The 72089-nt window shown below is 44.5% G+C and overlaps 1 protein-coding gene across 1 annotated transcript; it reads right to left on the bottom strand.

Annotated features, from left to right (window-relative positions):
- Nucleotides 1-41862: 41862 nt before the first annotated feature.
- LOC130366718 (olfactory receptor 1500-like) lies at nt 41863-61469 on the bottom strand. Its single transcript, XM_056569040.1, has 7 exons — nt 61394-61469; nt 56000-56019; nt 53216-53323; nt 45719-45737; nt 45228-45369; nt 45108-45168; nt 41863-42801 (listed from the first exon to the last, which is right to left on the bottom strand). The coding sequence occupies exons 1-7, from the start codon at nt 61467-61469 to the stop codon at nt 41863-41865; spliced, it is 1365 nt and encodes a 454-aa protein (XP_056425015.1).
- Nucleotides 61470-72089: the final 10620 nt, after the last annotated feature.

Here is a 72089-nt window from a genome sequence, read left to right as displayed (position 1 = left end):
TCTATCTAATCACATGCATTCTTATCATTCTTCATCCCCACTAGATCTCTCCTTTCAGGTTATTGAAACAGTGGAGATGGATAAAAGGGGTGGCGAATTCAATAAAAACCTTCTCCAAAAAGAAGCCAGATGGATTTTTCGCCTAGAAACTGTTACCCCACTAGGCAATAGACACTGTGTTGTCTATTTTCATTTCATCACTATACTTTTCTTATTTGTTTCTGTCTTGTAATTCATTTGCAAACGTTATGAATTAGTAGAAGAATAATTAGACAATAAATTAGTGGAAGAATAATTCTTAACAATCTAGAACAATCTGACTGTGGACACCGGGTTTTTCCTTTTAGGATTTCAGAATGGTCGAACTTCAAATATTTTCCTGTTCTGTCTTCTCCTAGTGATTTATAGTGTTGCTCACGAATATTCGCAATTCGAATATTATTCGCGAATATCGCATATTCGCGAATTCGCGAATTTCGCGAATATAGCGCTATATATTCGTAATTACGAATATTACTATTTTTTTTTTTTTTCCTTCACAGTACACATCACAGTGATCACCCCTCTCTGCTTCCAGCTTGTGTGGTGTAGAGAAGGCTGTAATATTACTGTGTGAGACTGGCGTGCGGAAATTCGCATGTGCGAAAATTAGCATATGCTAATTTACGCATATGCGAATTTTCGCGTATGCTAATTTTGTATATGCTAATATTCATATATGTTAATTTTCGCATACGCGAATGTTCGCATATGCGAAAATAAAACGAGAATATAACGAATATGCGAAGAATATTCGTCCATATATTCGCGAATATTCGCGAATTCGAATATGGCCTATGCCGCTCAACACTAGTGATTTACTGTGGGACAATATGTGGGAACCTCCTGATCATCACCCTGGTGTCCACCAGCAAAAACCTCCACACCCCAATGTACTTCTTCATCTCACATCTGTCCATCAGTGACATCTTGGTGACCACAGATATCGCCCCAAATATGTTCCATGTTTTAAAATATAATGGGGGGACCATTACTTTCATAGATTGTATGACTCAGATGTATTTTTTTGTTGCCTCAGAAGTTTCGGAATGTTTCTGTCACGATCCCGGCTGGTAGGAGGTGGATCCTCTGTGCCAGAGAGGGATTGGCGAGGACCGTGCTAGTGGACCGGTTCTAAGTCACTACAGGTTTTCACCAGAGCCCGCCGCAAAGCGGGATGGTCTTGCTGCGGCGGTAGTGACCAGGTCGTATCCACTAGCAACGGCTCAACCTCTCTGACTGCTGAAGATAGGCGCGGTACAAGGGAGTAGACAAAGGCAAGGTCGGACGTAGCAGAAGGTCGGGGCAGGCAGCAAGGATCGTAGTCAGGGGCAACGGCAGGAGGTCTGGAACACGGGCTAGGAACAAACAAGGGAACGCTTTCACTAGGCACAAGGGCAACAAGATCTGGCAAGGGAGTGCAGGGGAAGTCAGGTATATATAAGGAGTGCACAGGTGAACACACTAATTAGAACCACTGCGCCAATCAGCGGCGCAGTGGCCCTTTAAATCGCAGAGACCCGGCGCGCGCGCGCCCTAGGGAGCGGGGCCGCGCGCGCCGGGACAGGACCGACGGAGAGCGAGTCAGGTACGGGGACCGGGGTGCGCATCGCGAGCGGGCGCCACCCGCATCGCGAATCGCATCCCGGCTGGAGGCGGTACCGCAGCGCACCCGGTCAGTGGATCTGACCGGGGCGCTGCAGCAACGAGGATGAGGCGAGCGCTCCGGGGAGGAACGGGGACCCGGAGCGCTCGGCGTAACAGTTTCCTCCTCACTGTGATGTCTTATGACAGATATGTGGCCATCTGTAATCCTCTCCGTTACTCCTCCATAATGACAAGTCCTCATTGTATGATATTGGCCGCCATATGTTGGGTGTTAGGTTTTTCCATTTCATTGCTTTACACCATAACAATATCGGTGATGACATTTTGTGGACCAAATATTATTGACCATTTTTTCTGTGATCTTGTTCCTATAGTAGAACTCGCCTGTTCCAGTACTTACGCTATTGCATTAGAGATCCATGTAACAAGTTTCTTAGCAGCGATCATCCCCGTTATAATTATTATCATATCTTACATAAATATTTTGGTCACCATTTTACGGTTCCCATCCAAAATCAGTAGACAGAAAGCCTTCTCCACCTGTAGCTCCCACCTCATCGTGGTCTCTATATTCTACATTACTCTTCTGAGTGTTTATGTTTTTCCCACAGGAGGACAAAATATGAACCTTAATAAACTCCTCTCCCTGCTATATACCGTGTTTACTCCACTGATCAACCCCATTATATACAGTCTGAGGAATAACAACATAAAAAAATCTCTACAGGAAATTATCAATAAATATGTAATTTGTAACAAATTTATATAATCTGTAAATAAAGTAATGTGCATGAAATTCCCTCAAATCTTACCTGAGTCACCGGCATTTGAGGGGGTATATTATACAGATTCACGCATAGTAATGCGCAGCCTATTGCATTAGGGTGTGTATGTAGCCTAAAGCACAAACTGTAAATATAGCAATGTAGGTAGAGGGGAGCACCATTCTCAAGGATTCCAGATCTGTCTGGGTGCTCAGTTTCACGAACAGACCGATTCCCAAATAATATCCAAATGAAAGTAGAAGCGGCACTCCAAAATATTCAATAAATCGTGGGTTTATTCACACATCTGTGCAGAAAAGTGACATTTCGGCTCAACAATAGAGCCTTTCTCAAGCATGGCAAGCAGTATATCATAGTGTCTATATATAGTCCCCCTAATTACACATGTATGGGGGTGTGCCCAACACACAAATCAAAACAGTGCAAAAGAGTATACAAGTGTTAGACACATAATCATGCATTGCTGTATACAGTATAACCATATTACTAACGCAATCCAGTGCAATAATAGTGTACCGTGCATCAAAATATATAAAGTTCATCTTGGGTCCGGTTTCAAAGGCGGCGCTCACCTGCTGACGAAAACACCGGCGTCCAATCAGATTCGATTCTTGCTGGAACATGCTGTGTTTCTACACAGACCAAGTGCACAGGTGCCAGGTCGCTGCATCCGGTCAAAGCCGCAAGTCGTCAATGGTCACGACATTAGTTCAAGTAGTATAAATAGGAAGTATCCATAGTCTTGTAGCGCATGTGTGAGTGCAGATGGCCATCTGGAGTGGAGATGATGTACAGTTGGGGGAATTCTTCCATTTCCTTAATAGCAATGACCAGGACATTAAATTTACTATGGTACACTCAAAAGATGTATACAATTTTTAGATACCTGGGTCTATGTTTCAGTGGATAGACTCAAAACTGATCTATATATGAAGGATACGGACAGAAACAGTTTGTTACACTACAACAGCTTACATCCTAAGGGGATGGTCCGTTCCTTGCCATACAGCCAGTTTTTAAGAGTGAAAAGGATTGTGGAGGATTCTAAGCACCGGGAGAGGAGATTTGTGGATATCAATAATACATTTATGTCTAGAGGATATCCGAGGAAACTTGTCAGAGAACAACAAGATAAGGCGAGACTAGTAGAAAGGTCTACATTATTACAACCAGTTCCTAGGGTAGATCACCAAAAGAGGATACCATTCATCTCCACATATAATACATACAGTAAGGAGGTGGCTCAAATTATACATAAGCATTGGTCGGTACTATCACATACTTTTACAAATGTTCCGGACCTCCTCACTCCACCTCTTTTTTCATATAGAAGGTCAACCAGTTTAAGAGACATTTCTCCAGTAAAACAGAACTTGGCTACCCAACTGAGACCTGAGTGTTACCCATGCCTCAGTTGTGAAAATTGTAATTTAATGATCAAGGGGGAGTTTTTTTATTCATTTATAGACTAAACAAAAATACAAGATCAGACAACATGTTACATGTAAGACTGATTGTGTAATTTAAGTGATCTAATGCCCTTGCAACTTAATTTATGTGGGGGAAACCAGTCATCAGTGTAAAACACGACTAAACAACCATAAATCCTCCATTAGAACAAAAAAAGATGGAACTTCCCATTCCAAGACATTTTATTGAATATGGACATGATGTCAACCAATTAAAATTCACTATCATTGAAAACGTCCCTATGCCCAGGCGAGGTGGTAATAGACAAAGGATTCTAAAACGAAAAGAGGTGTTATGGATCAATAGATTAAATTAATGACATCCGGCCGGGCTAAACATTGATTTTCCTGTTCGATTAAGTTTCCCTCTTGATTCCCTATACTTCGGTAAGATGAGTTTGAGGTTGTAAATATTAATATCTGAATTTTGCAGTGACAAATGGATTCACAGAACACATACAGTAACCCCCCGACCTACGATGGGCCCGACATACGATAATTTCAACATACGATGGGCTCTCAGAGGCCATCGCATGTTGAAGGCAGCATCAACATACGATTCTTTTGTATGTCTGGGCCATCGCATAAACGGCTATCCGGCAGCGCAGACTGCTTCAGCTGCCACCGAATAGCCGTCTACGGTGCCTCGTGTGGTCTGTTGACGATCACTTACCTGTCCTCGGGGCTCCGGCGCGTCCTATTCGGGATCCCCTACATCATCGGCACTCTCCATCGTCGTCATCACGTTGCTGCGCACACCGTCCCATCATCCAATAGGAGCGGCGTGCGTAGCGATGTGATGGCGGCGACGGAGAGTGAGGATGCCGGGGAAGCAGAGGCCTTGCCGCAGCGTCGGGGACACCCGGGGACGCGGCAACAGCGATAGAAGGCGACATCCAGGGCAGCGTTGACGAGCGGTGACGGTCCGGAGTGGCAGGGAAACGTGAGTATAACCTCCGGACCTCCAGATGTTGCAAAACTACGACTCCCAGCATGCCCGGACAGCCGTTGGCTGTCCGGGCATGCTGGGTGTTGTAGTTTTGCCACATCTGGAGGTCCGCAGGTTGTAGACCACTGTCCTATACTTTACATTGCACGGATCCCTCAACATACGATGGTTTCAAAAAACGACGGTCCATTTGGAACGGGTCCATTTGTTGAGGGTATTTATTGGAATTTTTTTTTCTTATTACTTAATCTGTGAATACTATTTGTCATTTACCCAACTCCATAGTCTCTAAAACTGTATGGTTGCTATCCATTATCCATAAAGTTTCCTTTACTATTTCATATCTAATCATTTAGTTGGTTATAAGACCTAACCGATCCGTAGATAATTGGGAAAAAGAAGCAAACATGACCTCCTTTTTCAGATATAACTAACTATGGATTTTGGCATATGGTCAATGGGTCGTACATACTGGGATATGGAATCCACCCTAAGTGGTATATATTGGTGCTAGGACTGGCAAAAAATTCTATTATTTGAAAGAAAAATAGGGTATAGTGATCATTTATACAATACTGAACCTTCATAAAAGAAAGCTGCAAAGGAAAATCCTTTGTTTATCCCGTTAGGGGCCTGGCTTTTTAGTCGGAAAATCCATTTAGCCTCTTCTCTTAGCATGTAAGTGTCATAGTTACCCTTTCTAGGGCCCAGCTTCTTCTGGCATAACCCATAGTAAAATCATATAGAACATAAGATGTAACATTCACAGTCATCAAGTCCAATCAAATCCCTCCATAATAATGATTCCTTCAGCCCTCATATGAAAACCTTTATATTTAATATATGCATGAAGAAAAATTTAGGGGAAAAAAGTTTTTCCAAGTGCTCAGAGAAGTGATAAATGATCTTACACAATATATTATGGATAGGAACTTACTCCACAGTGGGGGGAAATGTAATTAAACGTATCCCCCCTCCTAGTAGGCAAATCAAGCAGATACAGGATTAAACAACAATTTAAATTAACATTATATAAAGAAGGAATTTTGCAGGAGACCAGGGGAATATTTAAGTGTGGTATAAATAGGTGCCAATGTTGTACACACATTTGTAATAAGAGGACAGAAATAACTATTGAAGGGGAATCTGAACCATATTTCATTAAAGAATTCTTAAATTGTAGTAGTGATTTTATTATATGTATGATAGAGTGCCCCTGTGGCCTAAGATATATAGGGAGGACTATTAATAGTCTTAGAGTTAGAATCAATAAACATAGGTCCAACATTAAAAATGGCGTATCGAGACATTTCCTTACCCATCATAATAAAAATGCTGGAGTCATGAAAGTTTCCCCCGTAGAGAAAATTAAACCTCGAGATTATAAAACACTCTGCAATAAGGAGATGTATTGGATTTTCCATCTTAACACTCTTTTTCCCCATGGTCTCAATGAGAGTCTAGAACAGGTTTACTAATATACTATATATTTTTTATAAATAATACATATTTTAATATATTTTTGTATTCATATTATTATGTTATTTTATTTTTCTAAATACTATTTTTATGTACTTTGGTATATTTGTATGTTTGTATACAGCTTCTTATTTTGGATGATGGTAGCATGATATTTTAAAAGTGTAAATTTTATTTTTACCCGATCTTTAGGTCTTCTATAATGTTTTGCTTCAGGTTGCGTTCCACCACCCATAGGAAATGACGTTCCTTGGAACGCATAGCCGAGTCATGTGACCGGACGCCGACCGGAAGTCCGTCACATGTCAAGCGGGACCGTCCGGAAGACGCTAGATGCGAAGACCTGGAGTGAAGGTATTTAAACTGTTTGTACTATGTATATTATATGCCTGATGAAGGAGGTGGCGCAAGCCATAAAAATACCTCAGAAACGCGTCGCATGTGTTAAATAAACTTTTAAGAATCTACTACCTGCCGACTTATTGGTCTGCTCACCTCGGTCCGGAATCGGTCAGTATCCTGGGTGGAAACATGTGACTGCCATTGGTCCTGTATCTGCTTGATGTGCCTACTAGGAGGGGGGATACATTTAATTACATTTCCCCCCACTGTGGAGTAAGTTCCTATCCATAATATATTGTGTAAGATCGTTTATCACTTCTCTGAGCGCTTGGAAAAACTTTTTTCCCCTAAATTTTTCTTCATGCATAATCTCTACGGATCTACCTGAGGTATATCTGGATATCCCTGCGATCTCCTATATGGATACCGTTTCGGTGGAGGCGTGATATATTATTATACAACGCGATCGTGGCTCTGGAGGTGTTAGTGGTGGTCTTTTAATACAGGGATCACCACCTACACCAGGTGAGTCACATTCTATTCCCCAATTCTGATTACAATATTTAATTTGGTTTTTTGAAAGTAGGGCTCCCTGGTTGTTTTTGTTTATTTTTTCTTTTATATTTAATATAATCAGATATTACAGTCAAACTCTAAATAAATCCTCTAGTCTGTATTCAGGTAAAGTCTATTAACACACACAATGGGATGCGTTACCATTGACAAATAGACTAAGTGCTGTGTCATGCGCAGGAACTCAGTTAGTCCGTGCTGACGAGCGCATTAGAAAAATGATCGGAGCCGGGTGCTCTAAGTTTTTTGCATGCGCGAACATTCAACGCATGCGCATTAGAGACAGGAGTCCGGGTGCGCAAGTGAAAGATCTTGCGGCGCAACTTTTCACCGTCACAGCAATATGGGGATAGAAGCTGGTCGGTGATTGGCAATAGATAACGTCGGAGTGACGTAAGAGGAGTCTGACTGGCAGGTAGGAATTAATCACCTGTGAACATAAGTGGTTAATGTATGTGAATGGTTGATAGTTTACTGATATGCAAGAAGGTAAACTATTGGTGGACTTATACCTGGCAGTTGCGGATGAGGTCATTACCCAGGGATATAAATATAGGTGCAGCATGGGACTGGCAGCCATTTGCCAGATATCAGCCTCTTGAAAACGCTGTTTTTATGGCGAAACATGTTGAGGGTGGCAAAGTGTTGAACTTTTAACCAGCACACTGTGTCAGAACTATGATAAGGTGTCTGAAGCACCATTACTTGATCATAGAGAGATAAAGGGTATATCCTGACAGGAATATTTGTTTACTACAGTGCCGTCACAGATTATTTTAATTCACTATTATTAGGGTTTTATATGAAGAAATAAAAGTTAAATGTTACATAGGGGTGCACGAAATAGGGATGTTAGTTCTCTGGGCTTCGGCCCCGGAGTTAGTGTATTTGGTTATTGATTACCCCTTACCCTCTTTTGGGTGTTTGTTTGGTTTTCCTTTAACCTCTTAAGGACCAATGACGTTGTGGAACGTCATGGCACCCTGGGCCTTAAGGACCAATGACGTTCCACAACGTCATGGCGTTTTCCGGCCTCTGCCGCTCGCCGGGCAGAGATCGGAACCAGATGCCTGCTGAAATCCTTCAGCAGGCATCCAGGGCAAACGCCGAGGGGGGCCATGTAGGTCCCCCATGTCGGCGATCGCCGCAAATCGCAAGGGAAATCGCCCTTGCGATCTGCGGCGATACCGGGCTGATCGGGTCTCTGGGACCCGACCGCCAGGTAATTTTGCATGATCCCGGCTGTCACAGACAGCCAGGACCATGCTAAAGAATAGGAGCGAGGTGGCAAGCCTGCCACCTCCTCCGATCCCCTGCGATCCGTCGGTTAACTAACCGACCAATCGCAGGGGGGGAGGCGGTTACTTCCTCCCGTCCTACCCAGCCCCTTGAAGTCCGGAGAGGAAGGGAGGAAGACCGGAGGACGCGGCGGGGGACGGGGGAGTGCTGGGGCCCGGCACAGGTACTTACCTTGTCCCTGAAGACCCGGATCCCGGCGATGAAGACGGCGGCAGTGGCGACAGGTGAGTAGATCTTCAGCCGCGGTCGGGCCCTTTACAGCAATGCACGTCGCCGTAAAGCGACATGCATTGCTGTAATGGGACCTTGTAAACTACAACTCCCAGCATGCCCAGACAGCCCTTGGCGTCTGGGCATGCTGGGAGTTGTAGTTTTGCAACATCTGGAGGTCCACAGTTTGGAGACCACTGTGCCCTTCCAGATGTTGCAAAACTACACATCCTCAGCATGCCCTTACTGTCCAAGCATGCTGGGAGTTGTAGTTCGGCAACATCTGGCTCTAAAGATGTTGCCGAACTACTATTCCCAGCATGCCTGAGAATGCTGGGAGTTGTGGTTTTGCAACAACAGGAGGCACACTGCTTGGGAAACATTGTCTGTTTCCTAACTCAGTGTTTCCCAACCCGTGTGCCTCCAGCTGTTGCAAAACTATCACTACCAGCATGCACTGATGGACTGTGTATGCTGGGAGTTGTAGTTTTGCAACAGCTAGAGGTCCCCCCCCCTGTGAATGTACAGGGTACACTCACATGGGCAGGGGCTTACAGTGAGTATCAGGCTGCAAGTTTGCGATGCAACAAATTTTGCGCGGCAGCTCAAACTCGCTGTAATCCCCCGCCCGTGTGACTGTACCCTAAAAACACTACACTACACTACACTAACACAAAATAAAATAAAAAGTAAAAAACACTACATATACACATACCCCTACACAGCCCCCCGCCCCTCCCCAATAAAAATGAAAGCGTCTGGTACGCCACTGTTTCCAAAATGGAGCCTCCAGCTGTTGCAAAACAACAACTCCCAGTATTGCCGGACAGCCGTTAACTGTTCAGGCATGCTGGGAGTTTTGCAACAGCTGGAGGCACTCTGTTTAGGAATCACTGGCGTAGAATACCCCTATGTCCACCCCTATGCAAATCCCTAATTCAGGCCTCAAATGCGCATGGCGCTCTCTCACTTTGGAGCCCTGTCGTATTTCAAGGCAACAGTTAAGGGTCACATATGGGGTATCGCCGTACTCGGGAGAAATTGCCTAACAAATTTTGGGGGGCTTTTTCTCCTTTCACCCCTTATGAAAAGGTGATGTTGGGGGTCTACACCAGCATGTTAGTGTAAAAAAAATTTTTTTTTACACTAACATGCTGGTGTTGCCCCATACTTTTCATTTTGACAAGAGGTAAAAGGGAAAAACGCCCCCCAAAATTTGTAATGCAATTTCTCCCGACTACGGAGATACCCCATATGTGGGTGCAAAGTGCTCTGGGGGCGCACAACAAGGCCCAGAAGGGAGAGTGCGCCATGTACATTTGAGGTGATTTGCACAGGGCTGGCTGATTGTTACAGCGGTTTTGACAAACGCAAGAAAAACAAAACCCCACATGTGACCCCATTTCGGAAACTACACCCCTCACGGAATGTAATGAGGGGTGCAGTGAGAATTTACACCCCACTGGTGTCTGACAGATCTTTGGAACAGTGGGCTGTGCAAATTAAACATTTTGTACAGCCCACTGTTCCAAAGATCTGACAGACACCAGTAGGGGGTAAATGCTCACTGTACCCCTTGTTACGTTTCTCAAGGGGTCTAGTTTCCAAAATGGTATGCCATGTGGGGGTTATTTTGCTGTCCTGGCACCATAGGGGCTTCCTAAATGCGACATGCCCCCCGAGCAAAACTTGCTCTCAAAAAGCCAAATATGACTCCTTCTCTTCTGAGCATTGTAGTTCGCCCGTAGTGCGCTTCAGGTCAACTTATGGAGTACCTCCATACTCAGAAGAGATGGGGTTCCAAATTTTGGCGGGTATTTTCTGCTATTAACCCTTGCAAAAATTTGAAATTTTGGGGGGAAACACATTTTAGTGAAATTTTTTTTTTCACGTATGCAAAAGTCGTGAAACCCCTGTGGGGTATTAAGGCTCACTTTATTCCTTGTTACGTTCCTCAAGGGGTCTAGTTTCCAAAATGGTATGCCATATGGGTATTTTTTGCTGTCCTGGCACCATAGGGGCTTCCTAAATGTGACATGCCCCCGAGCAAAATTTGCTCTCAAAAAGCCAAATATGACTCCTTCTCTTCTGAGCATTGTAGTTCGCCCGTAGTGCACTTCAGGTCAACTTATGGGGTACCTCCATACTCAGAAGAGATGGGGTTACAAATTTTGGGGGGTATTTTCTGCTATTAACCCTTGCATACATGTGAAAGTTGGGTGGAAACACACATTTTAGTGACATTTTTTTAACATTTTTTTACATATTCAAAAGTCGTGAAACACCTGTGGGGTATTAAGGCTCACTTTATTCCTTGTTACGTTCCTCAAGGAGTCTAGTTTCCAAAATGGTATGCCATGTGGGTATTTTTTCCTGTTCTGGCACCATAGTGGCTTCCTAAATGTAACATGCCCCCCAAAAACCATTTCAGAAAAACGTACTCTCCAAAATCCCCTCGTCGCTCCTTCCCTTCTGAGCCCTCTACTGTGCCCGCCGAACACTTTACATAGACATATGAGGTATGTGCTTACTCGAGAGAAATTGGGCTACAAATATAAGTATACATTTTCTCCTTTTACCCCTTGTAAAAATTCAAAAATTGGGTCTAAAAGAACATGCAAGTGTAAAAAATGAAGATTGTGAATTTTCTCCTTCACTTTGCTGCTATTCCTGTGAAACACCTAAAGGGTTAAAACGCTGACTGAATGTCATTTTGAATACTTTGGGGGGTGCAGTTTTTATAATGGGGTCATTTATGGGGTATTTTTAAGATGAAGAGACCTTCAAATCCACTTCAAACCTGAACTGATCCCTGAAAAATTGTGATTTTGGAAATTTTGTGAAAAATTGGAAAATTGCTGCTGAACTTTGAAGCCCTCTGGTGTCTTTCAAAAGTAAAAACTTGTAAATTTTATGATGCAAACATAAAGTAGACACATTGTATATGTGAATAAAAAAAATTATTTGGAATATCCATTTTCCTTACAAGCAGAGAGCTTCAAAGTTAGAAAAATGCCAAATTTTCTATTTTTTCATCAAATTTTGGAATTTTTCACTAAGAAACGATGCAAGTATCGACAAAATTTTACCAATAACATAAAGTAGAATATGTCACGAAAAAACAATCTTGGAATCAGAATGATAGGTATAAGCGTCTTAGAGTTATTAATGCTTAAAGTGACAGTGGTCAGATGTTCAAAAAACGCTCTGGTCCTAAGGTGTAAAATGGCCTGGTCCTTAAGGGGTTAATCTGACAGAATGACACAGCCTGGAATTGGCAGCAGAAAGAAGAGACCACATAGTGGCAGAACGACCCAGCCTGGAGGTGGCAACAGCCTGACGAAACCATAGGGCTTCACAATTGAAAGGATTAATGATATTTTGGAAAATTTTAATTGAAGATTTAAAATAGATTAATGGGGTTATCCAGGAAAAATTTTTTTTTATATATTAACTGGCTCCAGAAAGTTAAACAAATTTATAAATTACTTCTATTATAAAATCTTAATCCTTTCAGTACTTATGAGCTTCTGAAGTTGAGTTGTTCTTTTCTCTCTAAGTGCTTTCTGATGACACCTGTCTCGGGAACTGTCCAGAGTAGAAGCAAATCCCTATAGCAAACATCTTCTTCTCTGTGCAGTTCCCGAGACAAGCAGAGATGTCAGCAGAGTGCACTGTTGCTAGACAGAAAAGAAAAACTCTACTTCAGCTGAAAATTATTGGAAGGATTAAGATTTTTTTTATAGAGGTAATTTACAAATCTGTTTAACTTTCTGGAGCCAGTTGATATATATATATATATATATATATATATATATATATATATATATATATAAAGTTTTTTCCTGGAATACCCCTTAAATTTTCAATTTATGTGCCAGAGCATGAGGAGACCACATGGCCTTGGTGTGTCTGGGTCCTCTGTCTCTTCTTCCTTATCACCCTGTAGCTGCACAGCCTGCTCCTCTTGTCAGATGACTATAAAAACCACCCATTTCTCAAAACCTTGCCTGTGCTCCACTGTCCCCCTCCTCCTGCAGTTCAGCCCCCACAGGGCTTATTTGGCAGTGAGATGTAGGCGCCACATCTCCAGTGCCCTGACGAGCCATCATTTCCAACACGTGTTGTAGGATATGAAGCAGTGGAATGACGTCTTTCATCCCCTAATCCTGGTGATTGTCTACTAATGTGGCTTCCTCAAATGGTCTGAGCAATCGGCAGGTGTCACGTATGAGCTGCCACTGGTTCACATTGAAGTTACACAGGGGAGTACCCCTATCCGCTTGGATAATCAATAAACCGGTGATAGCCTTTCTCTGTTCGTATAGTCCGCCCAACATATGGAGGGTGGAATTACAATGTTTGGAAATGTCACAAATCAGACAATGTTGGGGGATACAGGAGGGTGTGTTTTGCCTTGTACGAGTGGCTAAAGTGCATGTAAAGTTTCCTTCCCATTGTTAGGATGTCTTTCAGATGGGGGAGCACTTCAGGAATCACTTGACAACCAGATTGAACACGTGTGCCATGCAGGGCACATGGCTCAGGCTTCCTTGAAGCAGCGCAGACAAGATGTTCTTCCCGTTGTCGGTCACTATGGTTCCCATTTCCAGTTTTCGTGCCAAGATTAGATTTCTTGATGAATGACTTTTAGCAATTCCTACCCTGTGTGACTCCGTTCGCAAGGCAAATCATGTGAAGAACAGCGTGACACCACCGTGCCCTGCACACATGGTATGCTGGATGGGCATTTTTATTAAAGTTATTAATTAAAATTAATTAAAATTTATGTATTACCATTAATTAAAATTGTTTATTACTTAATTTTTTTATGTAATGTGCCAGCAGCATGAGGAGACCATATGACGACACAATGACACAGCCTGGATGTGGCAGAAGCATAAGGAGACCATATAGTGGCAGAATGACCAAGCCTGCAGGTGGCAGCAGCAAGAGGAGACCATGGGGCCTCACAATTGAAAAGATTAAAGATATATTTTCAAATTGAAATTGAAGATTTTAAATAGATTACCTTAATATTTTTTTTAGGTAATGTCCCAGCAGCATGAGGAGACCACATGGCAACACAATGACACAGCCTGGAGATGGCACCAGCATGAGGAGACCAAAATGTGGCAGAATGACCAAGCCTGGAAGTGGCACCAGCAATAGGAGACCATATAGTGACAGAATGACACAGCCTGGAGGTGGCAGCAGCCTGACCACACCAAATGGCCTTACAATTGAAAAGATTAAAGATATATTTTTTAAAATGCATGTGGCCATGTTAACATCCTCCGGATACTTTACTTGATGAAAAACTGCCACACCGCACACCCGGGCAGGTAGGCTGCTGTGAAGCTGGTGGTTTACCCCGGGCACGTTTGGCTCCAGACTTCCCACTGCTGTCACCATGCTGACTCCCAACCATGCTACCACCTTGCTGGCTCAACTGCTGCCTCACGGGCAACCTGCCACCCAATTCTCCTGATGATGATGAAGCCCCTTCTGCACCCGGCTCCCAAGAGTGATCGGCTTCATCCTCATCGAGTTGTGTCTGCACGTCACTGATGTCCTCCTCAGTTTTCTCAAAAGTGTCTGCTTCAGGAGCATGAACCCTGGCTACACCGCCTCCCACGTCACTCTCCTCATCACTACTTGCCCACCTTCGAAAGGAAGCAGGGGATGTCTTCTTCACTTCTTGGCTGGGCAGTAGCTGCTGACTGTCCTCTAGCAGATCGTCCAGACTAAAAAGTGGAGCTGAACCCACAGCATAGGATACTTCTATGGGGGAGGGAACAACAAAGGACAGAGGCAATGGGAGGACACGGACTGCTCCCGGGCTATACCAAGTGAGGGTTGTGTCTGAGAAACCCACCAACTGTTGACTGGGGGTGTCAGATGTCACTTGTGATGAAGTGGATGACAGAGTTAACCAGTTAATTGCACGACCGCTAGATGATACCAGGAGCTCAGGCCTCTCGCTGCGACTCCGGCTGCCACACACCCCTAGTCTGCTGCGACCTATGCCTGCACCTGATGAATTTAGGCCTCTGCCGCTCCTCTGTGCACGTCCTGGAAGTTCTCTGCCTGACATACTTATTGCGTATACGAGGGGAGTACAATACGCTCCACTATGCTTAAAACAGCATTTGTCTAGAACAGCAGCAGGTGTGTACTTTTTGATGGCCTTTTAATTTATCTAGGCCCTTGAGACTTTAACAGGAACAAAATGGAACACAATTTGATGTACATATGTGGTATGCACTTATGGGGGAAGTAAAATGCATGTAAAATGCGTAACAAATTCGAATTTCTCAGATTTGATTCGCTCATCCCCAGTGGAGAAGCCTCATTGTCAATGAAGTTAAAACTTTTTCTTTTCTAGGTATGGTGTTTTTTTCTGGGAACATAATTCTGTTCACAGCTCCATTTAGTGCAGTAATACTTCTGTTTGCATCAATTGTTGTGGTTTTGAAGATCAATAGAGAGTGCAATTACAGAAAAAAAGATGCCCCCCCCTTCCATGTGCTTCTTTGTACAAGTCTTAAGATGGCTGTCGAGCAATTGAAACTGAGACTGGAGGTGCAGGGTAAACTAATAACCTCTAATGATCTCCACAAAATTAACCCCTTAAGGACGAGCGCCATAAATGTACGGCACTGCTAAGAAGTTCTTAGCGCACAGCGCCTTACATTTATGGCGCAGCTTTCCTGGATCACCAAGTCTCCGGACACGGCGATCGGAACGGGATGACTGCTGATATCTATCAGCAGCCATGCCGGCATATCACCCAGGGGGGTCTTGAGACCCCTCCCATGTCGGCGATCAATTCAGACCTGCAATTTTCCGCTATTCCAGGTCAATCGGGTCTCTGGTGACCCATTCACCCATACCCAGCAGGAGTGAGGTGGCACGGGTGCCGCCTCACGATCACGTGACTGATCGCTCGGAACGACCGATCAATCACTTACCTGCTAGGTGGGGATCGGGACGGCGATCGGAACGGAGATCGGTGCCGGCGGTAGTCTCCTACCTTGCCCTCGTCCAGCGGGGGTTCCCTCAGGATCGGTGGTGGCGACGAGCAGCAGGATCGGTCCCAGCGACAGGATACAGTGGCGGCAGGATACAGCAGGAGGTGAGGTCTGTTCACCACCTACTGTTGCTTAGCAACAACTCGCAGCATGCAAAGCCAAAGTGCATGCTGGGAGTTGTAGTTTTACAACAGCTGGCGTTCCAACTACAACTCCCAGCATTCCCTTTGATAGTCTGTGCATGCTGGGGGTTGTAGTTTTGCAACAGCTGGAGGCATATTTTTTCAATGAAAAAGAGTGCATTCATTGTTGCACAACTAAAACTCCCAGCATGCACAGACATGCTGGGAGTTGTAGCAGTGTGCCTCCAGCTGTTGCAAAACTACAACTTCCAACATGACCTTCGGCTGTCAATGCATGCTGATTGTTGCAGTTTTGCAACAGCTGGAGACACATTGGTTGTGAAACCAAGTTTGTTACCTAACTCAGTGTTTCACAACCAGTGTGCCTCCAGCTGTTGCAAAAATACAACTCCCAGCATGCACAGTCTGTCAGTAACTGCTGGGAGTTGTAGTTTTGCAACAGCTGGAGGTTTGCCCCCCCATGGGAATGTACAGGGTACATTCACACGGACGGGTTCACAGCAAGTTTTCTGCTGCAAGTTTAAGATGTGGCTAATTTTCCGCTACAGCTCAAACTCACTGTAAACCCAACCGTGTGAATGTATTCTAAAAACACTACACTACACTACACCTACACAAAATAAAAAGTAAAACACTACATATACACATAACCCTACACAGTCCCCCCCCCCCCCATAAAAAAAAGTCTTGTACGGCACTGTTTCCAAAACAGAGCCTCCAGCTGTTGAAAAACAACAAAAACAACAACTCCCAGTATTGCCGGAAAGCCACTGACTGTCCAGGCATGCTGGGAGTTTTGCAACAGCTGGAGACACCCTGTTTGGGAAACACTGCCATGTGATATTTGTGTGGCGGATTCAAATCCCCAATTCAGGCCTCAAATGTGCATGGCGCTCTCTCACTTCGGAGCCCTGTCGTATTTCAAGGATACAGTTTAGGGTCACATATGGGTATCTCCGAACTCAGGAGAAATTGCGATACAAATTTTGGGGGGCTTTTTCTCCTTTTACCCCTTATGATAAGGTAAAGTTGGGGTCTACACCAGCATGTTAGTGTAAAAAACAAAATTTTTTACACTAACATGCTGGTGTTACCCCATACTTTTAATTTTCACAAGCGGTAAAAGGTAAAAAAAGAATCCCAAAATTTGTAACGGAATTTCTCCTGAATATGGAAATACCCCAGATGTGGGCGTAAAATGTTCTGCGGACGCACAACAAGGCTCAGGAGTGAGAGCGCACTATGTACATTTGAGGTCTAAATTGGTGATTTGCACAGGGGTGGCTGATTTTACAGAGGTTCTGACATAAACACAAAACAATAAATACCCAGGAAACTTCACCCCTCATGGAATGTAACAAGGGGTATAGTGAGCCTTAACATCCCACAGGTGTTTGACAAATTTAAAAAAAAAAAAAATTTTTGCCCCATTTCTTCTGAGTAAGAACATACCCTATATGTGGATGTAAAGTTTTCTGCGGGTGCCCTGCAATGCTCAGAAGAGAAGGAGCGCCATTGGGATTTTGGAGAGAGAATGTGTCCGAAATTGAAGGTCATGTGCGTTTACAAAGCCCCCATAGTGCCAGAACAGTGGACCCCCCCCCCACATGTGACCCCATTTTGTAAACTACACCCCTCACGTAATGTAATTAGGGGTACGGTGAGCATTTACACCCCACAGGTGTCTGACAGATTTTTGGAACAGAGGTCCGTGAAAATGAAAAATTTTATTTTTCATTTGCACAGCCCACTGTTCCAAAAATCTGTCAAACGCCAGTGGGGTGTAAATGTTCACTGAACCTCTTATTAAATTCTGTGAGGGGTGTAGTTTCCAAAATGGGGTCCCATGTGCGGGGGGGGGGTCCACTGTTCAGGCACCACGGGGGCTTTGTAAACACACATGGCCCCGACTTCTATTCCAACCAAATTCCCTCACCAAACGCTCAATGGCACTACTTCTCTTCTGAGCATTGTAGTTCGCCCACAGAGCACTTTACATTCCCGTATGGGGTATTTCCATTTTCAGAAGAAATGGGATTACACATTTTGGGAGGCTTTTTCTCCAATTACCCCTTGTGAAAATGCTTAAAATTTTAGTGAAAAAAAAATAAAAAATTATTTTCCTGTCCAACTTTAGCAGAAATTTGTCAAACACCTGTGGGGTGTTAAAGGGGTACTCTGGCGCTTAGACATCTTATCCCCTATCCAAAGGATAGGGGATAAGATGCCTGATCGCGGGGGTCATGCCGCTGGGGGCCCCCGTGATCTTGCATGCCGCACCCTGTTTAAAATCAGTACAGCTACATAGGCTTGCATTGAGGGGGCGGAGTGTGACATCATACAGGGCGTAGCCTTGAGGTCACAACGCTCCCGCCTCGTGATCGACAGTAATCAGACCCAGAGGGAACACGCTCCGGGGACTGATTTTAAACGGGGTGCGGCGTGGAAGATCACGGTGGTCCCCAGCGGCGGGACCCCCGCGATCAGGCATCTTATCCCCTATATTTTGGATAGGGGATAAGATGTCTAAGTGCCGAAGTACCCCATTAAGGCTCATTGTACCCTTTGTTATGTTCCTTGAGGGGTGTAGTTTCCAAAATAGTAGTGAAATAATACTGTTATTCAGAATAACATGCAGATTACCGGCATCACTTTTAGAATCACTGCTGCAGAGCGACACAATGACAGACCCTGGAGGTGGCATCAGTATGAGGAGACCATAAAGTGGCTGAATGACACAGTGTGGAGGTGTTGGCAGCATGAGAAGACCATATAGTGGCTGAATGACACAGCGTGGAGGTGATGGCAGCATGAGAAGACCATATAGTGGCTGAATGACACATCGTGGAGGTGTTGGCAGCATGAGGCAACCATATAGTGGCTGAATAGCACAGCATGGAGGTGTTGGCAGCAGGAGGAGACCATATAGTGCTGAATGACACAGCGTGGAGGTTTTGGCAGCATGAAGAGACCATATAGTGGCTGAATGACACAGCGTGGAGGTGTTGGCAGGATGAGGAGACCATATAGTGTCTGAATGACACAGCTTGGATGTGGCTGAAGCATTAGGAGACCATATAGTGGCTGAATGATACAGCGTGGAGGTGTTGGCAGCATGAGGAGACTATATAGTTGCTGAATTACACAGCCTGGACCTGGCATATACTAGGGCTTCACAATCCCTTAGATTAAAAGATGAATTTTGAAATTTAAAATGAAGATTTAGGGTAGTTAGTGCTACCATAAAAATGTTTAGGCCCAGGCCCAGCAGCATCAGTAAACCATATATTGGCTGATTGCCACAGCCTGGAGGTGGCTGAAGCATGAGGAGACCATATAGTGGCTGAATGACACAGCCTGGAGTTGGCTGAAGCATGAGGAGACCATTTAGTGTCTGAGTGACACAGCCTGGAGGTGGCTGAAGCATGAGGAAACCATTTATATTTAAGATTTTTAAATTGAAATTGAGGATTTTTTAATTTAAATTTTTACTCCCAAGTTTTAGTGCACCCCGGCGTTTGGGTACAAAGGACCAAATCTAACAAGGAGTCACATGTTCCATGGCAGCACAATGACAGAGCCTGGAGGCGGCATCAGTATGAGGAGACCATGTAGTTGCTGAATGATGCAGCCTGGAGCTGGCAGCAGCATGGGTAGACACTAGGGCTTCACAATTCCTAAGATTAAAAGATGAATTTAGAAATTTCCATTGAAGATATATGGTACCTTGTGCTACCGTAAACATATATACGTAATGTCCTAGGCCCAGCAGCATCACTAAACCATGTAGTTGCTTAATGACACAGAATGGAGTTGGCTGAAGCATGAGGATACCATATAGTGTCTAAATGGCACAGCCTGGAGGTGGCTGAAGCATGAGGAGACCATATAGTGGATGAATTGCATAGCCTGGAGGTGGCTGAAGCATGAGTAGACCATTGAAATTTAAGATTTTGAAATTAAAATGTAAGATTTTGAAATTTAAATTGAGGATTTTTAAATTGAGATTTTAACTCCCAAGTATTAGTGTCCCGCGCCCCGGCGTGTGGGTACACAGGACCAAATTTAACAAGGAGTCACATGTCACATGGCAGGACAATGACAGAGCCTGGAGGTGGCAGCAGCAGCATGAGGGCCATGCCAACTGAGGGTTGAGTCTGAGGGACCCACTGACTGTTGATTGGGGGTGTCGGATGTCACTTGGGATGAAGTGGATGACCGAGTGAACCGATCAATCACGGCGGCTGGGTTGCGGGTCAAGACATGACTGCTAGCTGACACCGGGAGCTCAGACTCAGCTCTCGCTGTGACTCTGTCTGTCACCTCTGCCCTCTGTGACCTTTGCCCGCACCAGATGAATTTAGGCCTCTGCCACTCCTCTGTGCACGTCCTGGCAATACTCTGCCTGACATACTTATTGTGTATATGAGGGGAGTACAATACGCTTCACTACACTTAAAGCAGTATTTGTCTAGAACAGCAGCAGGTGATTACTTTTGGCTGTCCTTTCACAGTATATAGACCCTTGACAGATTAACAGGTACAAAACAGTACACTACTTAGATGCAGGTATGTGTTATGCACTTATGAAGGCAGAAAAAGGTGCTACAGTACACTTAAAAATAGTCACTGATTCCAAAATTCCTTTATAATCAGAAAATGTCAGAATACCACCTGATATTCAAAATAATAACATGATAGACACGTTCTCTGAAGAAAAGGATCCTTCATTAGATGACAATATGAGTATTGTGTGTTCCAGTGACATTAGCTCATCGGAGGAACAGGAAAACATGATACAACTTAAAGGAGTAATCCAGTGGTGAACCCAGTGGTGAACAACATATCCCCTATCGTAAGGATAGGGGATAAGTTTGAGATCGCGGGGGGTCCGACCGCTGGGGCCCCCTGCGATCTCCTGTACGGAGCCCCGACAGCCCGAGGGAAGGGGGCGTGTCGACCTCCACACGAAGCGGCGGCCAACACGCCCCCTCAATACAACTCTATGGCAGAGCCGAAGCGCTGCCTTCGGCAATCTCCAGCTCTGCCATAGAGATGTATTGAGGGGGCGTGTTGGACGCCGCTTCGTGCGGTGGTCGACACCCGCTATCTGGCCGGAGAGCCTGGCCCCCGTACAGAGAGATCGCAGGGGGCCCCAGCGGTCGGGGCCCCAGCGGTCGGACCCCCTGCGATCTCAAACTTATCCCCTCTCTTTAGGATAGGGGATACATTTTTCACCACTGGACTACCCCTTTAATTCTGCAACTGAAGAACCACAACAAGGAATGAACGACTTAAAGCCTACTGGAACTGAGGAACTTCAAAATGGTAAATCTATCACCTGGGATAGTCAGTCATTTCCAACAGCCGGTGGTCAATATCCGCAGTTCCCTGTTTCTGCTAGTCCTTGACAATATTTCTTTTATTACTGGTCTGGTATCAACATGGCAATGATGTTGGGAGAGTAACTCAAGGATAGCCACATGTTTCCTACAATACACAGTCAACCAACCCTTATAATCAGTCATCCAGCCTTACTCTGATTTCAATGGACAGATTCAAGCACAGATGTATTCAGTTTTGGTGCCAATTTGCCATACAATTATGCAGATTTGTCCTCTTCTTCAAATCAGAATCCAGTGCCAAATCCATACTCTTATGGTTCTACTGGAAATACAGGCTGGCCATGGAGTTCTTGGCAATAATGAAGAAAACACGATGAAAGAAGAAACAAGATGAAAAGATAAAACAAGACAATGATCTCTGGGTTCAATGGATCTGAATTTTTTTATTGCAAAATAAAATACAGTTGACTACTTGCAGTAGTACGCTTTATGCCAATGACATTTGTAGTTTTTGGCACATTTCTTAACTGTGCTAACTTTTTTGGATGTTTTTGCATTATATTATCTAATGTTAACATGTCTCGACAGTATTTCATTTTTATAAGCAAAATACTTATTTTTATATATGTTTCGATTTTTTTTATACAAGAGTTTTCCTCAGGGCACTTGCTTAAAGTGTCTATAAGTATTTTATATATTTGTTTGTTAGGAGTCGAATTTATGATTGTGTTGTTTTGTAATTGTTATTTATATTTGAAAGATTTTGTGATTTAAATAATTTTTATGTGTTTGCTGTCTTGTATTACAAAACTGAATTGACACTTTTCATCTCTTAAGTGAAAAATCAAGTCAGCACCTTTATCATCTGTTGAGCAGCGATTAAAAAGGGAAATAGTTTATAAAAAAAGCCCTTTGAAAAAGTTTGGGGGGCTTGGTGTTACCCAACAAAGGGAAAAAAAATACACCACAGTGCTGCAGCACACTGTTGCTGTGTAATAAACTCAAAATTGCACTCTGTCACAGACTATTAGGAATGGACTGCTGGGTGTATTATACCATCTACAGACTAGTAAATCAGCAGACCATTTGTTGTGGAACAAAGAAGGCAGAAAAATACACAACAGTACTCTTAAAAAACGCATTGGGGTAAAACACCAGCCGGTGATTACTTTTGGCTGTCCTTTCACAGAATGTAGGCCCTTGACTGATTAACAGGTACAAAATGGTACACTACTTAGAGGTAGGTATGTGCTATGCACTTATGAGGGCAGAAAAATATGCAACTGTACACTTAAAAAAAGTATCTAAGTAAAAACACCAGCCAGTGAGTACTTTTGACTGGACTTTCACAGCATCTAGGCACTTGACAGATTAACAGGTATAAAATAATACACTAATTAAATGTAGGTATGTGGTATGCACTGAAGAGGGCAGAAAAATGCGCTACAGTACACTTTTTTTATTTTATAAATTTCAAAACATACAAAAATCCAATATTACTTTCAGTGTTATCAATACCAAACCCCCCTCCACCCCCTTTCCTCCCTCCCCTTAAGACAGCCTGCCCCCCCCAAATCTTTGTCTTTCTTCCTTTCCCTCCTCCTCTCATACTCTTTTCTCCCTTTTCACTATCTCCTTTCTCCCAGGGTAGCCATTTATTCTCGATTTTTTGATTTTTTTCTCTGTTCTCAAACAGCAACAACTCATAAATTCTAACCTTAATTACACCTGCCAACCATTCTTCCCTTGATGGAGCCGCAGGGGCTAGCCATTTCCTGAGAATCAAATTCTTTGCCACTCCTAATACTCCAAGTATAAGATCTGTATGCTTAGTTCCCGCTATCTCCAATCCATAAATTTCGACCTTAGGTTCAAACAGCAAGACCACACATATTCTATCATCAATAGTTTCAAAAACCGCACTCCAAAATTTTTGCAACTTCGTGCAACCAATTACCTCCCCCAGACCCACACTTGGGGCATTGTGCATTCTCCCTAACATTAATTTTATAAAGAAATTGCGGTGAGTACTGTGCCCGATATATTAACATCAAGAAAGACACCCTATTATTTGCATTAACCCCTTAAGGACTCAGGGTTTTTCCGTTTTTGCACTTTAGTTTTTTCCTCCTTACCTTTTAAAAATCATAACCCTTTAAATTTTCCACCTAAAAATCCATATTATGGCTTATTTTTTGCGTCGCCAATTCTACTTTGCAGTGACATTAGTCATTTTACCCAAAAATGCACGGCGAAACGGAAAAAAAATCATTGTGCGACAAAATCGAAAAAAAACGCCATTTTGTAACTTTTGGGGGCTTCCGTTTCTACGCAGTGCATATTTTGGTAAAAATTATACCTTATCATTATTCTGTAGGTCCATACGGTTAAAATGATACCCTACTTATATAGGTTTGATTTTGTCGCACTTCTGGAAAAAATCATAACCACATGCAGGAAAATTTATACGTTTAAAAATGTCATCTTCTGACCCCTATAACTTTTTTATTTTTCCACGTACTGGGCGGTATGAGGACTCATTTTTTGCGCCGTGATCTGAAGTTTTTATCAGTATGATTTTTGTTTTGATCGGACTTTTTGATCACTTTTTATTCATTTTTTAATGGTATAAAAAGTGACCAAAATACGCTTTTTTGGACTTTGGAATTTTTTTGCGCGTACGCCATTGACCGTACGGCTTAATTAATTATAAATTTTTATAGTTAGGACATTTACGCACGCGGCGATACCACATATGTTTATTTTCTATTTTTTTTACACTGTTTTATTTTTTTATGGGAAAAGGGGGGTGATTCAAACTTTTATTAGGGAAGGGGTTAAATGACCTTTATTAACACTTTTTTTTAACATTTTTTTTTGCAGTGTTATAGGTCCCATAGGGACCTATAACACTGCACACACTGATCTCCTATGCTGATCACTGGCGTGTATTAACACGCCTGTGATCAGCATTATCGGCGCTTGACTGCTCCTGCCTGGATCTCAGGCACGGAGCAGTCATTCGTCGATTGGACACCGGGGAGGCAGGTAAGGGCCCTCCCGGTGTCCAATCAGCTGTTCGGGACGCCGCGATTTCACCGCGGCGGTCCCGAACAGCCCGACTGAGCAGCCGGGTCACTTTCAGTTTCACTTTAGAAGCGTCGGTCAGCTTTGACCGCCGCTTCTAAAGGGTTAATACCGCACATCGCCGCGATCGGCGATGTGTGGTATTAGCCGCGGGTCCCGGCCATTGATTAGCGCCGGGACCGACGCGATATGATGCTGGATCATCGTTAAGGGGTTAATCGTCGTTAAGGGGTTAATCGTTGTTCTTCTAATATTCTTTAACACCAGTTTCCACTCTTCTTCTGTGATTCCACCTATATCAAGTGCCTGTCCTAGTCGTTTTACTACGTCCTCCCAACCCTTCTGACCCAACATTTTATATAGTGTACTCATCATTTTCTTTTCCCCCACTGTGCATTTTTAATATATTCTGTAATGTGATAACACTCTACCTTTAATTGTCCTTTCGGTTCTTCTTGTCTCAAAGCATCCTTTAACTGTACATAACCAAAATAATTACTATTTTTTAAATTAAAGCGTTCGCTCAAAACACTTCCAATCTATTATCTTTCCATTTGTGCAGACATGCTCTACCAACCTAATTCCTTTCTCTTCCCGGTTCAAATATTCTGCGATTTTATTTATTTCTGGGAAGTTCTCATTTTCCCATATGGGGGTACACCGTACACTACTTGTCATCCCTATTGCTGACTTAATACCATTCCATACTTGTACCAATAGTTATTTAGCTGTGTTCCCCTCTTCTGCGTCCTTTTTCAAACTCCCGATCTCCAACCACTCCCATATGGACCTATATTTCTGTCACGATTCGGCTGGCAGGAGGTGGATCCTCTGTGCCAGAGAGGGATTGGCGTGGACCGTGCTAGTGTACCGGTTCTAAGCTGCTACTGGTTTTCACCAGAGCCCGCCGCAAAGCGGGATGGTCTTGCAGCGGCGGTAGCAACCAGGTCGTATCCACTAGCAACGGCTCAACCTCTCTGACTGCTGAAGATAGGCGCGGTACAAGGGGGTAGACAAGAGCAAGGTCGGACGTAGCAGAAGGTCGGGGCAGGCAGCAAGGATCGTAGTCAGGGGCAACGGCAGGAGGTCTGGAACACAGGCTAGGAACACACTGGGAAACGCTTTCACTGGCACGATGGCAACAAGATCCGGCAAGGAAGGGAAGGGGAAGTGAGGTTATATAGGGAAGTGCACAGGTGAATTCACTAATTAGAACCAGGCGCCAATCAGCGGCACACTGGCCCTTAAAATCGCAGAGACCCGGCGCGCGCGCGCCCTAGGGAGCGGGGCCGCGCGCGCCGGGACAAGACCGACGGAGAGCGAGTCAGGTACGGGAGCCGGGATGCGCATCGCGAGCGGGCGCCTGCCGCATAGCGAATCGCATCCCGGCTGGGAGAGGTATCGCAGCGCACCCGGTCAGCAGGTCTGACCGGGGCGCTGCAATTGCGAGAATGTTGCGAGCGCTCTGGGGAGGAGTGGGGACCCGGAGCGCTCGGCGTAACAATTTCTTACACCCCTTTTCCAAATAAGCCAGCAACGTTTGTTGTTCTTGGATAACCAATACGCTACAGTACACTTAAAAAGTATCTAAGTAAAAACACCAGCTGGTGAGTACTTTTGCCTGGACTATCACAGTACCTAGGCCCTTGACTGATTAACAGGTACAAAATAATACACTACTTAAATGTAGGTATGTAGTATGCACTTATGAGGGCAGAAAAATGCGCTCCAGTATGCTTCTTAACCTCTTAAGGACGCAGGGCGTATGGATACGCCCTGCATTCCGAGTCCTTAAGGACGCAGGGCGTATCCATACGCCCGTGGGAATTCCGGTCCCCACCGCTAGCCGGTTGGGGACCGGAGCCGGATGCCTGCTGAAATCGTTCAGCAGGCATCCCGGCATATCGCCCAGGGGGGTCATTATGCCCCCCCATGTCGGCGATCAGTCCAGCGATTCAGTCCAGCGATTCAGTCCAGCGATCTGCGGTGATTCCGGGTCAATCGGGTCTCCAGTGACCCGGTGACCCGGAATTACTGGCTGTTCGGGGCCGTCTCTGACGGCCCCGAACAGCCAGAGCCTGCAGGGGTGAGGTGGCACTGGTGCCACCTCACGATCGCCCTGATTCGTCGGCCGGATTACCGGTCGACCAATCAGGGCGCCTGCTGCGGGTGTCACTCCCGCACCCGCTCCGCCCCTCTTCCGGAGGGCGTGAGCGGGTGCGGGAAGACGACCCCGGGTGCTGGGGACCCCGATCCCCGGCGTCCATGTTGGGATCGGGGCCCCAGGAGCGACGGCGGCGGCGAGGGACAGCCTGCGATGGAGCAGCAGCAGGAGGTGAGTTACAGCCTCCTGCTGTTGCTTAGCAACAGCTCCCAGCATGCAAAAAGGGCATGCTGGGAGCTGTAGTTATGCAACAGCAGGAGGCAGACCACCACAACTCCCAGCATTCCCTTATGGGCATGCTGGGACTTATGGTTTTGCAACAGCTGGAGGCACATTTTTTCTATGAAAAAGTGTACCTTCAGCTGTTGTATAACTACAACTCCCAGCTTGCACAAACAGCTAAAGTGCATGCTGGGAGTTGTAGTGGTGCACCTGCTGGTTGCATAACTACAACTCCCAGCATGCCCGTTGGCTGTCGGTGACTGCTGAGAGTTGTAGTTTTGCAACAGCTGAAGGCACACTGGTTGTGAAACTTAGTTTTTTTTTTTTTTACCTAACTCAGTGTTTCACGACCGGTGTGCCTCCAGCTGTTGCAAACTACAACTCCCAGCAGTCACCTTACACCATGCACCGTACATGCTGGGAGTTGTAGTTTTGCAACAGCTGGAGGCACACTGGTTTTGAAACACTGAGTAAGGTCACAAACTCCGTGATACATAACCAGTGTGCCTACAGCTGTTGCAAAACTAAAACTCTCAGCATGTACAGTCTGTCAGCGCATGCTGGGAGTTGTAGTTTTGCAACAGCTGGATGTCCCCCCCAATGTGAATGTACAAGGTACACTCACATGGGCGGAGGCTTACAGTAATTATCGAGCTGCAAGTTTGAGCTGCAGCAAATTTTCTGCAACAGCTCAAACTGCCAGCGAGAAAAAAATGTGAACCCCCGCCCGTGCGACTGTACCCTAAAAACACTACACTACACTAACACAAAAAATAAAATAAAAAGTAAAAAAACACTTCATATACACATACCCCTACACAGCCCCCCTCCCCTCCCCAATAAAAATGAAAAACATCTGGTACGCCACGGTTTCCAAAACGGAGCCTCCAGCTGTTGCAAAACAACTCCCAGTATTGTCGGACAGCCGTTGACTGTCCAGGCATGCTGGGAGTTTTGCAACAGCTGGAGGCACCCTGTTTGGGAATAACTGGCGTAGAATACCCCTATGTCCACCCCTATGCAATCCCTAATTTAGGCCTCAAATGCGCATGGCGCTCTCACTTTGGAGCCCTGTCGTATTTCAAGGCAACAGTTAAGGGTCACATATGGGGTATCGCCGTACTCGGGAGAAATTGCACTACAAATTTTGGGGGGTATTTTCTGCTTTTACCCTTTTTAAAAATGTAACATTTTTGGGAAAAGAAGCATTTTAGGTATTTTTTTTTTTTTTTTTTTACATGAGAACAATGAGAAGCATTAACAACATGGAGAGGAGTCTCCTGCTCACTGAGCAGGCACTCTCGGGAGTAGAGGTGGGGGAGGACAGTGGGACGGAGTTGCAGGACAGTCAGGCAGTTAGCTGGGTTACAGTTAGAAAGAGGGGTAGGGGAAAAAGTGTCAGGGAGGCTAGTCCTGAACTGGCACACCCCAACAAGTTTGCCCGCTTGGCAGATGAGGGGGATGCCATTACAGAGCTAGCAGAACTGCAGCAGGATACCGCCTCTGACCGCCAGGGGGGTGTCTGCTCCAGTAAGGAGGGAGGGAGGAGTACAGGGCAGGCCAGACAGGTACTAGTGGTGGGGGACTCAATTATTAGGGGGACAGACAGGGCAATCTGTCACAAAGACCGGGATTGCCGAACAGTGTGCTGTCTGCCTGGCGCACGAGTTCGGCACATCGCGGATCGGGTTGACAGGTTGTTGGGCGGGGCTGGAGAGGACCCAGCAGTCATGGTACATATTGGCACCAATGACAAAGTAAGAGGTAGGTGGAGTGTCCTTAAAAATGATTTCAGGGACTTAGGCCGCAAGCTTAAGGCAAGGACCTCCAAGGTAGTCTTTTCTGAAATACTACCAGTACCACGAGCCGCACCAGAGAGGCAGCGGGAGATCAGGGAGGTAAACAAGTGGCTCAGAAGCTGGTGTAGGAAGGAAGGGTTTGGGTTCATGGAGAACTGGGCTGACTTCGCTGTCGGTTACCGGCTCTACCGTAGGGACGGGCTGCACCTCAATGGGGAGGGTGCAGCTTTGCTTGGGGAGAAGATGGCTAGAAGGGTGGAGGAGTGTTTAAACTAGGGACTTGGGGGGAGGGAACCTACAGCAAAGAGGGGGAAGATAGTGTAGATAGAGAGGTGGGAATTATAAATGTACCTGGGGGTGGAGCGGAGGGAGGGGTTAGAATAGTTAATAGGAATAGGCTTCATAGGAAAATAAAACTTACACCCTTGAATCCCATTAACCCCAATAACATAAAGGATGGAAATGTAAAGTGTATGTTCACAAATGCCAGAAGCCTAGCAAATAAAATGGGGGAGCTTGAGGCCTTGATACTGGAGGAACATATTGATATAGTTGGGGTCACTGAGACATGGCTGGACTCCTCGCATGACTGGGCTGTCAATCTCCAGGGGTTTACATTGTTTCGCAAGGATAGAATGAACAGAAAAGGTGGTGGAGTCTCTCTGTATGTAAGAAGTGGTATGAAAGTCAGTGTGAACGATGCCATAGTGTGTGATGATTCTGAGGAGGTGGAATCACTGTGGGTAGAATTACAAAAGGAGGGAAATACTGAAAAAATAATATTTGGGGTAATCTACAGACCCCCTAATATCACTGAAGAGATAGAAGTTCGGCTTCATAAACAAATAGAGAGGGCCGCCCGGGCAGGTACAGTGGTAATAATGGGAGATTTTAACTATCCAGATATAGATTGGGGCCGGGGGTTGGCTAAAACTACAAAGGGGCGACAATTCCTAAATTTATTGCAGGATAATTTTCTGGGCCAGTTTGTGGAGGACCCAACAAGAAGTGATGCCTTGTTGGATCTGATCATTTCCAACAACGCAGAGCTGGTTGGTAATGTAACTGTGCGGGAAAACCTTGGTAATAGCGACCACAATATAGTTACTTTTGACTTAAAATGTAGAAAACAAAGACAGGCGGGGAAGGCAAAAACATATAACTTTAAAAAGGCAAATTTCCCTGGGCTGAGGGCTGCACTACAGGACATAGACTGGGGGGAGGTGTTCTCAAATACTGATACAGAAGGTAAATGGGACATCTTTAAATTAACTCTAAATAACTATACAGCTAAATATATACCAAAGGGGAACAAATATAAACGATTAAAACTAAATCCTACATGGCTGACACATGATGTTAAAAGAGCAATAAACAGCAAAAAAATAGCCTTCAAAAAATACAAATCTGATGGGTCAGCGATAACATTTAAACAGTACAAGGAGCTTAATAAAATCTGTAAAAATGTAATAAAAACAGCAAAAATTCAAAATGAGAGACAGGTGGCCAAAGAAAGCAAAACTAATCCTAAATATTTTTTTAGATATATAAATGCAAAAAAACCAAGGACAGAGCATGTAGGACCCCTTAATAATGATAATGGGGAGGTTGTCACGGGCGATCAAGAGAAGGCGGAGCTACTGAATGGGTTCTTTAGTTCTGTATACACTATGGAAGAAGGAGCTGACATTGGCCAGGTCAGTGCTGGTAACACATCATGTACAGGTCAGTGCTGGTAACACATCATGTAATGTACTGAACTGGCTTAATGTAGAGTTGGTACAAGGTAAGTTAAGTGATATAAATGTAAGCAAATCCCCAGGACCGGATGTGTCACGATGCCGGCTGGCAGGTAGTGGATCCTCTGTGCCAGAGAGGGATGGAGTGGACCGCGCTAGTGGACCGGTTCTAAGCCACTACAGGTTTTCACCAGAGCCCGCCGCAAAGCGGGATGGTCTTGCTGCGGCGGTAGTGACCAGGTCGTATCCACTAGCAACGGCTCACCTCTCTGGCTGCTGAAGATGCTGAAGATAGGCGCGGTACAATGGAGTAGGCAGAAGCAAGGTCGGACGTAGCAGAAGGTCGGGGGCAGGCGGCAAGGATCGTAGTCAGGGGCAACGGCAGGAGGTCAGGAACACGGACTAGGAACAGACACGGGAATGCTTTCACTAGGCACAAGTGCAACAAGATCCGGCAAGGGAGTGCAGGGGAAGTGAGGTAATATAGGGAAGTGCACAGGTGATTACCAATTAAGCTAATTGGGAAGATTGGGCCAGGCACCATCATTGGTGCACTGGCCCTTTAAATCGCAGAGACCCGGCGCGCGCGCGCCCTAGGGAGCGGGGCCGCGCGCGCCGGGACAGGACCGAGGGAGAGCGAGTCAGGTACGGGGACCGGGGTGCGCATCGCGAGCGGGCGCTACCCGCATCGCGAATCGCACCCCGGCTGAAGGCGGGACCGCAGCGCACCCGGTCAGTGGATCGGACCGGGGCGCTGCAACAACGAAGATGAGGCGAGCGCTCCGGGGAGGAACGGGGACCCGGAGCGCTCGGCGTAACAGTACCCCCCCCCTTGGGTCTCCCCCTCTTCTTGGGGCCAAAGAACCTGAGAAAAAAAAACTCAATTTTTCCAAGAAGAGGTCCGATGCAAATTAGGAGGGGTTCTGTGTGGAAACGTACAAGACAGTCCAATCTTTTATTGTAAAAACAATAGATGTAGAGGGGTCTGGCGAGACTGGTCACAGGAACGTAGAACCTGTTGATGAGAGAGGCCAGAAAAAATTTTCCTGCAGATCCGGAATCCAAGAAGAGCATAGTAGAGAAGGAGAAAGTAGAGGCAGATATCCGCACAGGCACAGTAAGGCGTGGAGAAGCAGAGTTGACATCAAGAACTGTGTCACCTTCGTGCGGAGTCAGCGTGCGTCTTTCCAGGCGGGGAGGACGGACAGGACAATCCCTCAGGAAGTGTTCGGTACCGGCACGGTACAGGCAAAGATTCTCCATGCGACGTCGTGTCCTCTCTCGAGGTGTCAAGCAAGACCGGTCAACATGCATAGCCTCCGCGGCGGGAAGCACAGGAACAGATTGCAGAGGACCAGAGGAGAGAGGAGCCGGAGAGAAAAAACGCCTCGTGCGAACAAAGTCCATATCCAGGCGGAGCTCCAGACGCCATCCGGAAGAACGCATGTCAATGCGAGTGGCTAGATGAATGAGTTCATGTAGGTCAGCAGGAGTCTCTCGTGCGGCCAGAACATCTTTAATGTTGCTGGATAGGCCTTTTTTAAAGGTCGCGCAGAGAGTCTCACTATTCCAGGACAACTCGTAAGCAAGAGCACGGAACTGAATGGCGTACTCGCCAACGGAAGAAACACCCTGGGCCAGGTTCAGCAGGGCAATCTCGGCTGAAGAAGCTCGGGCAGGTTCCTCAAAGACACTTCGAATTTCCGAGAAGAAGGAGTGTACAGAGGCAGTGACGGGGTCATTGCGGTCCCAGAGCGGTGCGGCCCATGACAGGGCTTTTCCAGACAGAAGGCAGAACACGAAAGCCACCTTAGACCTTTCAGTAGGAAACTGGTCCGACATCATCTCCAAGTGCTGGGAACATTGCGAAAGAAAGCCACGGCAATACTTAGAGTCCCCATTAAATTTGTCCGGCAAGGACAGGCGGAGGCTAGGAGTGGCCACTCGCTGCGGAAGGGGTGCAGGAGCTGGCGGAGGAGATGATTGCTGAAGAAGTTGCGAATGTTGGCGCACTTCCGACAGCTGGTGGGTTAGAAGGGCGACCTGTCGGGCGATATCAGAGGCAACTGGTAGGGGATGTTGGTGCAAAATGGTGGACACTTCCGACAGCTGGTGGGTTAGATGGGCGATCTGTCGGGCGATATCAGAGACAACTGGCAGGGGAACCTCAGCGGGATCCATGGCCGGATCTACTGTCACGATGCCGGCTGGCAGGTAGTGGATCCTCTGTGCCAGAGAGGGATGGAGTGGACCGCGCTAGTGGACCGGTTCTAAGCCACTACAGGTTTTCACCAGAGCCCGCCGCAAAGCGGGATGGTCTTGCTGCGGCGGTAGTGACCAGGTCGTATCCACTAGCAACGGCTCACCTCTCTGGCTGCTGAAGATGCTGAAGATAGGCGCGGTACAATGGAGTAGGCAGAAGCAAGGTCGGACGTAGCAGAAGGTCGGGGGCAGGCGGCAAGGATCGTAGTCAGGGGCAACGGCAGGAGGTCAGGAACACGGACTAGGAACAGACACGGGAATGCTTTCACTAGGCACAAGTGCAACAAGATCCGGCAAGGGAGTGCAGGGGAAGTGAGGTAATATAGGGAAGTGCACAGGTGATTACCAATTAAGCTAATTGGGAAGATTGGGCCAGGCACCATCATTGGTGCACTGGCCCTTTAAATCGCAGAGACCCGGCGCGCGCGCGCCCTAGGGAGCGGGGCCGCGCGCGCCGGGACAGGACCGAGGGAGAGCGAGTCAGGTACGGGGACCGGGGTGCGCATCGCGAGCGGGCGCTACCCGCATCGCGAATCGCACCCCGGCTGAAGGCGGGACCGCAGCGCACCCGGTCAGTGGATCGGACCGGGGCGCTGCAACAACGAAGATGAGGCGAGCGCTCCGGGGAGGAACGGGGACCCGGAGCGCTCGGCGTAACAGGATGGACTACACCCAAGAGTTCTTAGAGAGGTAAGTTCAGTAATATCTGTACCCCTGTTCATGATATTTAGAGATTCTCTGGTGTCTGGTATTGTGCCAAGGGACTGGCGCAAGGCGAATGTGGTGCCAATCTTCAAAAAGGGCTCTAGGTCTTCCCCAGGAAACTATAGACCGGTAAGTCTAACGTGCATTGTGGGTAAATTGTTTGAAGGACTTATAAGGGATTACATACAGGAATACATAGGGGATAATTGTATTATAAGTGATAGCCAGCATGGGTTTACTAAGGATAGAAGTTGTCAAACCAATCTAATTTGCTTTTATGAAGAGGTGAGTAGAAGCCTTGACAGAGGAATGGCTGTGGATATAGTGTTTCTGGATTTTGCTAAAGCATTTGATACTGTCCCTCATAGACGTCTGACAGGTAAGTTAAGGTCTTTGGGTTTGGAAATTTTAGTTTGTAACTGGATTGAACACTGGCTCATGGATCGTACCCAGAGAGTGGTGGTCAATGATTCGTACTCTGATTGGTCCCCGGTTATTAGTGGTGTACCCCAAGGTTCAGTACTGGGACCGCTGTTGTTTAATTTATTTATTAATGATATAGAGGATGGTATTAAAAGCTCTGTTTCTATCTTTGCAGATGACACCAAGCTTTGTAGCACGGTACAGTCTATAGAGGATGTGCATAAGTTACAAGATGACTTGGATAGACTAAGTGTCTGGGCATCCACTTGGCAAATGAGGTTCAATGTGGATAAATGTAAAGTTATGCATCTGGGTACTAATAACCTGCATGCATCGTATGTCTTAGGGGGGATTAAACTGGCAGAGTCACTGGTAGAGAAGGATCTGGGTGTACTTGTAGATCACAGACTACAGAATAGCATGCAATGTCAGGCTGCTGCTTCCAAAGCCGGCAGGATATTGTCATGTATCAAAAGAGGCATGGACTCAAGGGACAGGGACATAATACTCCCCCTTTATAAAGCATTGGTACGGCCTCACCTGGAATATGCTGTTCAGTTTTGGTCACCTGTCCATAAAAGGGACACTGCGGAGTTGGAAAGGGTGCAGAGACGCGCGACTAAACTAATATGGGGCATGGAACATCTTAGCTATGAGGAGCGATTAAAGGAGTTACAATTGTTTAGTCTTGAGAAGAGACGTTTAAGGGGGGATATGATAAACGTATATAAGTATATTAATGGCCCATACAAAAAATATGGAGAAAAACTGTTCCAGGTTAAACCCCCCCAAAGGACGAGGGGGCACTCCCTCCGTCTGGAGAAAAAAAAGTTTAGTCTCAAGGGGCGACACGCCTTCTTTACCGTGAGGACTGTGAATTTATGGAACGGTCTACCTCAGGAACTGGTCACAGCAGGAACAACTAACAGCTTTAAAACAGGATTAGATACATTCCTGGAACAAAATAAGATTAATGCTTATGAAGAAATATAAAATCTCATCCCTTCCCCAATATCGCGCCACACCCCTACCCCTTAATTCCCTGGTTGAACTTGATGGACATATGTCTTTTTTCGACCGTACTAACTATGTAACTATGTAACTATGTAACATATGCAATAGTCGTGAAACGCCTGTGGGATATTAAGGTTCACTTAACCCCTTGTTACATTCCTCGAGGGCTCTAGTTTCCAAAATGGTATGCCATGTGTTTTTTTTTTTTGCTGTCCTGGCACCATAGGGGCTTCCTAAATGCGGCATGCCCCCAGAGCAAAATTTGCTTTCAAAAAGCCAAATGTGACTCCTTCTCTTCTGAGACCTGTAGTGCGCCAACAGAGCACTTTTCACCCCCATATGGGGTGTTTTCTGAATCGGAAGAAATTGGGCTTCAAATTTTGGGGGGTATTTTCTGCTTTAACCCTTTGTATAAATGTAAATTTTTGGGGAAACCAAGCATTTTAGGTAAATTTTTTTATTTTTTTTTACATATGCAAAAGTCATGAAACACCTGTAGGGTATTAAGGTTCACTTTACCCCTTGTGACGTTCCCCGAGGGGTCTAGTTTCCAAAATGGTATGCCATGTGATTTTTTTTTGCTGTCCTGGCACCATAGGGGCTTCCTAAATGCGGCATGCCCCCAGAGCAAAATTTCCTTCAAAAAAGCCAAATGTGACTCCTTCTCTTCTGAGACCTGTAGTGCGCCAGCAGAGCACTTTTCACCCCCATATGGGGTGTTTTCTGAATTGGGAGAAATTGGGCTTCAAATTTTGAGGGGTATTTTCTGCTATTACCCTTTTTAAAAATGTAAAACTTTAGGGAAACCAAGCATTTTAGGTAAAAATGTTTTTTTTTTTTTACATATGCAAAAGTCGTGAATCACATGTGGGGTATTAAGGTTCACATTACCCCTTGTTACGTTCCCCAAGGGGTCTAGTTTCCAAAATGGTATGCCATGTGGGTTTTTTTGCTGTTCTGGCACCATAGGGGCTTCCTAAAGGTGACATCCCCCCCAAAAACCATTTCACGCTACTTCCCTTCTGAGCCCTCTACTGCGCCCGCCGAACAATTAACATAGACACGAGGTATGTGCTTACTCGAGAGAAATTGGGTTTCAAATACAAGTAAAAATGTTCTCCTTTTTACCCCTTGCAAAAATTCAAAAATTGGGTCTACAAGAACATGCGAGTGTAAAAAATGAAGATTGTGAATTTTCTCCTTCACTTTGCTGCTATTCCTGTGAAACTCGTAAAGGGTTAAAACGCTTACTGAATGTCATTTTGAATACTTTCGGGGGTGCAGTTTTTATAATGGGGTCATTTATGGGGTATTTCTAATATGAAGACCCTTCAAATCCACTTCAAACTTGAACTGGTCCCTGAAAAAAAGCGAGTTTCAAAATTTTGTGAAAAATTGGAAAATTGCTGCGGAACTTTGAAGCCCTCTTGAAGACTTTCGCAGCGTCTCTCTCTCTGCAGCGCCCTGGTTAGACCCGCTGACCGGGAGCGCTGCACTGACATTGCCAGCGGGGATGCGATTCGCATAGCGGGACGCGCCCGCTCGCGAATCGCATCCCAAGTCACTTACCCGTCCCGGTCCCCGGCTGTCATGTTCTGGCGCGCGCGGCTCCGCTCTCTAGGGCGCCAGCTCTCTGAGATTTAAAGGGCCAGTGCACCAATGATTGGTGCCTGGCCCAATCAGCCTAATTAGCTTCCACCTGCTCCCTGGCTATATTACCTCACTTCCCCTGCACTTCCTTGCCGGATCTTGTTGCCTTGTGCCAGTGAAAGCGTTTAGTGTTGTCCAAAGCCTGTGTTTCCAGATCTCCTGCTATCCACATTGACTACGAACCTTGCCGCCTGCTCCGACCTTCTTCTACGTCTGACCTTGCCTCTGCCTAGTCCTTCTGTCGCACGCCTTCTCAGCAGTCAGCAAGGTTGAGCCGTTGCCGGTGGATACGACCTGGTTGCTACCGTCGCAACAAGACCATCCCGCTTTGCGGCGGGCTCTGATGAAAACCAGTAGCAACTTAGAACCGGTCCACCGACACGGTCCACCCCAATCCCTCGCTGACACAGTGGATCCACAACCTGTAAGCCAAATCGTGACAGTAGATCCGGCCATGGATCCCGCTGAGGTGCCTCTGCCAAGTCTCGCTGACCTATCCACGGTGGTCGCTCAGCAATCGCAGCAAATCGCCCAACAAGGACAGCAGCTGTCGCAGTTGACCGCCACGTTACAGCAACTTCTGCCACTGCTACAGCAGCAACCATCTCCTCCGCCAGCTCCTGCACCTCCTCCGCAGCGAGTGGCCGCTCCTAGCCTCCGCTTGTCCCTGCCGGACAAATTTGATGGGGACTCTAGACTCTGCCGTGGCTTTCTGTCTCAATTTTCCCTACATATGGAGATGTTGTTGGACCAATTTCCTACAGAACGGCCTAAGGTGGCGTTCGTAGTGAGTCTTCTGTCTGGAAAGGCCTTGTCTTGGGCCACACCGCTCTGGGACCGCAATGATCCTGCCACAGCTACAGTCCAGTCCTTTTTCACTGAAGTCCGTAGTATCTTTGAGGAACCAGCCTGAGCTTCTTCTGCCGAGACTGCCCTGCTGAACCTGGTCCAGGGTAATTCTTCAGTAGGCGAGTACGCCATCCGATTTCGTACTCTCGCTTCCGAATTATCGTGGAATAACGAGGCTCTCTGCGCGACCTTTAAAAAGGCCTATCCAGTAACATCAAGGATGTTCTGGCCGCACGAGAGATTCCTGCCAACCTGCAAGAACTTATCCATTTGGCCACCCGCATTGACATGCGGTTTTCTGAAAGACACCAGGAGCTCCGCCAGGAAAAAGATCTTGATCTCTGGGCACCTCTCCCACAGTATCCTTTGCAATCTACCCCTGTGCCTCCTGCCGAGGAGGCTATGCAAGTGGATCGGTCTCGCCTGACCCATGAAGAGAGGACTCGCCGTAGGAAAAAATTTTTTTGTCTGTACTGTGCTAGTACCGAACATTTCTTGGTGGATTGCCCTATTCGTCCTCCACGTCTAGGAAACGCACTCACGCACCCAGCTCACGTGGATGTGGCGTCCCTTGGTACGAAGTCTGCTTCTCCACGTCTCACTGTGCCCGTGAGGATTTCTCCTTCTGCCAACTCCTCCCTCTCAGCCGTGGCCTGCTTGGACTCTGATGCTTCTGGAAATTTTATTCTGGACTCTTTGGTGAATAAGTTCTGCATCCCGCTGACCCGTCTCCACAAGCCGCTCTACATTTCTTCGGTCAACTGAGTGAAGTTGGACTGTACTGTGCGTTACCGCACAGAACCCCTCTTAATGTGCATTGGACCCCATCACGAAAAGATTGAATTGTTCGTCCTTCCCAACTGCACCTCTGAAGTCCTCCTCGGTCTGCCATGGCTCCAGCATCATTCTCCCACCCTTGACTGGACCACCGGGGAGATCAAGAATTGGGGTTCTGCTTGCCGTAAGAAATGCCTCACATCTGCTCCAAGTCCTGTCTGTCGGGCCTTAGTGTCTCCTCCTGTGCCTGGTCTCCCCAAGGCCTATCTGGACTGTGCCGTGCCTCCTCATAGCCCCCGTCCTGGTGACACTCTGCCCCGTGACAAGCTTCACCCTCTGCCCCCCCTCCCCATTCCCACTTCTTCTGAACTACCTGCCGCTGGTATAGCTACCCAGGACTTCTTTTTTCAGAAGGATACTCAAGAGGCGTCCCCTATGTTCTCGTCTCTTTTGAAGGGACAAGGAGACAAAAAGAGGGAGAGACCTAAGGGGGGGGGGTACTGTTACGCCGAGCGCTCCGGGTCCCTGCTCCTCCCCGGAGCGCTCGCGGCGTCTCTCTCTCTGCAGCGCCCCGGTCAGACCCGCTGACCGGGAGCGCTGCACTGACATTGCCGGCGGGGATGCGATTCGCATAGCCGGACGCGCCCGCTCGCGAATCGCATCCCAAGTCACTTACCCGTCCACATCCAGCTAGCCGAATCGTGACAGCAGCAGCACAAAAAGCTGTGAACTAAACACAAAATTTAACTTTGTCAAAGACTATGGTCAAAGGAATAGACTGCTGGGTATTATATCGTCTACAGACTAGTATAACCAGCAGATGATTTGTTGTGGAACTAAGACACAGAATTTCGCTGAAAAATTATTCCTGCCTCCTCTGCTAAGGTTTATGAAGTTGAGGCAGCTTGTTGAACTGTATGAGGCAACACAAAGCTCTCTGCCCCTCTCTGTAATAATGAATATCTCTGTTGGTAGGGTAAAAACTGCTTCAAGGGGTTGTCCATCAAAGGGTCCCCCCACCCCCAGCCTCCGTTAGTGAGCCCTCCCGGTGTCTTAAACCCAACAGTTCCTTGTTCTGTGTTCAATATGTTACATTACTGATCAGCCAATTCTTTTATAAATCTACAGAATGTAATGAGATGGAAAATGTTCCCTGTTCTTGTTCACTTATTTTAGATGGGATGTACATAGATTTTTTTTTATAATTTTTTAAGGCAGGCATTGGTTTTATTTGAAGGGGTAGTTAAAAAGTCAAATTGGCACTGTCAGATTCAAAAATATTTCATATGTTGTACATCTTGGCAAAACCTTAACCATCCTAATATATCTCATAAGAAAATGCTATCTTTTTTCATCATGGCTTATAAAAAAATAAAAAATAAAACCACTAGGGATCACTATTCATTCAGAAGATAATCCTTTCCAACTGCAGCGTAATCTTTGTCCCAGCTGAAGCACAGGCAGGGACATGGTACAGAATGTGAGGGCGGGACTAGCACTCCTCTATGCTCACTCTTGTCCTATCAGACTGCAGCATAAAAACATAGAAGAGGGGGATACAGAGCAGCCTGCAGTGATTGGATGAAGAGACCCAGCACAGCACAGCAGACTCAGGGAGTAAGCCTAGTCATGCAGAGTGAGGACATGCCCCCCTCCAGAGCACATAATGGAAAACCAAATAGGCAACAGAAAGAAGGTATTTTTGAGAGAAATATGGATGCTAGAGACATAAAAATTATATGTTCATGATGAGGATTTGTAGTAAGTAACATATAACTTTTTTTGTGGGATTTGAGAGGGACTCTTTACCTTTTTCTAGATTATTTAATAAGGTTTGGAGGGAAGTAGGAAGGGTATTTGAGCTAGAGGGAAGTTTGATTTTTATCCCCATGTGGAATAATAACAATATAAAAGAATTTCTGAAAAATACACAATTAGAAGTTTGGGGAAGATCACCTATTTTATTATGGTGTTTTGATGAGTTTTAAGAAGATTAAAAGGTTGTATAGTATCCTGGATACTCAAAAGCTCAGATAAATCATGCACATGAGCTACTAAGGTAAAATATTTATTCACGGTTGAATCTCACAAAGTAATATTTGTTGTCAAAGTATAAATTATTAAGTTAAGAGACCTCTATGCATTTTCAACTTAAAATCAGGAAAAAAATTAAGTGGAACTTGGGTCCTATTCCTGATGACACAGGGTCTCTAAGTCTACAAAATGTGAACCTGGAAAAGTTCAGTTTATATGATGTATAAAATTGTACAGTTGTGGATTCTACAGGGTGGGCCATTTACATGGATACACCTTAATGCTCGGACCTGACACCCATAATGTGGTGGTGCGCCATCTTGCTGGAAAAACTCAGGGAACGTGCCAGTTTCAGTGCATAAAGAGGGAAACACATCATCATGTAGCAATTTCGCACATCCGGTGGCCTTGAGCTTTCCATTGATGAAGAATGGCCCCACTATCTTTGTACCCCATATACCACACCATACCATAAATTTTTGTGTTCCAACAGTCTTGGAGGGATCTATCCAATGTGGGTTAGTGTCAGACCAATAGCGGTGGTTTTGTTTGTTAACTTCACCATTCACATAAAAGTTTGCCTCATCACTAAACAAAATCTTCTGCGTAAACTGAGGGTCCTGTTCCAATTTTTGTTTTGCCCATTCTGCAGCACCTGAAACTACGGACACTGGAAGCCTGTGCTAGCATTTCTCCTGCTGCATATATAGTAGTATATAGCAGTGTATACGATACTGGAAGCCTGTGCTAGCATTTCTCCTGTGGTGTTGCTATCAGTGTGTGAAGAGTGGGAGAAGAGGGTTGCATTGACAATTCAACACAATGGGCAGCACATTGAACACATTTTATAAGTGGTCAGAAACTTGTAAATAACTCATGAAAGAATAAAGTTACGTTAAAAACAAGAACATCATTGTTTTTCTTGTGAAATTCCCAATAAGTTTGATGTGTCACATGATCCTCTTCCTATTGAAAAAAACAAAAGTTGGATTCAAAATGGCTGACTTCAAAATGGCCGCCATGGTCACCACCCATCTTGAAAAGTTTCCCCCCTCACATATACTAATGGGCCACAAACAGGAAGTTAATATCACCAACCATTCCCATTTTATTAAGGTGTATCCATATAAATTGCCCACACTGTATATGGACTATACTATTATCCTCTTGGTTTATGGAAAAAAGATTGTAAAGATAATCCTTCTTGTCCAAAAAAAAAAAAAAACAGAAATGCTCTAGGGTCGAATTGTCCCGGAGGGCGATTAGTAGTTAAATCCAATGGAAGCTTCTGATATTAATCCTATATAAGCCTAGAATGTCCATCATTGGAAATGTAGCAGAATGTGGAGAAGAAAATGTCTCACTCATCAGGTTTTTCTTCTAAGCTAAATTATTAGTAATAAGTTTATGGTTTGTTAATACATCTCCCGTCTTAAGAAAGTGGCAGGTGCTAATTCAGAAGGTTAGGAATTATGAATTTGATTTGGCAGAGAATACTAAGAAGGGTAGGGCTCACTTCTAGAAAACTAGGGGGGAAATGGCTATAACTTATTGTTTGGTAATACTTTTTTTTTTCCGTTCATTGCAGTCCTTCTGTGGGAAGACTCTAAAAGATTCTAAAATACTGTATGTAATGTATTTGTAATCTGTTCTATTGTTGTTATATATTTGCATTATACGTTGTATATGTTGGGAAAATACAAGGACATATACCTGTAGATAATCTACCGAAAGGAAATGAAACTGATCTTGTGGGTGCTGTCAGTCACCAATTCACAAGACCACAAACCTTACATGGTCTGGCCTTTTTTTTTTTTTTTTTTTCTCGTGGATTATCGGTTAATGATATTAGTTATAATTTATTAGATCCTCTGTCTATGAATTGTTTCCTGTACGGCTTTTTTAATGTCTTTATTCCTCAGACTGTATATAATGGGGTTGACCAAAGGGGTAAGAACAGTATATAGCAGGGAGAGGATTTTACCAGTTGAAAGGGTTTGTCCATTTGTTGGGACAATATAAACACTGAATATTGTCCAAAAGTATATAGAGACCACAGTGAGGTGGGAGCTACAGGTGGAGAAGGCTTTGTGTCTACCAGTATTGGATGGGATCCTTAGAATTTCGAACACAATATAGTTATAAGACACAACAATGATGGTGGTTGGAACGAAGATACCTGGAACGCCTATTAAATAAAGCTCCAATTGGACAATAATTGTGTCAGAACAGGAAAGTTGTACTAAAGCAAGAAGATCACAGAATAAATGGTCAATTATATTTGGTCCGCAGAAGTTTAGCTTTGCTGTTGTTATGGTTAAAATCAAAGTTAAAGAAAATCCAATGAACCAACAGATGGCGGTCAGTATAACACAATGTCCACTTGTCATGATAGAGGAGTAACGGAGAGGATTACAGATGGCCACATATCTGTCATAAGACATCACAGCAAGGAGGAGACACTCAAATATTCCTGAAGAGCTGAAAAAATAATATTGAGTCATACAACCAAGAAAAGTCATGGTCCCCCCATTATTCATTAGGATGTAAAGAAGGTTGGGGACAATATCTGTGGATAACAAGATGTCACTGATGGACAGATGTGAGATGAAGAAGTACATTGGGGTGTGGAGGTTCTTGCTGGTGGACACCAGGTTGATGATCAGGAGATTCCCACATATTATCAGACAATAAACCACAAGGAACAGACAGAACAGGAAAAGTCTTAAACCTCGACTGACCTGAAATCCTAAGAGAAGGAACTCTGTGACCTCTGTCCGGTTGTTCTCCTGTATGTAGATCTAGGCAGTAGGTATAATGTGTTATAAATCCAGAAGAAATTACTCTTATCATAAGATACAAGACAGAGTATTTCTCATCAAAAATGTAAGTTCATGCGTCCAGTTTATTTCCAGGTTCCCATCTTTTACGCTCTTTGAAAAATACATAAGGGGCTGTCCCTGTAAAGGACACCCCATACTATGAGTGGTAGATTCAATTACCCAAAATGTAAGAATCTACCTAGATAAAATACTAAGGAAATTTGTTTCCTCTCTTTAGTTCTACATTAGGGACACCAGACAGAAGATAGACAGTATCCAGCTTGATGACTCCTATGTCCTTAGCCTGCTGGTACTCTACAGCTCTATAAGGCATAGAGATGGCCTTGATGTAGTTATTTTTTTCCCTCAAGACCAGTGGCACTCAGTTCCAGACCCACAATGAATATGTTATCCAGCTTCTCAAATTTGTATGAACTCTTTACTATGTTATCTTTAACTCCAAGTACTACCACTGGATCAGGGGACAGCTAGAGGAAGCCCTGTTGCGCCCTCATATGCCAATTTGCTCAGTGGCTGGTGGGAGTACCATTGTGTTTGAAGAGGAGAAGAGCAACTGAAAATTACTGGGGGAGATTTATAGATGACATATTCATTGTGTGGTGCTGATGAGGCCACAGGGACGTACAGTCTACTGTGGGAGGAAATATATTTTCCCCATACTTTTAAAAGAAATATACCAGCAGGTCAATACCCGAGAATCCACTGTAACTATTTGTTGCTGCGGCCCTTCAATCAACAAACAAGGGACTTGAAGGAGAGATTCCTTGACCAAAATACTGACTGGGGCCTACAATAAATCTCAAAAATCTGATAGGAAGAGTCTATGAACACCAAAATCAACAAAGGGGGATGGAGAAATGTGGATTATTGGGACCTATGATAAAAAAAAAAGCAGAGCGTGTAAGAACTATTTTAAGAAGCAATTGAGTATCCTGAAAGGTGACCCCAATTTCCAAGATATTCCCCCTAAGCACCCCTTGGTAACATATAGGAATGGGAGGTCGATCAAGGATGACTTGTACATAGCCATTTTCAGCCCTCTCAGAGAAAAGGAACATGACTGGAAAGGAAAACACTAAGAACATTTAGGTGTAGAGGCTTTCTAGCCTGTCCACAGGTTGAACAAACCAGAACTTTTAGGAGTTCGGCCACAATGAAAATATTTGATACATAATTTTGCCAACTGTAGAACTAAATGAGTTATTTATTTGTGTAATTGTGTTTCTCACCTCCAATATATTGGCAAAACAAAAAAGGAGTTCAAGAAAAAGATTAGGAACCATATCGGTGACATCAGAAATCATAGGGACATAATAGACCCCTGTCCACCATCTAAAAAGCCTACAATGGGCAGGTTAGCATCAGAACTCAATCAGGACATGAGGGCAGGGGGTTTGGTCTCTGATAAATCATGGTTTCCTTTACATTAATTGTGCCAGGAAGGGCTATTGGAAGATGACAAGATGATGCTCTGTACTATGTTCTGCTGGAAAACTTTGAGTCCTGGCTTTATGTGGATGTTACAAGGACATGAAACCCCCTAAGGAAACATTGTATAGTTAAGTCTTCACCCTTAACAATAGTGGGATCCCTTTATGGCAGTGGTGTCTCTAAGAAGTATAATTCTCAAGCCACCCTGCAAATATTGTTCAGGAATGAGGAACGTGGTCAAGAGGTCAAGGTGATGACTCCAAATTTCCTAAATCTCATGTCATAGATAATCTGTAAGTGTGCTGGAAAAACAAGTCCGAACATGGAGGACATTCCTCACAACCCGCAGGACCTACAGAATCTCCTTCTGACATCATGTTGCAGATACTACAGGAACCGTCACAGGTCTCTGGAGTCCAAGTCTGAATGGCACAGATTTGTTTCACAATGTTCAGGATGGGGGATAACTATATAACTGTGGGGGATCACTGCTGGGGAACAGAGACTCCCCTGAGAATGGAGCGGCAGTCACACGTGTCCATCTACACACTATGGGAACCTCCTAAAGTAGCTGAATGTTGTCACTCAGCTATCTTTGGCAGTTCAGGCAGAGCAGGAATGGAGTGGTGATGCAAAAGTTCTCATTGGCAACTTGGTCCAGGAGAGATTCCATTCTCCATTCTGGAAATCATAAATAGTTCCTGCAGTCGGATGATAGGGCTAATTTGTATTCATTGGCAACCCCATTTAAAGTTAATTTGTGTGGATTGTATGACATCTCAAGTCACCTATAAGAAATCCTTCTCCTGTAATGTTCTATAAATGTCACTTACATCAGATATTTCTTTGTTCTTCATGTTCAGATGAATATCTCTTCTCTTTGCTCTCAGGTCCCTGGGGGGATGGAGGACAATGTTACACAGGAGCAGCGTCAGCTTCTATGACCCCCAGACCCCTGAATGTGAAGCATTATCTGCCGATATTTATCTACAAGATGAAGACAAGGGACCAGGTAGAAGAACCCCCTGGAGATATCTCTGCTATCGTCTGATGAGTCTCCAGGGTTCTGATCAATGGAGAAATATAGAAATAAATCTGTAATTCATTAACAGATAATGAGAATTGCTATTATGTATTTATAGAAATATCTGAAACATCATTATGGAGATAGGAAAGTTCCATTCTCTATCTCATAGAGGTGATTCTAATCCGAGGAACTTCCTGTATGACATATGCAGCTATCAGAGATTATGAGGGTTGTAGTCTTCAGTGGTTGCAATAATTGTCACTTACAGTTTTCATTAATTGGCAAACCGGTGGAAAAAGGAAAGAAAGAAGCATTTTATGTGCAGGGGCACAAAATATAGTGGGGGCATATACTCTCATTAGAAGTTGTTTGAAAAGTCTCCCCACTATTGTCCCCTGGGCGGGGAATTATACTTACCTAGTTCTGGTCTTTCCATCTGTAATCAAAACAAACACAAAGCATAGCGATGACGCAGGCCCGGGCTGTCAATCATGCCAAGGGGGCGTGATTACAGCCAAGAAGACCCGGAATAGGTAAGTATAGCTCCCCACCCAGGGGACTACTTAGGGGGACAACTGGGAGAATTTTTTACCTTATATCCTCACCATCACTGTGGGCATAAACATCCCTGGAAGGATGAAGCGAGGATGAAGATTTTACTCTATATAACGCATTTCCATTGATTGGTTCCCTTTAAAGACAAAATAAGATTTTGATCTTAGTAATTTAATTATGTTACCTATTGTTGATTGGAGATCATGGCGGTTGTTATGAACATCAACTGTTACCTCATCATTGTTAAGTTGGTGTTTATATACATTGCCCCTTTTTGTTTACACATTTCTGCTGATTTTGAGTTGCAATCCACTGATTTTGGCAATACACATGATATGGAAGGGATTTATCATTGCCCCTTTTTGTAAAAAGGAGCAAAAAAAGGCACAAAGCCACTGAAAATTCTCTAAAACTAAACAGCCCAGACATGGTTTAGCTTTTTGGTTTATGTGTAGACAGAAATTTCAGAAAATGTGACCTGCACCAAATTTATCAAAGCTCTTTTACCTTTTAATAAATTTGGTGCTCCTACACATTATCAGCACACGCAAAAAAGGTGTAAAAAATGCTTCACTTACACTGCAATGATAAATGTGGGCCATTGTGTGTGTGTATGTATGTATGTATGTATGTATGTATGTATGTGTGTATGTTCCACAAAAACTTCCAAATGGCTAAAGATATTAACATGAAATTTGGCACACACGTTACTTATATGTCTACAACAAATATAGGATAGGTGATTTAACCCTTACTTAAAGTCCCATACAAGTCTATGGGAAATATATTTTACTGCATAACTTCCAAACGGCTGGAGATATTTCGATAATACTTGGTCACATGTTACTTATATATCCACTTAAAATATAGGATAGTTAATTTAACCCTTAACTACCCCCATTTGGGAGGGTCAGGGTTTTTGTTTAAAGTCCCATGCAAATGTATGTTCCCACATAACTTCTGTACGGCTGGACATATTTCAATACCTGGTACACATATTACAGGTCGGGATATGAGGTCGGGATGGGAGGTCGAGATAGGAGGACGGGATGGTCGGGATAGGAGGTCGAGTTAGGAGGTCGGGATATGAGGACGGGATAGGAGGTGGAGATAGGAGGACGGGGAGGTGGAGATAGGAGGACGAGATAGGACATTGAGATAGGAGGTCGGGATAGGAGGTGGAAATAGGAGGACGGGATAGAGGGTTGAGATAGGAGGACCGGATAGGTTGACTGGATAGGAGGTCGAGATAAAAGGAAGGGAAAGGAGGATGGGATATGAGGACGGTATAGGATATTGAGATAGGAGGTCGGAATAGGAGGATGGGATAGGAGGACAGGATAGGAGGTCGAGCTAGGAGGACGGGATAGGAGGTCGAGATAGGAGGACGGGATAGGAGGACGGGATAGGAGGTCGAGATAAGAGGACGGGATAGGAGGTCGGGATAGGAGGTCGGGATAGGTGGTCGAGATAGGAGGTCGAGATAGGAGGACGGGTTAGGAGGACGGGTTAGGAGGACAGGATAGGAGGTCGAGATAGGAGGTCGGGTTAGGAGGTTGAGATAGGAGGTCGGGTTAGGAGGTCAAGATAGGAGGACGGGATATGGGGTTGGGATATGACAACAATATATGGGGATGGGATTTGAAGGTAGGAGGCCGGGATAGGATGACGGGATAGGAGGACGGGATAGGAGGTCGGCATAGGAGGTCAGCATAGGAGGTCGGGTTAGGAGGACGGGATAGGAGGACGAGATAGGAGGTCGAGATAGGAGGTCGAGATAGGAGGTCAGGATAGGAGGACGGGATAGGCGGTTGGGGTACGAGGACGGGATATGGGGTTGGGATATGACAACAATATATGGGGAATAGATATGAAGTCAAAAGCTTCCTCCTTTGTTGATTTTCCTCCCCAACAAGGATGAGGAAGAGAAAACTGGGCAACGCCGGGTACTCGGCTAGTATATATATATATATATATATATATATATATATGCAATGGATAAAGGCAGCACACCACGATGATGTAATCCAAAAACTGTGAATTTATTCCATGATGTAGAAAACAACGTTTCGGCGATCTCTCACCGCCATTTTCAAGTCAAGGCGGTGAGAGATCGCCGAAACGTTGTTTTCTACATCATGGAATAAATTCACAGTTTTGGGATTACATCATCGTGGTGTGCTGCCTTTATCCATTGCATATTTAGTAAGAACCGGAGCACCGAGGTTCAATAGGCTTGCACCCATTCCACTATTCTGGATGTGCTGCTTTTTATGGACTTTCTATATATATATATATGTGTGTGTACACAAGCAAAAAGAAAAATAGCCAGCACAACAACCTAATACACGGGTGCACAATGCTGTGGCAGATATAGAGTATTCAAAAAAAGAGGATTGCAGCAGCACACATTGGTCAAAAAATTGAGGCTCTTAGCGCACTTTTTGATCAAAACGTGTCCCCCATCCACCACGGGTTGCAATCCTCTTTTTTTGTATACTCTGTATCTGCCACAGCAGTGTGCACCCGTGTATTAGGTTGTTGTGCTGGCTATTTTTCTTTTTGCTTGTATTTACAACTCAGGGGGAATGGCACCCTCTTTAGCTGTGCACCCCTCCCCCTTTCTCACAGGTGGTGTTTTAAATTGTATATGGATCCAGCATGTCACCTAGTCAGAGGCTATATGCCCAGCAGAGGTGAGTTGGTATCTGAGAGTTAGGCTCAGAATTTGTGCTAGGGTCCCATCCTAAATGTGGCCACCTCCCCGTGGTGGATGGGGGACACGTTTTGATCAAAAAGTGCGCTAAGAGCCTAAATTTTTTGACCAATGTGTGCTGCTGCAATCTTCTTTTTTTGTATAATATATATATATATATATATATATCAACTGGCTTCAGAAAGTTAACTAGATTTGTAAATTACTTCTATTAAAAAATCTTAATTCTTTCAGTACTTATGAGCTGATGAAGTTGAGTTGTTCTTTTCTGTCTAAGTGCTCCCTGATGACATGTGTCTCAGGAACCGCTCAGTTTAGAAGCAAATCCCCATAGCAAACCTCTTCTACTCTGTGCAGTTCCAGAGACAAGCAGAGATGTCAGCAGAGAGCACTGTTGCCAGACAGAAAACAACAATTCAACTTCAGCAGCTGATAATTATTGAAAGGATTAAGATTTTTTAATTGAAGTAATTTACAAATCTGTTTAACTTTCTGTAACCAGTTGATATATATATATATATATATATATATATATATATATATATATATATATAAATATATATATATATATATATATATATATATAAAAAAGTTTTTTCCTGGTATACCCCTTTAATACCTCATTATGTGCATTGAAGCATTGTATAGGTGCTATGAATTACCAAAGTCCCTTATAACTTAGCCTAATTTCTAAAAATACTTATGGAAACATTATGTTCCTATCAAGCATAGCACTGTTCCATTGGTTACTTAACTGGGTTACGCCTGTTCTCCTCTTGTATTCTGTTTTTGCTACTGCTATAATTTCTGCAGGACACCATGAGATCTTCTTCTCTCCACCTGGAGCTGGTAGAACTAACCAAGCTCTCTATGGAGGAGGCTGGGGGACCTCAACAAACAAACATAGAATGTGTCTGTCACGATCCCGGCTGGTAGGAGGTGGATCCTCTGTGCCAGAGAGGGATTGGCGTGGACCGTGCTAGTGGACCGGTTCTAAGTCACTACTGGTGTTCACCAGAGCCCGCCGCAAAGCGGGATGGTCTTGCTGCGGCGGTAGTGACCAGGTGGTATCCACTAGCAACGGCTCAACCTCTCTGACTGCTGAAGATAGGCGCGGTACAAGGGAGTAGACAAAGCAAGGTCGGACGTAGCAGAAGGTCGGGGCAGGCAGCAAGAATCGTAGTCAATAAGGCAAGCAGGAGGTCAAGTACACGGTATGGATAAACACAGTAACGCTTTCACTAGGCTCTAAGGCAACAAGATCCGGCAGGGAAGTGCAGGGACAGAGAACAGATATAGTCTGGGAGCAGGTGGAAGCCAATTAAGCTAATTGGGCCAGGCACCAATCATTGGTGCACTGGCCCTTTAAGTCTCAGGGAGCTGGCGCGCGCGCGCCCTAGAGAGCGGAGCCGCGCGCGCCAGCACATGACAGCAGGGGACCGGGACGGGTAAGTGACCTGGGATGCGATTCGCGAGCGGGCGCGTCCCGCTGTGCGAATCGCATCCCCGACGGCCATGACAGTGCAGCGCTCCCGGTCAGCGGGACCGACCGGGGCGCTGCGGAGAGAGAGACGCCGTAAGCGCTCCGGGGAGGAGCGGGGACCCGGAGCGCTAGGCGTAACAGTACCCCCCCACCTTAGGTCTCCCCTTCTCTTTGTCCGGGAACTGCCTCCCCTGGGATGAGGAGACCGGGAAAGAATGGAGGGTTTCCTCAACGGCAGGCAGTACAGCAGGAGTGGGAATGGGGAGGGAGGGCAGAGGGCGAGGCCTGGCACGGGGCAGTGTGACACCAGGACGGGGGCCATGGGGAGGCACCGAGGCTTGCCTGACTGGACTGGGAGGGGGGGAGAGGCACTTCTTATGGCAGGACGGCAGACCGGTTACAGGGGGAACCACAGGGTCACGGCAGGGAGTACTGGGAACCGGTTTAAGGCAGTCCTTGAAACAAGAGGAACCCCAGCTCTTGATCTCCCCTGTGGACCAATCCAGGGTTGGGGAATGGTGTTGAAGCCAGGGTAGTCCAAGGAGAATTTCGGAAGTGCAATTGGAGAGGACCAAAAACTCAATTTTTTCGTGATGAGGTCCGATGCACATTAGGAGGGGCTCCGTGCGGTAACGCACGGTGCAATCCAACCTGACTCCGTTGACAGCGGAAATGTAGAGTGGCTTGACGAGACGGGTCACCGGGATGCGGAATTTATTCACCAAGGACTCACGAATAAAATTCCCAGAGGCACCAGAGTCCAGGCAGGCCACGGCTGAGAGGGAGGAGTTGGCTGAAGGGGAAATCCGCACGGGCACCGTGAGACGTGGAGAAGCCGACTTAGAATCAAGAGACGCCACACCCACGAGAGCTGGGTGCGAGCGTGCGTTTCCCAGACGTGGAGGACGGATAGGGCAATCCACCAGAAAATGTTCGGTACTGGCACAGTACAGACAAAGATTCTCTTCCCTACGGCGATTCCTCTCCTCCTGGGTCAGGCGAGACCGATCCACTTGCATGGCCTCCTCGGCGGGAGGCCTAGGCGTAGATTGCAACGGAGACTGTGGGAGAGGTGCCCAGAGATCTAAGTCTTTTTCCTGGCGGAGCTCTTGATGTCTCTCAGAAAACGCATGTCAATGCGAGTGGCTAGATGAATGAGTTCATGCAGGTTAGCAGGAATTTCTCGTGCGGCCAGAACATCTTTAATGTTGCTGGATAGGCCTTTTTTAAAGGTCGCGCAGAGGGCCTCATTATTCCAGGATAGTTCAGAAGCAAGAGTACGGAATTGTATGGCGTACTCGCCAACGGAAGAATTACCCTGGACCAGGTTCAGCAGGGCAGTCTCAGCAGAAGAGGCTCGGGCAGGTTCCTCAAAGACACTTCGAATTTCCGAGAAGAAGGAGTGTACAGAGGCAGTGACGGGGTCATTGCGGTCCCAGAGCGGTGTGGCCCATGACAGGGCTTTTCCAGACAGAAGGCTGACTACGAAAGCCACCTTAGACCTTTCAGTAGGAAACTGGTCCGACATCATCTCCAAGTGCAGGGAACATTGCGAAAGAAAGCCACGGCAAAACTTAGAGTCCCCATCAAATTTGTCCGGCAGGGACAAGCGGAGGCTAGGAGTGGCCACTCGCTGCGGAAGGGGTGCAGGAGCTGGCGGAGGAGATGGTTGCTGCTGTAGCAGAGGCAGAAGTTGCGACTGAAGTTGTTGCACCATGGTGGACACTTCCGACAGCTGGTGGGTTAGATGGGCGATCTGTCGGGATTGCTGGGCGACCACCGTGGTGAGATCAGAGATAGCTGGCAGGGGAACCTCAGCGGGATCCATGGCCGGATCTACTGTCACGATCCCGGCTGGTAGAAGGTGGATCCTCTGTGCCAGAGAGGGATTGGCGTGGACCGTGCTAGTGGACCGGTTCTAAGTCACTACTGGTGTTCACCAGAGCCCGCCGCAAAGCGGGATGGTCTTGCTGCGGCGGTAGTGACCAGGTGGTATCCACTAGCAACGGCTCAACCTCTCTGACTGCTGAAGATAGGCGCGGTACAAGGGAGTAGACAAAGCAAGGTCGGACGTAGCAGAAGGTCGGGGCAGGCAGCAAGAATCGTAGTCAATAAGGCAAGCAGGAGGTCAAGTACACGGTATGGATAAACACAGTAACGCTTTCACTAGGCTCTAAGGCAACAAGATCCGGCAGGGAAGTGCAGGGACAGAGAACAGATATAGTCTGGGAGCAGGTGGAAGCCAATTAAGCTAATTGGGCCAGGCACCAATCATTGGTGCACTGGCCCTTTAAGTCTCAGGGAGCTGGCGCGCGCGCCCTAGAGAGCGGAGCCGCGCGCGCCAGCACATGACAGCATGGGACCGGGACGGGTAAGTGACCTGGGATGCGATTCGCGAGCGGGCGCATCCCGCTGTGCGAATCGCATCCCCGACGGCCATGACAGTGCAGCGCTCCCGGTCAGCGGGACCGACCGGGGCGCTGCGGAGAGAGAGATGCCGTAAGCGCTCCGGGGAGGAGCGGGGACCCGGAGCGCTAGGCGTAACAGTGTCGACAGATAGGAACCATTTGGTCCATCTAGTCTGCCCAATAATCTAAATCCTATCAATAGTCCCTGGCCCTATCTTACATTTGGATAGTTGCATTCTTACTGCTATTTTATTTCCTTTTGCGGATTCATCAAAAATAATACATCTGTAGCCAGAAAAAGTAGAAGTGGTGCGTATCCCCCCCATAGTAATATGGTTTAAAGGAAACACACACCAAGAGACAAAAGAAAAGAGAGTCGGTGTTATGCAACATTTTATTCATCCTCATCAAGCTGCAAGAAATATGGCCTCAAAATGAGAAAGTCTGATGGTTCAGGTTCACCTAAAGCCGGGCCAATTCCTCAAAGATTGAGAAGTTTATTAAGCCCTCTCCAGTCGGAGTTAAGATCAAAACTTTAAAACATCTCTCCCCTGGGAAAACACCCTCTGACCCTCTGACTCTAATCCTATCATAGCCGCTGGTTCCCTTGGTAAAATAGGAGGAGAGGAGGAGGAACCGGGGCCCACAAATAAACAAGTTGTGTATACCATGCATACTATTTTACAGGAAGTTCAAGCATGCCTATAGCTATTAGTATTCTTCCCCTTCAGACTGGGAGTCTGGCCACTGACCTCTCCTTTCTTACAGATGATCTGAATAAAATATGACTTAAAGTTGTCACTTTGGGATAAGTAGTTCCTACAAATGTTACTGACCTGAAACAGTCTACCATGGAACAACTAAAAGAACAAAAGTGCATCAAGCTCAAACTAACTGATTTAGAGGATAGATCAAGGAGAAATAATGTGAAAAAAATGCTAGGATGTTGGGGAGCAGGCCCAACAAAAGGCCTTTTTCATGGTCAAAAAACTTTTATAGACGGTGGCCCAAGAGACTACCGGCTAATGTAGTACAAGCTCGAAGGGAAAAGAAGGACGTTCTATTTTTGCAAAGGGATTCTGGCAAAAATTTTAGGCAGCCAGATGAAATTAAAGCAAAGATCCAAAATTTCCATCAGATTTTGACACTGACAATTTTCTATGTAACTGTGATCTGCTCAAATTGGGTGAGATTGAAATTGGACAAAGAAATGTGGATTGTAGAGATAAAATAAGCTCTTTTCTCATTCTCGGCTTCCTCAACCCCGTTGATAACAAGTGATTATAATCTTTGATGAATTCTGTAATTCTATGGCCTTACCACAATCTATGATGAAAGAAAATATCATTTTGATCACCTGCAAAAAAAAAAAAAAAATTAAAAATTTAGTCCTTCTGTCCCGTATCTCTACTCAGCTAGGATGTTAAAATCCTTGCCAAGGTTTTGGCAATTAGACATGCCAAAGTAATGCTGCTTTCCCACTATGAAAAGTACCCGTTATATAACACCCGTTATAAAATAGCGCGTGATCGTGGGGTTAAACCGCCATTAGAAAATCCCTAACATACATTAGAAAATCCCATTATAGTCTATGGGATTTTTCTAATAGTCGTTTTAACCCGTTATTGCCCATTATTCATAACGGGCCTTATTTTGTGACGGGCGATTGAAGGGAATAAATAGTGCATGCACGATTTCTCCTGTTACTATCTCCCATCATAAAATAACGCAATATCATTATTGATTAATAATAATCAGACAGGGTTTATTCCAAATAGGTGGATACAAGAAAATCTGGGAAAGTTCCATTACAGGTCCAAAGTCGGGGGCTCGTCTCCTCTGCTGCATGGTCTTCCTGGACACTGCAGCACTAAGCACAGAAAATGTTGGAGAGAGGTGATGTATGGCTTTTATTTTAGTTTATTCCTTTTTTTTTTTTTGTTTACAAGAAAAATACCAAGTACTAATTTAGAACCAAAATAAGGAAAAAAAAAACTTCTACTCAGTAAAGCGTTAATATAAAGGCCTTGGAGAGTTTTTTGATGGCATGTTTTTTATTTATTTTTTGCTTACTTACTTTTTTGGCTTAGTAGAAGTTCCAGCCACTAAGCATGGGCTTAGGGTTAGCCCAATACCCCCACCCCCACTAATTACTCCAGTACCCTCAGTGATCACAGGTACTGGGAAGAGCGAGGTACCAGCAGGCTCAAACCATCAAAAAGAATGATGCTCCAAGACTAGGCAGTAGCAGTGCGGTATTATTAGACTGAAAATAAATTGCCTCTGCATACCTGGCTGGCTATGGGTGGAGGGGGGGAGGGGCAAGTTAATCTAATTTTTAAATATATGGAAAAATGGCTTTCACTACTATGCCAACAATAAATACAAAAAAGACACATACCAGGTTTAAAAAAACTTTTGTGAAATAACTCATCACCCATTCACCCTTTTAATAATTTTTTTAAATTAATGGCATCAAAAATACAAATCCCTATAACGACTATGTTTAAGGCCCCTTTCACACTACACATTCTTCCATTTTTATAGATCCGTTATATGTTCCGTTATGAAAACCCTGAAATTGTCCGTTAAACGGCCGTTGCAAAATCCCATTATAGTCTATGGGATTTTTGCATTATCCATTTTAACCTGTCATAGCCCGTTATTAATAACGGACATTATGTTGTCATGGGAGAAGGTAATGGAAGAAATAGTGCATGATAGGTACTGGAACGATTAAAGGGGTACTCTGGTGAAAACCTTTTTTCTTTTAAATCAGCTGGTGGCAGAAAGTTAAACATATTTGTAAATTACTTCTATTAAAAAAAATCTTAATCTTTCCTGTACTTATTAGCTGTTGAATACTACAGAGGAAATTCTTTTCTTTTTGGAATGCTCTCTGATGACATCACAACCACAGTTCTCTCTGCTGATGTTATTATAATAATAATAATAACAACGCTCTATTTATTGTTGTCCTTAGTGGGATTTGAACCCAAGTCCCCAGCTCTGCAAGGCAGCAGTGCTAACCACTGAGCCACCACGCTGCCCTTAGCATACATCTGCTATGCACAGTTTCTAAAATGGACAGAGATGTCAGCAGAGAGCACTGTGCTCGTGATGTCATCAGTGTTCCAAAAATAAAGGAATTTCCTCTGTAGCATTCAGCAGCTAATAAGTACTGGAAGGATTAAGATTTTTTAATAGATGTAATTTACAAATATGTTTAACTTTCTGCCACCAGTTGATTTAAAAGAAAAAAGGTTTACACCGGAGTACCCCTTTAAGATTTTTTAATAGAAGTCATTTACAAATCTTTATAACTTTCTGGCAGCAGTTGATTTAAAAATAATTGTTTTACAGTGGAGTACCCCTTTAAGTCAGGGAACTGGCTGAGCCACTCAAGGACATTCACAGTGTTGTCCCTAAGCGGCTTCTGTGTTGTTTTGGCCGTGTGCCTATATGCATTGTCAGCTGTGAGATTTTTATACACAGGACGGTGTCTTTCCAAATCCTGTCTAATCAACTGAATTTACCGCAGGTGACTCCAATAAAGCTGCAGAGAGATAAAGAAAATTCAAGCTAATGTTGAGTGGGTAATGGGGTAATAATGGAGGGTTAGCACAAGCTAATTTATGCTAAGCCCAAACTATGCTATCATATAGCTTTAGCTACTAATCCAAAAGTGAATACAAAAAAAAAAAATAAAAAGATTAAATTAGCGAGCTTAAAAGACTACTGCCATAGTAACTGATTGGCTACCCAGGATCACGTTTCCGGGGTCCAAATAAGGCAACTGACAGGAGCAGCACCTGTCATTTAACCTTTTAAATGCTGTGATCGCTATTGATTGTGCCATTTAAGAGGTTAAATGATAATAGCTGGTTGATAGTAGCCAATACCCACCATTAACCCATTTACGCAGCATCAAGTACATGTACCTGATGGAAATAAACTGTCACAGCGCCACCGGCCGCTGTGATAGTTTAAAGAAACTTGCTGTGCTACACAGCAGGACCTCCCTGACACCGGCCAGGGACTAATTGCAGAGGTCCCCAGCCGGCGATCGCTGCTATTGTTCCGTCAGTTCAGACGAACCGAAAGCAGGGATCTGGATCGGAGTGCAGCTCTGATCCTGAGTTAACCCTGTAGACTCTGCGGTCACTGTGACCGCGGCATCTATTAGGTTTACAGAGGGAGGGAACTCCCTCTGTCACCATCGGCGCTCTGCAAAGTGAAAGCAGAGCGCCGATGGTTACCATGGCAACCGGAGGACTGACAGTGGCCTCTATTGTCATGGCAACATGAGTGATCAGTGAACACTGATCTTTCCTATGTCTATTACAGACATAGGCATAATTAAATGGAGTACAGATGTGTACTCCATTGAATTGTGTGTACAACAGTTAAAAAAAAAAAGTAAAATGTGAAAAAAAGTGAAAAAGAAATAAAAAAGTGAAAAAATAATAAAAATGGGAAAAAAAATTAAAAAAATTTGAAGAAAATAGTGAAATTAATTATATATATATATATATATATATATATATATATATATATATATATATATAATAAACCCCCAACACACCCCCAAAAATAGTACCCCCAAAAACGTCAACATGTCCCGCAAAAAAAGAATCCTCACACAATTGCGTCTGGCTCACAGAATACGGCGAATTGCAAACGTGATTTTATTTTTTACAAAAATAGTTTTTATGCTATAAACTAAAATAGAAAAAAAGTATAGAAATTTGGTATCGCCGTAACCGTATCAACCTGCAGAGTAAGTTAACATGTCATTTAAACAACTGTAGAATAGATTTTTTTATGTATATCACCTCATAAAAAATAAAATGAAAAACAATCAGTGTCACATGTACCCCAGAATGGTACCAATGAAAGCGTCTACTTGTCTCCCAAAAATATTTTTGCACCCCAAGGCCTCTGCGACTTTATATGATGCTAACAAAATATCCTAAACTAAAAGGATGCCCCAAAATCCACACAGCACGCCTTCATGTCTGAGGCCTGTGTGAGAGACACGTAGCGCACAAAGGCCACATATGGGACATTTCTAAAAATGCCAGAATTCAGGGAATAAATCTTAAATTGTATTTCTTTGTCAAAACCTTCTGTGCTACAGAAAAAAAATTGATAAAAATGAAAAACCTGCAAAAAAATTTAATTTTAAAATTCAGCCTTCACTTTGCATTCATTTCTGTGAAGCGCCGAAAGGGTAAATAAACTTCTTTAATGTCATTCTGACTACTTTAAGGTGTACAGTTTATAAAATGGGGTGATATATGGGGGCATCTAACATACAGGCCCCTCAATTCCACATCAGAACTGAACTGATCCCTGAAAAATCTGATTTTTGAAATGTTCTTGAAAATCTGGAAAATTGCTGCTAAACTTATAAACCTTATAACATTCTAAAAAAGTAAAAGAATGTTTATCAAATGATGGGAACATAAAGTAGACATATTGTAGATGTGAATTCATCATTAATTTGGTGCGATATGACTATTTATCGTATGAGCAGAAAATGTAAAGTCTAGAAAAATGCAAATTTTTCATTTTATTCGCCAAATTTTGAATAATTTTTTACAAAAAGTGCTGAATATATCAGTCAAAATTTACCACTACTGTAAGGTACAATAGGTCACGAAAAAACTCTCTCAGAATCGCTTTAATAAGTAAAAGCGTTCCAAAGTTATTACCTACGAATGTCCGATTTTGAAAATATGCCTTGGTCATTAAGGTCAAAACAGGCTGTTGGGTAAAGGGGTTAAAGGGGTACTCCGGTGAAAAACTTTTTTTTTATATCAACTGGTGTCAGAAAGTTAAACAGATTTGTAAATTAAGTGTGAATTCGGGTAGAAAACAGACATGGTGCACATCTACAATCTTGTATAATGATCTGATTGCTTCTCAGCATAATATCAAAAACCAACAGGTTGTTAGTATACTTGATCAAAAAGTACAAGCCCACTCGCCACGTCAAGGCCACCTATTTAGAGTGGGTCCCTAACATCCCTAGCATAAAATGGCGTAGCACTGGGCAACGACCACCACCGCCGCGACACCATTGCCCACGGGGGGAACGACCTGTTAGTTTTTGATATTATGCTGAGAAGCAATTAGATCATTATACAAGATTGTAGATGTGCACCATGTCTGTTTTTTCTACCTGAATTCACATTGTGTTTTCTATCCCCTCTTTTTTTTTGTTTGAACATGTGTCTGCACTCTTCCCCACCCCCTCAGCCCAACCCTTTATAAGTAGTAGTTAGCTGCACAAGGGCCATTTCTTTCCTAGCAGCCTCCCTGTCTGATTGGGAGAGCATGGTAAGTGTGCTGTAAAACCTTGTTCACACTGGTGTGGTGCTGTGCGGCGTCCGTTGCTGCCGTGACGCCGTGTCTGTGGGGAGGTGCGGCCCATGGACTGGTTTGAGTGGCATTGGGGCCGCTCTGCCAGTGGGTCGTTCATCCCCCCCCCCCCCCCCCCCCGTGGGCGCTGGTGCCGCGGCGGCACTCTAAATAGGTGGCCTTGACGTGGCGAGTGGGCTTGTACTTTTTGATAAAAAATGTGACTGCTGGGACTCCGGCAATCTCCCACCCCAGCTCTCTGCATTAATGGAGGTGTGTCGACCATGGCACAAAGCTGCGCCCGACACGCTGCCTTCATGCATCTGTGGACGGCTGGAGATATAGAGTTCGGGTATCTCCAGTACTCTCATAGAGATACATGTAAGGAACATGTCGGCCTCACCTTCATGCCATGATCGATACACCACATTCATGCACAGAACTGGGGCGTCGGGTGGAAAATCGCGGGAGTCCCAGCCTTCAGATCCCCTGTGATTTAAAACTTATAAGTTTTATGATACTAGACTACTCCTTTCAAGGGGTTATCCAGCCCTGGCCTTCTTAGCCGTATAGAACCATTTTATGCATTAGGAGTGCCAGAGATAACCGAGAACAACAGGGCGCTCCCGAGTACAGCAGGACACCACATGGAGCGGTAGATAACACATGCCATCGAGTGCTCCATACAGCTGAGAGAGCTGTGCCCCATTTTGAAGATTGCGGGGGTCCCAGTGGTTAGACTATCCCCCTCCATGATCAAATGTGTGGCGAAATTCAAACATCAAACTGCCTTCTAAGGTGTGAAATCAAGAATAATACCAGAATTAGACCATATACAACAACTATACTTTTCATTCTCTTCATTACCACTGGATAATTGTCGTCTGTATTTAAAGGGGTACTCCACTGCTCAGCATTTGGAACAAACTGTTCCGAATGCTGGTGCCTGCGCCAGGAGCTCGTGACGTCGTAGCCCCACCCCCTAATCATGTCCCATCCCCTCAATGCAACTCTATGGGAGGGGGCGTGACGGTTTTGACTCCGGTTTAAAAACCGTACTGCAACCACATACGTTTTTTTTTTAACATGGACGTCAATTGGAAACGCACATGTATACGGTTCCATACGGGAAAAACGTATACCTTTTTACTTTGCACATGCGCATTTGAATCCTAAAGTCCCCACCCAAGACCCCTCCCATTAAAAATGGACAAAATTTTCAAAAACTTATGTTTTTTTTAAAATAAAAACTGACAGAACTGTATGCACTTTTAAAGACAGTATACTGTTTAAAAACGCATACGGTTTACTTTTTTCCATACTGTTCCATCTGTTTTTTTGCCATACTGTTTTCTTTAGAAAAACGGATTGAAAACAGTATGGCAAAAACGTAGTGTGAACCCAGCCTTAGTCCAGAATTAAACCAGAAGAGAACAAAAGGGGAAAAATAAAACTTCAATCTCATCTTAGTAAATAGACATTTATTTTTAAAAATAAACATGCTCACATTTATTTTCTATATTATTGCTCTATGTCTTTATAACTATCCCCCCCACCCCCCAGTGGATTCCATCCACATCAGTCCATCTCTCCTTCCCTCACCCATGTATTGCTCACCATCATGAATTACCCTAAATCACCTCGTTCCATGGTTCAGCACAGAAGTCACTCCTTCAAGTCAATTAAAGGGGTACCGTGGAAAACATTATTTCTTTAAATCAACTGGTGCCAGAACGTTAAACAGATTTGTACATTAATTCTATCAAAACATGTTAATCCTTCAATTACTTTTTAGGGGCTATATACTACAGAGGAAATGCTTTTCTTTTTGGATTTCTCTTCTGTCACGACAGTGCTCTCTGCTGACCTCTGCTGTCCATTTTAGGAATTGTCCAGAGCAGGAAAAAATCCCCATAGCAAACATATGCTGCTCTGGACAGTTCCTCAGCAGAGGTCAGCAGAGAGCACTGTGGTCGTGACAGTAGAGAAATCTAAAAAGAAAAGCATTTCCTCTGTAGTATACAGCCCCTAAAAAGTACTGGAAGGATTAAGATTTTTTAATAGAAGTAATTTACAAATCTGTTTAACTTTCTGGCACCAGTTGTTTTAAAAAAAGAATGTTTTCCACGGGAGTACCCCTTTAACCATCTTTTCTCCCTCTTTATTCTTCTACTTTTAGCTGCTGGGGACATCACTCCTAACCCCGACACCTTCCACTAATATTTCTTCAGTTCTACCTGTCTCTTACAGAGCCCCTGTTAACTCTATAATATTTGCTGCCTCCCTTCTCATGTCCCTCATGTTTCCCTTAACTGCGCTCTCCTAAACTCTCGATCTGTGTGCAAAAAACTCACCCAGATTCATGACTTATTTATTGCTAATTCTCTTAACCGGCAGCTCTCACAGAAGCATGGCATCAACCTTCCGGCACTGCTTTCCCCACTTATCTAACGTAACTTATGATGACCTTCACTTATCCCATTCCACCAGATCTAACATCAGGTATAGTGGAGAAATCTGTATGCTCTCCCCACAATGCACTTTCCAGGTTATTCCTCCATTACCCTCACTCATATTACCCTCATTTGAGGTGCACACCATCAGCCTCTTCCGCCCATTTTCTCTTAAAGTTGCAGGCATCTACCGACTTACTGCCTCACCTGACCTCCTGGCTTTCCCTCATTTCCTATCCTCAGAAACACCTACACTTATCATGGATGATTTTAATATCCCTATTGACCTCAATTTCCTCATCTGCCTCTGGGCTTCTCTCTTTAAAGGGGTACTCCTCTGGCACATTTAGTTCTGAATGATGTGTGCATGCGCTGCCAGGTCGGCCACGCCCCTCTTGATGTTACATCACGCCCCCTCAATGCAAGTCTATGGGAGGGGGTGTGGTGGCCACCATGCCACCTCCCATAGACTTGCATTGAGGGTGCTTATCGTGGCCGCCCCCCGCAGTGCAGACACAACATTCGGAACTAAATGTTCCAAACGCTGGCCAGTAAAGTACCTCTTTAACCTCTTCCTTTGGCCTTTCACAGCTTACTGACTCTCCCACACACATTGGACGTGATCTTCTCTAGACTTTGCTCGGCCTCTAAATTGTCCAATTCTCCTTTTGAACTCTTTGACCACAACCTCCTCTCCTCACAATCTCCGATCACAACCTCGTCTCCTTCTCTATCAAAAACTCTTATTATCTTCTGGACACTCCAATCTCATACACTTACTGAAACCTGTGTGCCATAAACACCAATCAACTTGTAGACAGTCCACACACTTCATTGTTCCCAGTTTTCTCCCTCACTTCCCCAATCTAGCAGCCAAACATTACCCTCAAGTCAACCCTGGAAAAACCTCCCCCCCCCCCCAAAAAAAAAAAAAAAAGACAACCCTCCCAACACAGACAGGTGTAACCCTGGCACTTGCTAAGAACCCGCTTTTTCTGGCGGTGCTCTAGGTGTGCTGAATGTCTGTAAATCAAAAAATAAGATTCAATCAGACTGTCTACACTATAAATTCATATTGAAATCCTATGACTCTGCTTTTCACTTTGCCAAACAAACATAATTCACCTCCCTCATGCACATTCAACTGTCTTCTTAGGCCAAAAGTGCAGACGCCAATCATTTACCTCTGTGCTGAAGACCTCGCCTTATACTTTAAAACTAAAATAGATGACATTTGTAAATAAATCCTCTCCCGGTCCCCCAAAAGTTCTGATTCAATTCACAGCCATACTACCTCTTCCTAACTCTCAGCTTTAGAGCCCTCCATCTCTATGAGAACTCGTTCCTCAACCCCTTACAGTCTGTTTCTGCTTTTCATCTATAATTTACTGACTGCCAAATGTAATGGCAATATCTTTCTATTGATTCTTCTAGACCTCTCTGCGGATTTTGTCACTGTTGATCACCAATTCCTTCTCAGTAGTATCTGAAGCATTGGTCTCAATGACTTTGATCTCTCCTGGTTTTCCTCCTACATCTCTGACCCCTTCAGGGTCTCATTTTCTGGCTCTACTTCTTCTCCTCTTTCTCTTGCTATTAAAGTTTTCCAGAAATCATACCTGGGTCTTCTCCTTTTTCTCTTTACACCTACCAATTGGAAAAATAATCAGTAGATTTGGTTTCCAGTACCACCTCTATGCTGATGTCACACAACTCTATACCTCTTTCTCCGACATGACCCCTGCACTCCTACAAAATTCCAGTGACTGTCTCTCTGCTGTCTCAAACATCATGTCCTCCTTATATCTGAAACTTAATCTTTCTAAAATGGAACTTCTTGCATTATCTCCATCAACTGATGCCCCTAAACCTGACATTTCAATCTCAGTTTGTGGTACTACCATAACTCCCGGCAGCAAGCTCGCTGTCTTGTAATTATACTAGACTCTGATCTGTTTTTTACTCCCTATATTCAATCCCTTTCACATTCTTGTCACCTGCACCACAAAAACATCTCCAAAATATACTTGTTTCTCACTATTGAAACCAATAAATCTCTCATTATTGCTTTGATTCACTCCAGCCTTGACTATTGTAACTCTTTACTAATAGACCTTCCCTTCTCTAAACTCTCCCCTCTCCAGTCTACCCTCAGTGCTGCAGCCAGACTCATCTTCCTCTCCAGCCGTTACACCAATGCTTCCCCCTGTTTCAGTCACTTCACTAGTTACCCATTCAGTTCAGAATACAAAATCCTCAGTCTCACCCACAAAGCTCTCCACAGTCGTACACCTCCTTACATCTCCTCCTTTATCCCTGATTGCCATCCTACACCTTCTCTCCGATCTTCTAATGATCTAACACTAACATCTTCTATAATCCAAACCTCTCACTCTTGTCTCCAAGAATTTCCAGTTCTCTGAAATATGATCCCCAGACTTAACCCCAATATCCACAGTTTGAAATGTTCTCTAAAGACATATCTCTTTAGGCAGGCTTACAGCAATTGACCACTACTAGTACCACTTTGCCCCTTTTTGAGATCTCTGGGTCTTGAAAATAACAAAAGCTTCATACTCAGTAGTCTCCCCCTACTCTCTGTGCACTTTAGACATTCACAGATAAGATAGTGACTGTATGTAAAGTTCCCTATTTACAAAATATAGCTCGACCATTGGATCAATAAAGCACTATGGCTTTTGTCCCCCCCCCCCCCCCCCCCCCGCATTCCTCACAGACTGTAAGTTCTCGTGAGCAGGGCCCTCACTACTCCTGTTAGAATATTTAGTGAATAATATTGTAATGTCTGATACTTGTCTTTATTTTTATTTGTACCTCAAAATTGTAAAGTGCTGCAAAATCGGTTGGCACTATATAAATAAAATTATTATTATTATTATATGCTTATTTCCTATCTTGTGGATGGGGGATAGGTTATTTTTTTATGTGAAGATCTTAGAAGAAAATCTGTGCACTAAAAGAAAGAACACTAATGAAGCTAAGCAATGAAGTCTCCCTGGTGCTACTGCTAGAAGAGATAGAAGATGTATTCTTAATATTGTTTAGCAAGCAAAGCAGGAAGGGGACGTGGATGTTCTTGTGTCTCATGATAGCTCTACTTGGAATAGAAAGGAACTGTACAAAAAAGCATCTTTCTCTCAAAGGAACGAATGTACTCAGTGAACAATTCCAAGAATTTGCTAAGGAGTATTTAAACTAGGACGGGGAGAGATAAAAGAGTGAAAATTGCCCCCCGAAACAATGCCAGAAGATGTCAGTGGCACAGAGGTTAAGAAATGACAAGCTCAGAGTCCTGTCTACAAATGCCTTCAGTTTAGGTAATAAAATCAATGAACTGATGGTATCTGAGAATGTAAATTTAGTGGCTGTTACTGAGACATGGTTTAATGAAAGTAATGACTGGGACATATCCATACCATGGTACTCTTTATACAGAAGAGACAGAGAAGGCAAGAAAGGAGGAGGAGTGGCCCTATATGTGAAAGACAGAATAAAGTCTAACCTAATACAAGTTAGTGAGGCCAACAGAGAGTAAGTTTGGGTTACGTTGCAGTTTGCTAATCATGCAGTAACTCGTGGAGGTTTGATATATAGACCACCTGGCCAAGTTAAAGAATTAGATGATATACAAGTTGACATTAACATTATTGGAGACTTCAATCTTCCGGATATAAACTGGAAAACCAAAATAGCTTGTTCTGAAAGGAGTACAGATATTCTAAATTTCCTACTGGGATTATCTCTACAACAAGTGGTTGAGGAGCCAACCCGGAGGGAGTACATTTTGGATTTGGTATTCACAAATGGGGATTTGGTATATGATGTTATTGTTGGCAAAAGCTTGGGATCTAGTGATCATCAGTCAGTGTGGTTTAATATAAGAACAGTGAAGGAGTCACACCACACAGAAACAAAAGTTTTAGATTTTAGAAAAACAGACTTTTCAAAAATGAGATTAGTCATAAATGAGTCCCTATCAGACTGGAACAGATAACATGGAGTCCAGAAGAATTGGGACTACTGAAAAGACAGATTATTGAAGGCAAAAGAAAATTGCATTAGACTTGTCAGTAAAAGTAGAAAAAGGAAGAAACCACTGTGGTACTCAGCAGAAGTGGCCAAAATCATAAAAAGCAAAAAACTAGCATTTAGTAATTATAAAACAACCCAGAGAAATGAAGATAGGGAAATCTACAAGACTATGCAGAAAGAGGCCGAGCAATTTATAAGAACTTCTAAAGTGAAGATTAAAAAATAAAATGTTTACTAATATCATTTCTTCTCCAGCAGTTTATAAGAAAGGAGAGGTATCCATGCTTATAAAAGACTCCCTGGCAGCTACTAGCCACAGCTCCAAGGTGGATCAGGAAGGGCGGTATGTAATTGTACTGTGTACCATTAAGAATATAAATTATACATTAGTAGCGGTATATGGTCCAAACCAGAAACAACACAAATTTTTGAAAAAACTATTAAGGGAGATTCAGAGCATTAAAAAAGGTGTGCTGATTATGATGGGAGATTTCAACCAGGTTCAGTGGCCATCAATGGATTCAAGTAGCCCTCGCTTGGATGCTGAGCCCACCCCATATATCAAGACTTTAACGGACCATTGTCTGTATGATCCATGGAGGGTTCAGCATCCAGGCGAAAGAGATTACCGTATTTTTCGCCGTATAAGACGCAAAACTGGGGGGGGGGGAAGTTGGTGCGTCTTATACAGCGAATACCTGCGGCCATCAATGGCCGGGACCCGCCGCTAATACAGGACATCACCGATCGCGGTGATGCTCTATATTAACCCTTCAGACGCAGCGATTAAAGCTGACCGCCGCGTCTGAAGCGAAAATAACACTAACCCGCCTGCTCAGTCGGGCTGTTCGGGACCGCCGCGGTGAAATCACGGCATCCCGAACAGCTTACAGGTCACCTGAAGGGACCTTACCTGCCTCCTCGGTGTCTTCTCCGTGCCGGGATCCCCTGTGTTCTCCTTCGACGTCATTACGTCGTCGCGCACGCCACCATCCAATAGAAGCGGCGTGCGTAGCGGCGTGATGACGGCGACGTGATGACGGCGACGGAGAGCGTGGATCCCGGGAAAGAAGAAGTCCGGAGTGTCGGGGACACCACGGGGACGCAGCGACAGCGATGGAGCGACATCCAGGGCACCGGTGACGGGTCCGGAGCGGCGGGGACACGTGAGTATGACCTCCTATACCAGTGGCTGTCCGGGCATGCTGGGAGTTGTAGTTTTGCAACATCTGGAGGTCCACAGGTTAAAGACCACTGTTGGGTTCAGAATCTTTATTTTCTTAGATTTGGCACCTATAAATTGGGTGCGTCTTATACGCCGGTGCGTCCTATAGGGCGAAAAATACGGTATACGTACTACTCCCCGAGACATGAGATGTACTCTAGGATCGATTACTTTCTGGTTGAAAAACAGTATTTGCAGATAGCTTAAAAAACTGAAATTGGTGCTATATATTGGTCCGATCACAGCCCGATAATATTAACTATTTCAGAAAACATACAATTTCCAGAAAACACAAATACTCCAACATACAGATTATTTTCAACCAACAGTCAAAAATATTCAACAGTTTTTTGTACATAATGATAATAAAGAGGTGTCTTATACTATGCTTTGGTGTGCTCATAAAGCAACAATTAGAGGGCATTTTATAAACCAGAACATTCAGCAAAAATTAGCAGAATCACATAATTTAAATAAAACAAGGTTTAATAGACAAATACAGAAAGAAATATCAGTACAAACAGCTCAACTGCATCAACAGCAAACAACGAAATTTCAGATGGCAATGAGAGAGCTTAAACTGACTCAATACTGGCATGGAACCAACATAGGGGCCCATTTATCCCAACAACTAAAAACACAGCACACCAAGAGGCACATCCCCTTTTTAATTTGATCAAAACAAAGTCAAAATGACAGATCCTATTAGTATCACTAACGTATTTGCTGAATATTATCAAAGGCTATATAATTTTAAATATGATTTAGAAACACCACAGCCACAAATGGAAGCCATTTTATCCTTCTTGGAAGATATTCAGTTGCCCTCTCAATCTCCATCTCAGTTGTCTGAGCTATCAGCGCCCATTGGTGAGGAGGAAATAAGAAGAGCAATTAAGTCACTTAAGAGCAACAAATCCCCTGGCATAGACGGCCTCCCTAATGATTACCATAGAATCCATGGACATATGTTAGTACCTTACCTGGCTAGGATGTTCAATGAGGTTGTTGATTCGAGGTCTTTTCCTGAAGAAATGCTTAAAGCGGTTATAGTAACCATCCCGAAGCCAGGAAAGAAATTAGAATAACCGGGTGATTTCAGACCAATTGCTATGTTGAATACTGATTTGAAATTGTATGCCACTGTCCTTGCAAACAGATTGAATAGCTGTCTTCACCTATTGATTGAGAACGACCAAGTAGGTTTTGTAAAAGGTCGGCAGACAACTGATGGGACACGCAGGTTGATTGACATTATTGCCATCTTGGAGAAAAGAACGAGGCCTTCTCTGCTTCTAGCAATAGATGCAGAGAAGGCCTTTGATAGAGTACATTGGGGATACTTAAAGGAGGTTATGAGGAAATTTGGATTGGAGGGACCCATTTTTAGAGAAGTTATGGCTGTGTATAGTCTCCCTTCTGCAAGTGTGTACTCATTGGGAATCATGTCCAAAGGGTTTAATATAACCAACGGCACCAGACAGGGGTGCCCATTTTCACCCTTAATTTTTGCCCTCATGATGGAGCCATTTGCCCAAAAAATACGAACATCTACCACCATAACGGGAGTTCAGGTGGGGGGGGGGGGGGGGGGGAACCACCGAATTAGCCTATTCGCAGACGACATATTGCTGTGTCTAACCTCCCCGGAGCATTCTTTGAAGGGCTTAACTGATCTGATACAGGAATACAGTAAAATCAGTTACTATAAAATTAACCCAACCAAATCAACCATAATGGGCATATGTATTCAACCAGAAATACAAGAGGAACTCCAGAGACAATATCCCTATAAATGGGTACAAGGGCAGATACAATACTTAGGGATTACATTAACAACCTTGTGCCAAGGGACTGGCGCAAGGCGAATGTGGTGCGAATCTTCAAGAAGGGCTCTAGTTCTTCCCCAGGAAATTATAGACCGTTAAGTTTAACGTGCATCTAGGGTAACTTGTTTGAAGGACTTATAAGGCATTACATACAGGAATACATAGGGGATAATTGTATTATAAGTGATAACCAGCATGGGTTTACTAAGGATAGAAGTTGTCAAACCAATCTAATTTGCTTTTATGAAGAGGTGAGTAGAAGCCTTGACAGAGGAATGGCTGTGTATATAGAGGGGGGGGCTCTGTATATAGAGGAATGGCTGTGGATATAGTGTTTCTGGATTTTGCTAAAGCGTTTGAGACTGTCCCTCATAGACGTCTGACAGATAAGTTAAGGTCTTTGGGTTTGGAAACTTTAGTTTGTATCTGGATTGAACACTGGCTCATGGATCGTACCCAGAGAGTGGTGGTCAATGATTCGTACTCTGATTGGTCCCCAGTTATTAGTGGTGTACCCCAAGGTTCTGTACTGGGCCCACTGTTGTTTAATTCATTTATCAATAATATAGAGGATGGCATTAACAGCTCTGTTTCTATCTTTGCAGATGACACCAAGCTTTGTAGCACGGTACAGTCTATAGAGGATGTGTATAGGTTACAAGATGACTTGGATAGACTAAGTATCTGGGCATCCACTTGGCAAGTGAGGTTCAATGTGGATAAATGTAAAGTTATGCATCTGGGTACTAATAACCTGCAGCGTCGTATGTCTTAGGGGGGATTAAACTGGCAGAATCACTGGTAGAGAAGGATCTGGGTGTACTTGTAGATCACAGACTTCAGAATAGCATGCAATGTCAGGCTGCTGCTTCCAAAGCCGGCAGGATATTGTCATGTATCAAAAGAGGCATGGACTCGAGGGACAGGGACATAATACTCCCCCTTTATAAAGCATTGGTACGGCCTCACCTGGAATATGCTGTTCATTTTTGGTCACCAGTCCATAAAAGGGACACTGTGTTGCTGGAAAGGGTGCAGAGACGCAAGACTAAACTAATATGGGGCATGGAACATCTTAGCTATGAGGAGCGATTAAAGGAGTTACAATTGTTTAGTCTTGAGAAGAGACGTTTAAGGGAGATATGATAAACGTATATAAGTATATTAATGGCCCATACAAAAAATATGGAGAAAAACTGCTCTAGGTTAAGCCCCCTCAAAGGACGAGGGGGCACTCCCTCCATTTGGAGAAGAAAGGGTTTAGTCTCAAGGGGCGACACACCTTCTTTACCATAAGAACTGTGAATTCATGGACAGTCTACCTCAGGAACTTGTCACAGCAGGAAAGATTAATAAATTTAAAAAAGGGTTAGATACATTCCTGGAACAAAATAATATTAATGCTTATGCAGAAATATAAAATCCCATCCCTTCCCCCAATATCCCACCACACCCCTACTCTTCAATTCCCTGGTTGAACTTGATGGACGTATGTCTTTTTTCGACCGTACTAACTATGTAACTATGTAACCCCCTCCTCAGACATGGTAGGGCTTAATATTTCAGCATTGGCCTCCACTAGAGATGAGCGAATCGAAGTTGACGAACCAAAATTCGTTACGAATTTCAGGAAAAATTTGATTTGCAACGAATACGAATATCGCCGCGATTCTATAGCGCGAGTCACTTCATTAAACTCCATTTTACAGTGTTCCAGGCTATCAGAGACCTAAGATGGCGGATCCACATGTGAGTACATGGGGCAGGGGATTATGGGAGGGTGGGAAACAGCGGCGGGAATGAAGGAAGGCGGCTGACCCTGAATCACATGTGAGATGCAGCCTATCAGTGTTTACTGACCCCTGTGAAGTAACAGCCCTATATAATCGGCGGCCATCTTCTCTCTGGTCATTTCTCCTATGCACGAGATAGGGAAAGGAAGTGACTGCACGTCTGTGTGCTGATCGCATACAACGGTGTTATACAGCATATATGCAGCGGTGACATCAGCATTAGGGAAAGACACAGGGCACAGTGTTGCTGCAGTTCTGACCGAGAAAGATTCTAGCAAAACCTCGTATTCTCCTTACTCCATATAGCAGGCATAGAGGTGCGGCATAGCAGTCACCTGTGTCATAGATCTCACAGCTGTTTTACCTGTATGGAGCATCTAATCTCCTCTTTTATCCGCCCAATTGAGTTTTTTCTGTTGCTCCACAAATCTGATTCTCACAATTGTGTGACAGAGTGCAATTTAGGGTTTAATCCCTGTAAAGAAAACATTTCTGTGGTGCTGCCCAGTTGTGTCCTGCTGCTGTTCAGAAATAAGTCATATTAGTGTGGACTTTAATGCCTTTTTACCATTTTTCACCTGTTACTCTGTCTCTGTGCTAAATTAAGTGTTATACCACACGTTATACACCTGCCGGTGTATGAAAGAGAAAAAAAAAGGTTTTCCTGCGTACAAATACACGTAACAGTGCGCTCATCATTGCAAAGGGCCTAAATACAAGCCAATAGTGTACCATATACTACCTTTTTTTCTGTCTCTGTGATAAATTCAGTGTTATACCACACGTTATACACCTGCCGGTGTATTAAAGAAAAAAAAAGTTTTTGCTGAGTACAAATACGCTTAACAGTGCGCTCATCATTGCAAAGGGCATACATACAACCAAGTAGTGTACTATTTAGTACCTGTATTTCTGTCTGGGTGCTAAATTCAGTGCTATTCCACACATTAGTATACACTGGCTGGTGTATACAACAAAACAAAATATTTTTTTCTGTGTATAAATACGCTTAACAGTGCGCTCATCATTGCAAAGGGCATACATAGAACAAAGGAGTGTACTATTTAGTAACTGTTATTCTGTCTAGGGTCTATATACTTTGAAAGGACAGCCTTAAGTAATCGCCTGCTGCTGTTCTATACCCTCATAAACGCACTAAGTATGTCAGGCAGGGAAGTGCCAGGACATGCACAGATAAGGGGCAGAGGCCTACATACGTCAGGCAGAGTTGGCAGCAGACTTGGGGCGAGTGGCAGCAGGAGTCGCAGCAATAGGCCTGAGCTCCCGTTAACACCCAGCGGTCGTGTCGTCGACCCATCTCTCCTCATCAATTGGTTTGCACACTCATCCCCATCATCACAAGCGACATCTCACAAGCCCAGTCAAGAGTCGGTGGGTTCCTCAGACACAACCTTCAGTTGGCATGGCCTGGGAGCAGTCCCCGTAATCCCATTGCCTTTGTCCTATGCTGTTCCCTCTCCCAAAGAAGTATCTTATGCTTTGGGTTCAGCTCCACTATTTAGCGAAAATGATGTAATAGAGGACAGTCAGCATCTAATGGGCAGCCAAGAATGTGAGGAGACATGCATCCCTTGCTCCACAAGGCGGGCAAGTAGTGATGCGGAGAGTGACGTGGGAGGCAGTGTTTCAATTGTTCAGGGTCCTGAGGCAGACACTGTTGTGGAACACGAGGAGGACATCAGTGACGTGCACACATCTTTTGATGATGATGAAGCAATTGGGAGCCGGGTGCAGAAGCCGGGGTTTCATCATCATAAGGAGAAGAGATTTGCTCTTTGTCTATGAGGCAACAAGGCGGTAGCACGGTTGGCAATCAGCGTGGTGGTGGCAGTAGTGGAAATTCAGGAGCCAAACGTGCCAGGGGGAGACCACCTGCTTTGCGGCAA

The sequence above is a fragment of the Hyla sarda genome, chromosome 4 (assembly GCF_029499605.1).
Source record: "Hyla sarda isolate aHylSar1 chromosome 4, aHylSar1.hap1, whole genome shotgun sequence".
In the NCBI taxonomy this organism is placed as follows: Eukaryota; Metazoa; Chordata; class Amphibia; order Anura; family Hylidae; genus Hyla; species Hyla sarda.
The sequence above is the reverse complement of the archived record's forward strand: the minus strand, read 5'-3'. Positions and strand labels throughout refer to the sequence as shown.

Bases quoted from the DNA above. Each gene is read 5' to 3' on its own strand.
- LOC130366718 (XM_056569040.1), bottom strand. From the start codon at position 61,469: ATGCCTGCAACTTTAAGAGAAAATGGGCGGAAGAGGCTGATGGTGTGC. The intron at 56,020-61,393 runs GTAATGGAGGAA...ATCTCTCTGCAG, and splicing joins TGAGGGTAATATGAGTGAGG to CTTTATTGGAGTCACCTGCG. The intron at 53,324-55,999 runs GTAAATTCAGTT...TTGTTCTTTTAG, and splicing joins CTTTATTGGAGTCACCTGCG to TTGTTCCATGGTAGACTGTT.